Source organism: Oncorhynchus masou, chromosome 2 (assembly GCF_036934945.1).
Source record: "Oncorhynchus masou masou isolate Uvic2021 chromosome 2, UVic_Omas_1.1, whole genome shotgun sequence".
Taxonomy (NCBI): domain Eukaryota; kingdom Metazoa; phylum Chordata; class Actinopteri; order Salmoniformes; family Salmonidae; genus Oncorhynchus; species Oncorhynchus masou.
Window position 1 is genome coordinate 7,043,986 of NC_088213.1, and position 72,089 is coordinate 7,116,074.

At 47.1% G+C, this 72,089-nt stretch overlaps 2 protein-coding genes across 2 annotated transcripts; both read left to right on the forward strand.

The window, feature by feature from the left end:
* The first annotated feature begins 32,003 nt into the window (after positions 1-32,003).
* LOC135552335 (regulator of G-protein signaling 9-binding protein-like) lies at positions 32,004-32,744 on the forward strand. The gene has a single exon (XM_064983902.1). The coding sequence runs from the start codon at positions 32,004-32,006 to the stop codon at positions 32,742-32,744; it is 741 nt and encodes a 246-aa protein (XP_064839974.1).
* Positions 32,745-43,382: 10,638 nt separating this feature from the next.
* Positions 43,383-50,654, forward strand: LOC135552343 (uncharacterized). The gene is made up of 6 exons (XM_064983914.1): positions 43,383-43,700; positions 47,570-47,755; positions 47,973-48,606; positions 48,685-49,382; positions 49,696-50,100; positions 50,478-50,654. The coding sequence occupies exons 1-6, from the start codon at positions 43,383-43,385 to the stop codon at positions 50,652-50,654; spliced, it is 2,418 nt and encodes an 805-aa protein (XP_064839986.1).
* The last annotated feature ends 21,435 nt before the right edge of the window (positions 50,655-72,089 follow it).

Consider the following 72,089-nt stretch of genomic DNA (forward strand, 5'->3'; position numbering starts at 1 on the left):
GATATTGTTGCGGTCAGAGAGTATGGCTCTCCACTCAGAACCTTCTCGCAAGTTGGCCCCGCGGTTCATTGGTCCGTTCCGTATTTCCCAGGTCATTAATCCTGTCGCAGTGCGACTTCTTCTCCCGCGCTATCTTCGTCGCGTTCACCCGGTCTTCCATGTCTCCTGTGTTAAGCCCGTTCTTCGCGCCCCCGCTCGTCCCTCCCCCCCCCCATCCTTGTCGAGGGCGCACCCATCTACAGGGTTCGTAGGATTTTGGACATGCGCCCTCGGGGCCGTGGTCATCAGTACCTAGTGGATTGGGAGGGGTACGGTCCTGAGGAGAGGAGTTGGGTTCCCTCTCGGGACGTGCTGGACCGTTCGCTGATCGATGATTTCCTCCGTTGCCGCCAGGTTTCCTCCTCGAGTGCGCCAGGAGGCGCTCGGTGAGTGGGGGGGGGTACTGTCATGTCTTGTTATGTCTGTTCCTGTCCTTTCTCTTCACTCTGTCTCTCTCTGCTGGTCTTTTTAGGTTACCTTCTCTGTCTCTCATTCTTCAGCTGTTCTACATCTCCCCTAACTAGCTCATTCACTCTTTCACACCTGTTCTCTCTTCCCCCTCTGATTAGGTCTCTATTTCTCTCTCTGTTCCTGCTACTTTCAGTGTCTGATTCTTGTTTGTGTTTTTGATGCCAGAAGCAAGCTGTCGTCTCGTTTGCTTCCACCTTGTCCTATCCTGTCGGAGTCTGCCTGGCAGGTCCATCCTGCACTATACTACGTTCTTTTTGTTCCATTGTCAACGTTGGAAGAGGATTTATGCCATTCCTGTTTTTCATTAAAGAACTCTGTTTTCTGTTAAAACCGCTTTTGGGTCTTCACTCAAGTACATAACACCACCCCCCACCAGGTGTCTCCCATCTCCCCTCACCTGTCTTTGTGCTGGTCTCCACCCCCCACCAGGTGTCTCCCATCTCCCCTCACCTGTCTTTGTGCCTGTCTCCACCTCCCACCAGGTGTCTCCATCTCCCTTCACCTGTCTTTGTGCTGGTCTCCACCCCCCACCAGGTGTCTCCCATCTCCCCTCACTTGTCTTTGTGCTTGTCTCCCCCCAACCAGGTGTCTCCCCTCACCTGTCTTTGTGCTTGTCTCCACCCCCCACCAGGTGTCTCCCATCTCCCCTCACTTGTCTTTGTGCTTGTCTCCCCCCCAACCAGGTGTCTCCCCTAACCTGTCTTTGTGCTGGTCTCCACCCCCCACCAGGTGTCTCCCATTCCCCCTCACTTGTCGTTGTGCTGGTCTCCCCCCCTCACCAGGTGTCTCCCATCTCCCCTCACCTATCTTTGTGTTTCTCTCCCCCCCCCCACCAGGTGTCTCCATCTCCCCTCACCTGTCTTTGTGCTGGTATCCACCCCCCCCACCCCCCACCAGGTGTCTCCACCCCCCACCAAGTGTCTCCATCTCCCCTCACTTGTCTTTGTGCTTGTCTCCACCCCCCACCAGGTGTCTCCCATTTCCCCCACCAGGTGTCTCCCAACTCCCCTCACCTGTCTTTGTGCTGCCCCCCCCCCCCCCCCACCAGGTGTCTCCCATCTCCCCTCACCAATCTTTGTGTTTCTCTCCCCCCCCACCAGGTTTCTCCATCTCCCCTCAACTGTCTTTGTGCTGGTCTCCACCCCCCCCCCCACCAGGTGTCTCCACCCCCACCAAGTGTCTCCATCTCCCCTCACCTGTCTTTGTGCTGGTCTCCACCCCCCCCCCCACCAGGTGTCTCCACCCCCCACCAAGTGTCTCCGTCTCCCCTCACCTGTCTTTGTGCCTGTCTCCACCCCCCACCAGGTGTCTCCCATCTCCTCTCATCTGTCTTTGTGCTTGTCTCCACCCCCCACCATATGTCTCCCATCTCCCCTCACCTGTCTTTGTGCCTGTCTCCACCCCCCACCAGGTGTCTCCGTCTCCCCTCACCTGTCTTTGTGCCTGTCTCCACCCCCCACCAGGTGTCTCCGTCTCCCCTCACCTGTCTTTGTGCCTGTCTCCACCCCCCACCAGGTGTCTCCGTCTCCCCTCACCTGTCTTTGTGCCTGTCTCCACCCCCCACCAGGTGTCTCCGTCTCCCCTCACCTGTCTTTGTGCCTGTCTCCACCCCCTCACCTGTCTTTGTGCCTGTCTCCACCCCCCACCAGGTGTCTCCGTCTCCCCTCACCTGTCTTAGTGCTTGTCTCCACCCCCCACCAGGTGTCTCCCATCTCCCCTCATTATCCCATGTGTATTTATTCCTGCGATTTCTATTTGTCTGTTGCCAGTTCGTCTTGTCCCCTCAAGTTCTACCAGTGTGTTCCCATGTGCTGGAACGCTTCCCAGTTCTGAATTTTGAGTCTGATCCTTCCCTCCGTCCTATACCTGTCCTGAATCTGATCCTTCCCTCCGTCCTGTACCTGTCCTGAATCTGATCCTGCCCTCCGTCCTGTACCTGTCCTGAATCTGATCCTGCCCTCCGTCCTGTACCTGTCCTGAATCTGATCCTGCCCTCCGTCCTGTACCTGTCCTGAATCTGATCCTGCCCTCCGTCCTGTACCTGTCCTGAATCTGATCCTGCCCTCTGTCCTGTACCTGTCCTGAATCTGATCCTGCCCTCCGTCCTGTACCTGTCCTGAATCTGATCCTGCCCTCCGTCCTGTACCTGTCCTGAATCTGATCCTGCCCTCCGTCCTGTACCTGTCCTGAATCTGATCCTGCCCTCCGTCCTGTACCTGTCCTGAATCTGATCCTGCCCTCCGTCCTGTACCTGTCCTGAATCTGATCCTGCCCTCCGTCCTGTACCTGTCCTGAATCTGATCCTGCCGTCCGTCCTGTACCTGTCCTGAATCTGATCCTGCCCTCCGTCCTGTACCTGTCCTGAATCTGATCCTGCCCTCCGTCCTATACCTGTCCTGAATCTGATCCTGCCCTCCGTCCTGTACCTGTCCTGAATCTGATCCTGCCCTCCGTCCTCTACCTGTCCTGAATCTGATCCTGCCCTCCGTCCTGTACCTGTCCTGAATCTGATCCTGCCCTCCGTCCTGTACCTGTCCTGAATCTGATCCTGCCCTCCGTCCTGTACCTGTCCTGAATCTGATCCTGCCCTCCGTCCTGTACCTGTCCTGAATCTGATCCTGCCCTCCGTCCTGTACCTGTCCTGAATCTGATCCTGCCCTCCGTCCTGTACCTGTCCTGAATCTGATCCTGCCCTCTGTCCTGTACCTGTCCTGAATCTGATCCTGCCCTCCGTCCTGTACCTGTCCTGAATCTGATCCTGCCCTCCGTCCTGTACCTGTCCTGAATCTGATCCTGCCCTCCGTCCTGTACCTGTCCTGAATCTGATCCTGCCCTCCGTCCTGTACCTGTCCTGAATCTGATCCTGCCCTCCGTCCTGTACCTGTCCTGAATCTGATCCTGCCCTCCGTCCTGTACCTGTCCTGAATCTGATCCTGCCCTCCGTCCTGTACCTGTCCTGAATCTGATCCTGCCCTCCGTCCTGTACCTGTCCTGAATCTGATCCTGCCCTCCGTCCTGTACCTGTCCTGAATCTGATCCTGCCCTCCGTCCTGTACCTGTCCTGAATCTGATCCTGCCCTCCGTCCTGTACCTGTCCTGAATCTGATCCTGCCCTCCGTCCTGTACCTGTCCTGAATCTGATCCTGCCCTCCGTCCTGTACCTGTCCTGAATCTGATCCTGCCCTCCGTCCTGTACCTGTCCTGAATCTGATCCTGCCCTCCGTCCTCTACCTGTCCTGAATCTGATCCTGCCCTCCGTCCTCTACCTGTCCTGAATCTGATCCTGCCCTCCGTCCTCTACCTGCTTGACTCTGAATTGGATTACGACCTTTCGCCTGCCCCTTGACCTTTATCCCACTCTGAGACTCGTACTCTCCGCCTCCTGGGTCTTAGCCTGAGCCGTGATAGGATGAGAGAACGCCAAGAGTGCGCAAAGCTGTTATCAAGGTAAAGAGTGGCTCCTTTGAAGAATCTAAAATATATTTAGATTGTTATGCTTTTCTTGGTTACTACATGATTCCATATGTGTTATTTCATAGTGTTGATGTCTTCACTATTATTCTACAGTGTAGACAATAAAGAGACAGCCTTGAATGAGAAGGTGTGTCCAAGCTTTGGACTGGTACTGTACATGTGATGGATGTATAGATATTATGGGCAGTTTATATAGTATATCTGTAGAATACATAGTATATACATGGGATGTATAGACATTATGGACAGTATGTGGATAGTGTATATATATATATATATATATATATACATGTGATGGGATGTATAGACATTATGGACAGTATGTGGATAGTATATCTGTAGAATACGTAGGATAGAATAGATACAACAGTAGTTATATAGGATGAACCAGGACTAGAATACAGTATATATATATGAAGTGGACAGCAGTAGTTATATAGGATGAACCAGGACTAGAATACAGTATATACATATGAAGTGGACAACAGTAGTTATATAGGATGAACCAGGACTAGAATACAGTATATACATATGAAGTGGACAGCAGGATGAACCAGGACTAGAATACAGTATATACATATGAAGTGGACAACAGTAGTTATATAGGATGAACCATGACTAGAATACAGTATATACATATGAAGTGGACAACAGTAGTTATATAGGATGAACCATGACTAGAATACAGTATATACATATGAAGTGGACAGCAGTAGTTATATAGGATGAACCAGGACTAGAATACAGTATATACATATGAAGTGGACAGCAGTAGTTATATAGGATGAACCATGACTAGAATACAGTATATACATATGAAGTGGACAGCAGTAGTTATATAGGATGAACTAGAATACAGTATATACATATGAAGTGGACAGCAGTAGTTATATAGGATGAACCAGGACTAGAATACAGTATATATATATGAAGTGGACAGCAGTAGTTATATAGGATGAACCAGGACTAGAATACAGTATATACATATGAAGTGGACAGCAGTAGTTATATAGGATGAACCATGACTAGAATACAGTATATAGATATGAAGTGGACAGCAGTAGTTATATAGGATGAACTAGAATACAGTATATACATATGAAGTGGACAGCAGTAGTTATATAGGATGAACCGTGACTAGAATACAGTATATACATATGAAGTGGACAACAGTAGTTATATAGGATGAACCATGACTAGAATACAGTATATACATATGAAGTGGACAGCAGTAGTTATATAGGATGAACCATGACTAGAATACAGTATATACATATGAAGTGGACAGCAGTAGTTATATAGGATGAACCATGACTAGAATACAGTATATACATATGAAGTGGACAGCAGTAGTTATATAGGATGAACTAGAATACAGTATATACATATGAAGTGGACAGCAGTAGTTATATAGGATGAACCGTGACTAGAATACAGTATATACATATGAAGTGGACAACAGTAGTTATATAGGATGAACCAGGACTAGAATACAGTATATACATATGAAGTGGACAGCAGTAGTTATATAGGATGAACCATGACTAGAATACAGTATATACATATGAAGTGGACAGCAGTAGTTATATAGGATGAACCATGACTAGAATACAGTATATACATATGAAGTGGACAGCAGGATGAACCAGGACTAGAATACAGTATATACATATGAAGTGGACAGCAGTAGTTATATAGGATGAACCAGGACTAGAATACAGTATATACATATGAAGTGGACAGCAGTAGTTATATAGGATGAACCAGGACTAGAATAGAGTATATATATATGAAGTGGACAGCAGTAGTTATATAGGATGAACTAGAATACAGTATATACATATGAAGTGGACAGCAGTAGTTATATAGGATGAACTAGAATACAGTATATACATATGAAGTGGACAGCAGTAGTTATATAGGATGAACTAGAATACAGTATATACATATGAAGTGGACAGCAGTAGTTATATAGGATGAACCATGACTAGAATACAGTATATATATATGAAGTGGACAGCAGTAGTTATATAGGATGAACTAGAATACAGTATATACATATGAAGTGGACAGCAGTAGTTATATAGGATGAACTAGAATACAGTATACACATATGAAGTGGACAGCAGTAGTTATATAGGATGAACCAGGACTAGAATACAGTATATACATATGAAGTGGACAGCAGTAGTTATATAGGATGAACTAGAATACAGTATATACATATGAAGTGGACAACAGTAGTTATATAGGATGAACTAGAATACAGTATATACATATGAAGTGGACAGCAGTAGTTATATAGGATGAACCATGACTAGAATACAGTATATATATATGAAGTGGACAGCAGTAGTTATATAGGATGAACCACGACTAGAATACAGTATATACATATGAAGTGGACAGCAGTAGTTATATAGGATGAACCAGGACTAGAATACAGTATATACATATGAAGTGGACAGCAGTAGTTATATAGGATGAACTAGAATACAGTATATACATATGAAGTGGACAGCAGTAGTTATATAGGATGAACTAGAATACAGTATATACATATGAAGTGGACAGCAGTAGTTATATAGGATGAACCAGGACTAGAATACAGTATATACATATGAAGTGGACAGCAGTAGTTATATAGGATGAACCATGACTAGAATACAGTATATACATATGAAGTGGACAGCAGTAGTTATATAGGATGAACCAGGACTAGAATACAGTATATACATATGAAGTGGACAGCAGTAGTTATATAGGATGAACCGTGACTAGAATACAGTATATACATATGAAGTGGACAGCAGTAGTTATATAGGATGAACCAGGACTAGAATACAGTATATACATATGGAGTGGACAGCAGTAGTTATATAGGATGAACCAGGACTAGAATACAGTATATACATATGAAGTGGATAGCAGTAGTTATATAGGATGAACCATGACTAGAATACAGTATATACATATGAAGTGGACAGCAGTAGTTATATAGGATGAACCAGGACTAGAATACAGTATATACATATGAAGTGGACAGCAGTAGTTATATAGGATGAACCATGACTAGAATACAGTATATACATATGAAGTGGACAGCAGTAGTTATATAGGATGAACCAGGACTAGAATACAGTATATACATATGGAGTGGACAGCAGTAGTTATATAGGATGAACTAGAATACAGTATATACATATGAAGTGGACAGCAGTAGTTATATAGGATGAACCGTGACTAGAATACAGTATATACATATGAAGTGGACAGCAGTAGTTATATAGGATGAACCATGACTAGAATACAGTATATACATATGAAGTGGACAGCAGTAGTTATATAGGATGAACCATGACTAGAATACAGTATATATATATGAAGTGGACAGCAGTAGTTATACAGGATGAACCAGGACTAGAATACAGTATATACATATGAAGTGGACAGCAGTAGTTATATAGGATGAACCATGACTAGAATACAGTATATACATATTAAGTGGACAACAGTAGTTATATAGGATGAACTAGAATACAGTATATACATATGGAGTGGACACCAGTAGTTATATAGGATGAACTAGAATACAGTATATACATATGAAGTGGACAGCAGTAGTTATATAGGATGAACTAGAATACAGTATATACATATGGAGTGGACAGCAGTAGTTATATAGGATGAACTAGAATACAGTATATACATATGAAGTGGACAGCAGGATGAACCATGACTAGAATACAGTATATACATAGGAAGTGGACAGCAGTAGGTATATAGGATGAACCAGGACTAGAATACAGTATATACATATGAAGTGGACAGCAGTAGTTATATAGGATGGACCAGGACTAGAATACAGTATATACATATGAAGTGGACAGCAGGATGAACCACGACTAGAATACAGTATATACATATGAAGTGGACAGCAGGATGAACCATGACTAGAATACAGTATATACATATGAAGTGGACAGCAGGATGAACCATGACTAGAATACAGTATATACATATGAAGTGGACAACAGTAGTTATATAGGATGAACCAGGACTAGAATACAGTATATACATATGAAGTGGACAACAGTAGTTATACAGGATGAACCATATGGGCTTATTTTGGACAGATTTTGGCGAGAGTGAAACATCTCACTTCGCATCTTCCTCTCTGCTGCGTTTCCATGACTTCGCTTTATGACTGACAGGCACCTATCCTATCAATAGACCATTAGAAGATACATATCGTTCATTCTAACGGGAGAGGGCTCGATGGCCTAAGTAGCCTCGTTTATATGAAGTGGGAAATCTAGCTGGCTGAAAAGGAGTCTGAAACTGGCTGGTGAGCCGACAGCCGCGCTGTTGGGAAACACAGCCAGTCCACCAGGTGGCGCCGGTCTCACATTCTGTGGGGAGAACCCAGAGTTTAAAAAGAATAACAAGTGTCAATGTTGTATACAAGAAACTTCATCCATCAGTCTACACTTTTTACAATATTTAAAGTGTGGCTGCTTTGACAAGCCTGATAACTATAGGTCTGAAATACTGTGATTCTTTACCATTTTTAAAGTGTGGAGATTTGGTAAGCCACATTAATTCATCAGTAGTATGTTGGAGACTGCTTCTGAAGACACACTAATAAACCAGTAGTAGGCATGTGTGTGTCAGGTGTGTGAAAGCCCAGGTAGTGAGCATCTCTGAAGTGAAAGGTGTGTGTGTCAGGTGTGTGAAAGCCCAGGTAGTGAGCATTTCTGAAGTGAAAGGTGTGTGTGTCAGGTGTGTGAAAGCCCAGGTAGTGAGCATCTCTGAAGTGAAAGGTGTGTGTGTCAGGTGTGTGAAAGCCCAGGTAGTGAGCATCTCTGAAGTGAAAGGTGTGTGTGTCAGGTGTGTGAAAGCCCAGGTAGTGAGCATCTCTGAAGTGAAAGGTGTGTGTGTCAGGTGTGTGAAAGCCCAGGTAGTGAGCATCTCTGAAGTGAAAGGTGTGTGTGTCAGGTGTGTGAAAGCCCAGGTAGTGAGCATCTCTGAAGTGAAAGGTGTGTGTGTCAGGTGTGTGAAAGCCCAGGTAGTGAGCATCTCTGAAGTGAAAGGTGTGTGTGTCAGGTGTGTGAAAGCCCAGGTAGTGAGCATCTCTGAAGTGAAAGGTGTGTGTGTCAGGTGTGTGAAAGCCCAGGTAGTGAGCATCTCTGAAGTGGAAGGTGTGTGGGTCAGGTGTGTGAAAGCCCAGGTAGTGAGCATCTCTGAAGTGGAAGGTGTGTGTGTGTCAGGTGTGTGAAAGCCCAGGTAGTGAGCATCTCTGAAGTGGAAGGTGTGTGTGTGTCAGGTGTGTGAAAGCCCAGGTAGTGAGCATCTCTGAAGTGGAAGGTGTGTGTGTGTGTCAGGTGTGTGAAAGCCCAGGTAGTGAGCATCTCTGAAGTGGAAGGTGTGTGTGTGTCAGGTGTGTGAAAGCCCAGGTAGTGACCGTCTCTGAAGTGGAAGAGGGATATCAATAATTGAATTAAGACAGACTTCCTCTGTCTCATTCCATTTTCCCTTCTCTTTCTTTCTCTCGCTCTCTTGTTCCCCACTTCTCTGTCTCCCTCTATCTTTATCTCTCTCTCGCTCTCTTTCTCTCTCACAATCTCTTTCTCTCTGTCCTCTCTCTCCCTTTCTCTCTCACACTCTCTTTCTTTCTGTCCTCTCTCCCCCTCTCTCTTTCTCTCTGTCCTCTCTCTCTTTCTCTCTGTCCCCTCCCTCACTGTCTGACTGAACCATCCTCAACCCGTCCTCTCTCTTCCACCTCTCCTCCTCCATCATTCCTTCAACCCCCACCACTTTACCAAGTACCCCTTTCTGTTTCTAAATCTGAAGCACTAAATGAATACTGGGGCTTTTAAGAGGAGTTTTATTTAGCAACAAGACATTCAGCCGGTCATCTGTGTCATCAGTCGGTCAGATTAGAGTTAAGTGTTTGTGTGTGTGTGTGTGTGTGTGTGTGTGTGTGTGTGTGTGTGTGTGTGTGTGTGTGTGTGTGTGTGTGTGTGTGTGTGTGTGTGTGTGTAGTGTGTCTACAGCTGAAGCTGGTCCGTCCCAGAGTGCAATGTAATCCTGTTTAAAGCACTGCTGGGAGAACAATCCGGGGCCCGCGTCCCAAATTGAACCCTACTCAATACACAGATAGGTCTATGGGCCCAGGTCAACAGTCGCCCACTATAGGGAATACGGTCATGGGCCCAGGTCAACAGTCGCCCACTATAGGGAATACGGTCATGGGCCCAGGTCAACAGTCGCCCACTACAGGGAATACGGTCACATTTGGGATGCAGGCAAGGACGGGGCTGAGGGTGTTGGTCATTTAACTAGAGGAAGGAAGGAAGGAAGGAAGGAAGGAAGGACGGACGGACAGAGAGACAGACAGACAGACAGACAGACAGACAGACAGACAGACAGACACTGAGATCTGTCTGATGGGGGGGGGTTTAATAACAATATCAAGTTGATCTGTCTGATGGGGGGGGGAGGGGTTTAATAACTATATCAAGTTGATCTGTCTGATTGTAATAACATGCACACACACACTCACGCACGCAAACACACACACACAGTCCAGCTACCAGGCCGACAGTCTTTTCTCTATGTCCATCTGAATGGATAACAACGTCTGATATGATCATCTAGAACCTACTGCGTGTTTTAGTCAGGGAGAACGTGTTCCCTGTATCATCTAGAACCTACTGCGTGTTTTAGTCAGGGAGAACGTGTTCCCTGTATCATCTAGAACCTACTGCGTGTTTTAGTCAGGGAGAACGTGTTCCCTGTATCATCTAGAACCTACTGTGTGTTTTAGTCAGGGAGAACGTGTTCCCTGTATCATCTAGAACCTACTGCGTGTTTTAGTCAGGGAGAATGTGTTCCCTGTATCATCTAGAACCTACTGTGTGTTTTAGTCAGGGAGAACGTGTTCCCTGTATCATCTAGAACCTACTGTGTGTTTTAGTCAGGAGAACGTGTTCCCTGTATCATCTAGAACCTACTGCGTGTTTTAGTCAGGGAGAACGTGTTCCCTGTATCATCTAGAACCTACTGTGTGTTTTAGTCAGGGAGAACGTGTTCCCTGTATCATCTAGAACCTACTGTGTGTTTTAGTCAGGGAGAACGTGTTCCCTGTATCATCTAGAACCTACTGCGTGTTTTAGTCAGGGAGAACGTGTTCCCTGTATCATCTAGAACCTACTGTGTGTTTTAGTCAGGGAGAACGTGTTCCCTGTATCATCTAGAACCTACTGTGTGTTTTAGTCAGGGAGAACGTGTTCCCTGTATCATCTAGAACCTACTGTGTGTTTTAGTCAGGGAGAACGTGTTCCCTGTATCATCTAGAACCTACTGTGTGTTTTAGTCAGGGAGAACATGTTCCCTGTATCATCTAGAACCTACTGTGTGTTTTAGTCAGGGAGAACGTGTTCCCTGTATCATCTAGAACCTACTGTGTGTTTTAGTCAGGGAGAACGTGTTCCCTGTATCATCTAGAACCTACTGCGTGTTTTAGTCAGGGAGAACGTGTTCCCTGTATCATCTAGAACCTACTGCGTGTTTTAGTCAGGGAGAACGTGTTCCCTGTATCATCTAGAACCTACTGCGTGTTTTAGTCAGGGAGAACGTGTTCCCTGTATCATCTAGAACCAACTGTGTGTTTTAGTCAGGGAGAACGTGTTCCCTGTATCATCTAGAACCTACTGCGTGTTTTAGTCAGGGAGAACGTGTTCCCTGTATCATCTAGAACCTACTGTATGTTTTAGTCAGGGAGAACGTGTTCCCTGTATCATCTAGAACCTACTGTATGTTTTAGTCAGGGAGAACGTGTTCACCTGTATCATCTAGAACCTACTGTGTGTTTTAGTCAGGGAGAACGTGTTCCCTGTATCATCTAGAACCTACTGCGTGTTTTAGTCAGGGAGAACGTGTTCCCTGTATCATCTAGAACCTACTGTATGTTTTAGTCAGGGAGAACGTGTTCCCTGTATCATCTAGAACCTACTGTATGTTTTAGTCAGGGAGAACGTGTTCACCTGTATCATCTAGAACCTACTGTGTGTTTTAGTCAGGGAGAACATGTTGCTGGTACCATCTAGAACCTACTGTATGTTTTAGTCAGGGAGAATGTGTTCCCTGTACCATCTAGAACCTACTGTATTTCTGAGCCATTCTCATCCAACTCATTCATGTTTAATACTAAGAGGATGTGAGAAAGTGTTTGGCCTGCCAGCCTTGTCTACTGCTGTAGAGTAATACCAGGCTGCCAGTCCTGTCTACTGCTGTAGAGTAATACCAGGCTGCCAGTCCTGTCTACTGCTGTAGAGTAATACCAGGCTGCCAGCCTTGTCTACTGCTGTAGAGTAATACCAGGCTGCCAGTCCTGTCTACTGCTGTAGAGTAATACCAGGCTGCCAGTCCTGTCTACTGCTGTAGAGTAATACCAGGCAGGCTGCCAGTCCTGTCTACTGCTGTAGAGTAATACCAGGCTGCCAGTCCTGTCTACTGCTGTAGAGTAATACCAGGCTGCCAGTCCTGTCTACTGCTGTAGAGTAATACCAGGCTGCCAGTCCTGTCTACTGCTGTAGAGTAATACCAGGCTGCCAGTCCTGTCTACTGCTGTAGAGTAATACCAGGCTGCTAGTCCTGTCTACTGCTGTAGAGTAATACCAGGCTGCCAGTCCTGCCTACTGCTGTAGAGTAATACCAGGCTGCTAGTCCTGTCTACTGCTGTAGAGTAATACCAGGCTGCTAGTCCTGTCTACTGCTGTAGAGTAATACCAGGCTGCCAGTCCTGTCTACTGCTGTAGAGTAATACCAGGCTGCTAGTCCTGTCTACTGCTGTAGAGTAATACCAGGCTGCTAGTCCTGTCTACTGCTGTAGAGTAATACCAGGCTGCTAGTCCTGTCTACTGCTGTAGAGTAATACCAGGCTGCTAGTCCTGTCTACTGCTGTAGAGTAATACCAGGCTGCCAGTCCTGTCTACTGCTGTAGAGTAATACCAGGCTGCCAGTCCTGTCTACTGCTGTAGAGTAATACCAGGCTGCTAGTCCTGTCTACTGCTGTAGAGTAATACCAGGCTGCCAGTCCTGTCTACTGCTGTAGAGTAATACCAGCCAGGCTGCCAGTCCTGTCTACTGCTGTAGAGTAATACCAGGCTGCCAGTCCTGCCTACTGCTGTAGAGTAATACCAGGCTGCTAGTCCTGTCTACTGCTGTAGAGTAATACCAGGCTGCTAGTCCTGTCTACTGCTGTAGAGTAATACCAGGCTGCCAGTCCTGTCTACTGCTGTAGAGTAATACCAGCCAGGCTGCCAGTCCTGTCTACTGCTGTAGAGTAATACCAGCCAGGCTGCCAGTCCTGTCTACTGCTGTAGAGTAATACCAGGCTGCCAGTCCTGTCTACTGCTGTAGAGTAATACCAGGCTGCTAGTCCTGTCTACTGCTGTAGAGTAATACCAGGCTGCCAGTCCTGTCTACTGCTGTAGAGTAATACCAGGCTGCCAGTCCTGTCTACTGCTGTAGAGTAATACCAGGCTGCCAGTCCTGTCTACTGCTGTAGAGTAATACCAGGCTGCTAGTCCTGTCTACTGCTGTAGAGTAATACCAGGCTGCCAGTCCTGTCTACTGCTGTAGAGTAATACCAGGCTGCTAGTCCTGTCTACTGCTGTAGAGTAATACCAGGCTGCCAGTCCTGTCTACTGCTGTAGAGTAATACCAGGCTGCCAGTCCTGTCTACTGCTGTAGAGTAATACCAGCCAGGCTGCCAGTCCTGTCTACTGCTGTAGAGTAATACCAGGCTGCCAGTCCTGTCTACTGCTGTAGAGTAATACCAGGCTGCTAGTCCTGTCTACTGCTGTAGAGTAATACCAGGCTGCCAGTCCTGTCTACTGCTGTAGAGTAATACCAGGCTGCCAGTCCTGTCTACTGCTGTAGAGTAATACCAGCCAGGCTGCCAGTCCTGTTTACTGCTGTAGAGTAATACCAGGCTGCCAGTCCTGTCTACTGCTGTAGAGTAATACCAGGCTGCTAGTCCTGTCTACTGCTGTAGAGTAATACCAGGCTGCTAGTCCTGTCTACTGCTGTAGAGTAATACCAGGCTGCCAGTCCTGTCTACTGCTGTAGAGTAATACCAGGCTGCCAGTCCTGTCTACTGCTGTAGAGTAATACCAGGCTGCCAGTCCTGTCTACTGCTGTAGAGTAATACCAGGCTGCCAGTCCTGTCTACTGCTGTAGAGTAATACCAGGCTGCCAGTCCTGTCTACTGCTGTAGAGTAATACCAGGCTGCCAGTCCTGTCTACTGCTGTAGAGTAATACCAGGCTGCCAGTCCTGTCTACTGCTGTAGAGTAATACCAGGCTGCCAGTCCTGTCTACTGCTGTAGAGTAATACCAGGCTGCCAGTCCTGTCTACTGCTGTAGAGTAATACCAGGCTGCCAGTCCTGTCTACTGCTGTAGAGTAATACCAGGCTGCCAGTCCTGTCTACTGCTGTAGAGTAATACCAGGCTGCCAGTCCTGTCTACTGCTGTAGAGTAATACCAGGCTGCTAGTCCTGTCTACTGCTGTAGAGTAATACCAGCCAGGCTGCCAGTCCTGTCTACTGCTGTAGAGTAATACCAGGCTGCCAGTCCTGTCTACTGCTGTAGAGTAATACCAGACTGCCAGTCCTGTCTACTGCTGTAGAGTAATACCAGGCTGCCATCCGGACGCTCCTCTTCCTCGTGTGTTTGTTTCTGTACGTCGGTCTGTCTGTTTGAGTGAGAGAGTTTTAATATTTAATTCTATACTCCTTTCCTCATACAGCTGAGCAGAAGGGAAGAGACAGGGAAGATGGCTGCTGCTCCGTTAAAAGCGGAATTAGATAACATCATAGTGCTAATCCCAGGACCTTTAGTAACCTGCTAATCTGGATCGTACAGCAGAGGAGGCAGATCATTTACAGCCTGGGACCCTGGTCTAGTGACCCTCCACTCAAGGCTGTTTTACACATTCTGGGACCCTGGTCTAGTGACCCTCCTCACCCGGCTACCTTACATCCCTTCACCAGGCTACCTTACATCCCCTCACCAGGCTACCTTACATCCCCTCACCAGGCTACCTTACATCCCCTCACCAGGCTACCTTACATCCCTACACCAGGCTACTTTACATCCCCTCACCAGGCTACTTTACATCCCCATACCAGGCTACTTTACATCCCCACACCAGGCTACTTTACATCCCCATACCAGGCTACTTTACATCCCCACACCAGGCTACTTTACATCCCCTACCAGGCTACTTTACATCCCCACACCAGGCTACTTTACATCACTATACCAGGCTACTTTACATCCCCATACCAGGCTACTTTACATCCCCTCACCAGCCTACCTTACACCACTATCCTCCTCTTCCTCTCCTCTGCTCCTTTCATCAACTCTCCACTCCCTGCCCCTCCTCTCCATACTCTCCTCTCGTCTCCATACTCTTCTCCTCTCCTCTCCTCTCCTCTCCTCTCCTCTCCTCTCCTCTCATCTCCTCTCCTCTCCTCTCCTCGTTCCCAGCCAGCCCATCAACTCAGTCGGTGTGTTTAAACTGCAGCTGGAGGAGGAAACAGAATGCCCATCTCCCCCAGCATCATTAATACGTGAGAAGGTTTATCAACTCAGTCGGTGTGTTTAAACTGCAGCTGGAGGAGGAAACAGAAGGCCCATCTCCCCCAGCATCATTAATACGTGAGAAGGTATCCTCAGTTTTCCCTTGCCCTGGGTGGTTAGTGAACACGTCTGTTCTGTTGTGGAGGAACCAGAGGAGGGGTTCATAGGAAGATAGACACAGCGGAGAGGACAACCCTCACGTTCCTCAGCATCTTATGCCTTCACTAACCACTGCTTAGAGATCCACTGCATGCAACACACAAGAGTTATGTTAGGCCACGGTGCTAAAGCCTTGTCATTGAGGTTTTAGGAAGTTTTCAGGTCTCAAGGTTACTCATCACACCAGTGTGGTTCACCCACCAAACCAACTCTCTTACACTCTTTCAGAGGAAACCTCATCATCCGTCCCTGAGGAGATGTGCCAGACTAGGGCTGGTCAGTCTGAAGATGCTTCTCAACCCGCACCCTATTCCCTATATAGGGCTCTGGAATAGGGTGCCATTTGAGAAGCAACCTATGAGGTTAGGAGAAAGGAGAGGACAGGTCTGACGACATATTATCATGGTCCTGTAGGGTACAGAGATACAAATACCACACTGGATGTCTTGTCCTGGATGAAGGCTAACATGAAATAAACAGTGTAAAGACTGCCTATAATCTCTGGTCCTGAGTTGTGTCTAAATTGCTCTGGAAACATTACGTAATCCAGGTGACATCGCAGCCAATCGAAGCATTTATCTTAGTGCCCAATCTGTCTTACCGGCCAAATCTGTTACCGTGGCAGGGCTGTTACGAGATGTTCTGTGTTGTCCTGAATGGCACTCTATTCCCTTATGTAGTGCACTACTTGTGACCGGGGCTATAGGGCTCTGGTCTACGGTGATGCACTATGTAGAGAAAAGGGTGGCATTTGGGACACAGACGTAATTAACAGACAAACAGGAGATTACCCATCTGACTGTGTTAGTTTGTACAATACATTATATCTACTTGGTGCACTCCTAAATGGTAAACATGGCCCTATAACATGGCCCCATAACATGGCCCCATAACATGGCCCTATAACATGGCTCTATAACATGGCCCCATAAAATGGCCCTATAACATGGCCCCATAACATGGCCCTATAACATGGCCCCATAACATGGCCCTATAACATGGCTCTATAACATGGCCCCATAAAATGGCCCTATAACATGGCCCCATAACATGGCCCTATAACATGGCTCTATAACATGGCTCTATAACATGGCCCTATAACATGGCTCTATAACATGGCCCTGTAACATGGCCCTATAACATGGCTCTATAATATGGCCCTATAACATGGATCTATAACATGGCCCTATAACATGGCTCTATAACATGGCCCTGTAACATGGCCCTATAACATGGCTCTATAACATGGCCCTGTAACATGGCCCTATAACATGGCTCTATAACATGGCCCTATAACATGGCCCTATAACATGGCTCTATAACATGGCTCTATAACATGGCCCTGTAACATGGCCCTATAACATGGCCCTATAACATGGCCCTATAACATGGCTCTATAACATGGCCCTGTAACATGGCCCTATAACATGGCTCTATAATATGGCCCTATAACATGGATCTATAACATGGCCCTATAACATGGCTCTATAACATGGCCCTGTAACATGGCCCTATAACATGGCTCTATAACATGGCCCTGTAACATGGCCCTATAACATGGCTCTATAACATGGCCCTATAACATGGCCCTATAACATGGCTCTATAACATGGCTCTATAACATGGCCCTGTAACATGGCCCTATAACATGGCCCTGTAACAAGGCCCTGTAACATGGCCCTGTAACATGGCCCTATAACATGGCCCTGTAACATGGCCCTGTAACATGGCCCTATAACATGGCCCTATAACATGGCTCTGTAACATGCCTCTATGGGAATAGTTATGAGTGTGCAGTAGATAATAGGTGCACTGAATTAATCTATGCAGGAAGGACCAAAGGCACTGAGCAATCAACCAAAGAGGGAGCTTAGCATCAGCACTATTCAGTTTTCAATCCAGGAAGTGAAAATGCACAAGCAGGAATTCAAAATTGCCCACATTATGATTTGACCTATCTTAAGACTGAACTGACCCCAGCCCTGCTCCACCCCCCCCCCCTCCCCTGGCGCCAAAACCAACCAGAGACAACACTAGAGGTTAGATAGCAGGACCAGACAGTGGCAGCTTCTGAAATGGCACACTATCCCTTATATAGTGCACTGCTTCTGAACATGGCCCATTGGGAATAGGGTGCCACTTCAGGCAAAACCAGTGACAGTGTCGAATATAGTCTTGGAAAAGATCCTCTAGGTGTTGTATTGGAAAAGATTCTGTAGGTGTTGTATTGGAAAATATTAATTAGGTGTGGATTGGAAAATATTAATTAGGTGTTGTATTGGAAAATATTAATTAGGTGTTGTATTGGAAAAGATTCTGTAGGTGTTGTATTGGAAAAGATTCTCTAGGTGTTGTATTGGAAAATATTAATTAGGTGTGGATTGGAAAATATTAATTAGGTGTTGTATTGGAAAATATTAATTAGGTGTTGTATTGGAAAAGATTCTCTAGGTGTTGTATTGGAAAATATTAATTAGGTGTTGTATTGGAAAATATTAATTGGGTGTTGTATTGGAAAATATTAATTAGGTGTTGTATTGGAAAATATTAATTGGGTGTGGTATTGGAAAATATTCTCTATGTGTTGTATTGGAAAAGATTCTCTAGGTGTTGTATTGGAAAATATTCTCTATGTGTTGTATTGGAAAAGATTCTCTAGGTGTTGTATTGGAAAAGATTTTCTAGGTGTTGTTTTGTAAAATATTAATTAGGTGTTGTATTGGAAAATATTAATTAGGTGTTGAATTGGAAAATATTCTCTAGGTGTTGTATTGGAAAAGATTCTCGAGGTGTTGTATTGGAAAATATTAATTAGGTGTTGTATTGGAAAAGATTCTCGAGGTGTTGTATTGGAAAATATTAATTAGGTATTGTATTGGAAAATATTCTCGAGGTGTTGTATTGGAAAATATTAATTAGGTGTTGTATTGGAGAAGATTAATTAGGTGTTGTATTGGAAAATATTAATTAGGTGTGTATTGGAAAAGATTCTCGAGGTGTTGTATTGGAAAATATTAATTAGGTGTTGTATTGGAAAAGATTAATTAGGTGTTGTATTGGAAAATATTCTCTAGGTGTTGCATTGGAAAAGATTCTGTAGGTGTTGTATTGGAAAAGATTCTCTAGGTGTTGTATTGGAAAAGATTCTCTAGGTGTTGTATTGGAAAAGATTCTGTAGGTGTTGTATTGGAAAAGATTCTCTAGGTGTTGTATTGGAAAAGATTCTGTAGGTGTTGTATTGGAAAAGATTCTCTAGGTGTTGTATTGGAAAAGATTCTCTAGGTGTTGTATTGGAAAAGATTCTCTAGGTGTTGTATTGGAAAAGATTCTGTAGGTGTTGTATTGGAAAAGATTCTCTAGGTGTTGTATTGGAAAAGATTCTCTAGGTGTTGTATTGGAAAAGATTCTGTAGGTGTTGTATTGGAAAATATTCTGTAGGTGTTGTATTGGAAAATATTAATTTGGTGATGTATTGGAAATTGGCAAAGTATCAAGTGGCCCCCTATTCCCTAGATTCATGGGCTGTGTGTATAAGGTAGTAGAGTTTGATTTGATTTGTACCTCCGTCATTCGGATGTGTCTTTGACATTGTTATCAACAGATTGTTATCCACAGATACTGCAGCATGTTGATGTCCGACTGGTTAATTCTCAATCTTTATGAATGTGTGTTAATGGCTGTTTCGTCAAAATTACAATATAGTGGATTGGAATTACGATGACATTGCTAAAGTAGACAAATAATTAGTAGAAAACAACTTTTCCGTCTTTATGATGTAGTGAAGTTTACTTTAGAGAGATGGCTATGTTCCCACGAGCCCGCAAAATTTGTCAGAAATAGCTAGCAATGCTAACGTTAGCTTGCTAAAATGTTGATTCCTTCCCCCAATCTTAGATAGCTAGTTATAATGCAGCTAAAGTCACATGACAAAACTTGTCCTACTAAATATTTGTTTCCCGTGAATTGTCATCGTGTTTCCAAGCGAATGCACTTTAAAGGAAAACTTCATCAGTACCTATTGAGACCTCGTGGAGTAGAATGCTCAGCTGGGCATTAGTCCTTAAAATGAACTTTAACAGTACTGTGACGAAACTACTTTTGACTTGATCCCAGGGCTAAAGTAGTGCACTAGATAAGGGATAGGGGCACCATTTGTGACTGAACATGGGATGGACACATGGCCAATCACAAAGCTGGCGTTAAGCTGCCCCTGAAATAGCCAGGCTTCCCTGGGCACCAGGCCAGGCTGACATGTTTGTGTTGTTATTACCTCCTAGTGTTCATGTTGCTTTCTATTCATTCTGTTCCACTCAACTATTCCTGACCTGCTCAGTCCACACGACAAGGTACTGCAGTAGTGTTGTCTGACCTGCTCTGTCCACACGACAAGGTCCTGCAGTGGTGTTGGCTGCCCTGTGTCTGACCTGCTCGGTCCACACGACAAGGTACTGCTGTGGTGTTGGCTGCCCTGTGTCTGACCTGCTCGGTCCACACGACAAGGTACTGCTGTGGTGTTGGCTGCCCTGTGTCTGACCTGCTCGGTCCACACGACAAGGTACTGCTGTGGTGTTGGCTGCCCTGTGTCTGACCTGCTCGGTCCACACGACAAGGTACTGCTGCAGTGTTGGCAAAGGTTACCAACCACCCTTGTTCCCCGCCCACAAGGTTGAGGTTGCGGTTCCCTCTGTCCAGGACCATCTGCGCCGTTGTCACCGTACCTGGAGGAAGGCCCGAGCTGCCCTTCTTCGTGCCTCCGACAGGACCCAGTCCCAAGCCAAACTTTCGCCGGGCCTCAGCTCCAGTCTACACCCCGGGTCAAAAGGTATGGCTCTCATCGAAGGACCTGCCATTGAAGGTGGAATGAAGAAACTCTCCCCCCAATTCATTGGTCCCTTTGAAATTGACCATGTCATTAACCCCTATGCGCCTGAAACTCCCAGCCTCTCTCAGGATCCATCCTACCCTCCACGTATCCCTAATTAAACCTGTCTGCTCCCGTCTCCTCCTGCAGCAGCTCCTCCACCCCCTCGGCTCATCGATGACCGTCCTGCCTCTACCGTCCGGCGGCTTCTGGACGTGTGAATGTCGGGGTCGTGGCTGGCAGTACCTGGTGGCCTGGAAGGGATATGGGCCCGAAGAGCGCTGCTGGCTGCCCAGCTCTCACAGTCTGGACCCCTCCCTCTTGCGGGATTTCTATACCTCACACCCAGATAAGCCTGGTCGGGCTGTAGACGGGGGTACAGTCACATCTGCTCCTGCAACGCACTCTACTGCTCATCCTGTGTTTCCTTGACCTGTCTCCACTCCCCTAGGACTCTCTCTCCCTCTCTGTGTGATTGTGTGGGCGGAGACAGGTGTGCTGGAGTCAGAGCAGGTCCCCACCAGCTGCAACCTGTTCCATAATCAAGACGTCTACAAATACTCTGTCCAGCCACTTCCACACTGCCGGATCGTAATCTCTGCTCAGTCAGTCTACGCTTCTAGCCGTTTGTTACTATTAGATCCTGTTATCCTGTTGTGCCTGTTTTCCTTGCCTGACGCTGTTTTCTTCTCCGCTACAGTTCTGCCTGCACTGACTCTGGTCCCTGTCTCCAGTCCCACGTCTTGTCATCCTGCTACTCTGTCCTGGATTCCCCACTCTACTACTCCCTTGGATTCCCCTCCGGACCTGCTTACCCTGTCTCAACCCCTCTCGCTCCAGCCTCAGTCTCCCGACCTGCTTACCCTGTCTCAACCCCTCTCGCTCCGGCCTCAGTCTCCCGACCTGCTTACCCTGTCTCAACCCCTCTCGCTCCAGCCTCAGTCTCCCGACCTGCTTACCCTGTGCCAACCCCTCTCTCTCCAGCCTCAGTCTCCCGACCTGCTTACCCTGTCTCAACCCCTCTCGCTCCAGCCTCAGCCTCCGGACCTGCTTACCCTGTCTCAACCCCTCTCGCTCCAGCCTCAGTCTCCCGACCTGCTTACCCTGTCTCAACCCCTCTCGCTCCAGCCTCAGTCTCCCAACCTGCTTACCCTGTCTCAACCCCGCTCGCTCCAGCCTCAGCCTCCTGACCTGCTTACCCTGTCTCAACCCCTCTCGCTCCAGCCTCAGCCTCCGGACCTGCTTACCCTGTGCCAACCCCTCTCGCTCCAGCCTCAGCCTCCGGACCTGCTTACCCTGTCTCAACCCCTCTCGCTCCAGCCTCAGCCTCCGGACCTGCTTACCCTGTGCCAACCCCTCTCGCTCCAGCCTCAGTCTCCCGACCTGCTTACCCTGTCTCAACCCCTCTCGCTCCGGCCTCAGTCTCCCGACCTGCTTACCCTGTCTCAACCCCTCTCGCTCCGGCCTCAGTCTCACGACCTGCTTACCCTGTGCCAACCCCTCGCTCCAGCCTCAGCCTCCGGACCTGCTTACCCTGTCTCAACCCCTCTCGCTCCAGCCTCAGCCTCCGGACCTGCTTACCCTGTGCCAACCCCTCTCGCTCCAGCCTCAGCCTCCCGACCTGCTTACCCTGTCTCAACCCCTCTCGCTCCAGCCTCAGTCTCCCGACCTGCTTACCCTGTGCCAACCCCTCGCTCCAGCCTCAGCCTCCGGACCTGCTTACCCTGTCTCAACCCCTCTCGCTCCAGCCTCAGACTCCGGACCTGCTTACCCTGTGCCAACCCCTCTCGCTCCAGCCTCAGTCTCCCGACCTGCTTACCCTGTGCCAACCCCTCTCGCTCCAGCCTCAGCTTCCCGACCTGCTTACCCTGTCCCAACCCCTCTCGCTCCAGCCTCAGCCTCCGGACCTGCTTACCCTGTGCCAATCCCTCTTGCTCCAGCCTCAGCCTCCGGACCTGCTTGCCCTGTGCCAACCCCTCTCGCTCCAGCCTCAGCCTCCGCACTTGGTTTCCTGCAACCCACCTGAGCTTCCCCTGGCCTGCACACCATCTTCCCCTTCTGTTTCAATAAATACCTTGGTTACTTCATCCAAGTCCCCTCATCTGAGTCTCGTCTTGGTTTCCCCTGTTCCACTCTGCGTAACAAGGTCATCAGGAAGTCCAGGTCTTATAGATGTTGTGATGAAAGAGCCAGGTCACCAAGAAGTCCAGGTCTTCTAGATGTTGTGATGAAAGAGCCAGGTCTTCTAGATGTTGTGATGAAAGAGCCAAGTCATCAGGAAGTCAAGGTCTTCTAGATGAGTGGGTCCATTGTATTCCTCTTGCCTGATCGTCTGTTGTTCGTCACATGACCCAGTCTCCATCGTATTCCTCTTGCCTGATCGTCTGTTGTTTGTCACATGACCCAGTCTACTGTCAGGTTGAAGAGTAAGGCTGACGTCACATGACCCAGTCTACTGTCAGGTTGAAGAGTAAGGCTGACGTCACACAACCTTTACGAACTCCAGCCTTCACAGCAAAGCTCATGTCGCTCGTTCCCACAGTGCATGAAACATTGCTGTAGTGCTGTTTTACGATGTTAACAACATGGCTGGGATTCATAAGATCATCCATAGGCTTCCGCGCTGAATGCTGTCCAAGGCCTTCTGGAAGTCAGTAAAGTTGATGTAAAATTGAGTTTTCGTTGCCACCGACCTAATCCAGTATTGTCATGAATATTGATTATGATGACCAATCTAATCCAGTATTGTCATGAATATTGATTATGATGACCTATCTAATCCAGTATTGTCATGAATATTGATTATGATGACCAATCTAATACAGTATTGTCATGAATATTGATTATGATGACCATTAGACAAATAGACAATAGTTGTTCTATTTTACTGTCAAAATACAACTTTAGAATTTCCAATAGCGATGAATAACATACATCTTTATGTGGACTAATTTATATCATAGGCTAATTTATTTGGGGCTCAACACCTAAGGAAGTGGAAAATCAAAACCCATCAACAAGATAGCATATCTTGGTTTTAAAATAGTTGCTATTGAACTGAATATTGAGAGTTGAGGAATACAAACTCTACCTCCAGAAAGCTGAGACCCTCCTCTCTTCAACTGGGACCAGGGAACTAAGCTGAGACCCTCCTCTCTTCAACTGGGACCAGGGAACAAAGCTGAGACCCTCCTCTCTTCAACTGGGACCAGGGAACAAAGCTGAGACCCTCCTCTCTTCAACTAGGACCAGGGAACAAAGCTGAGACCCTCCTCTCTTCAACTGGGACCAGGGAACAAAGCTGAGATCCTCCTCTCTTCAACTGGGACCAGGGAACAAAGCTGAGACCCTCCTCTCTTCAACTGGGACCAGGGAACTAAGCTGAGACCCTCCTCTCTTCAACTAGGACCAGGGAACTAAGCTGAGACCCTCCTCTCTTCAACTGGGACCAGGGAACTAAGCTGAGACCCTCCTCTCTTCAACTGGGACCAGGGAACAAAGCTGAGATCCTCCTCTCTTCAACTGGGACCAGGGAACAAAGCTGAGACCCTCCTCTCTTCAACTGGGACCAGGGAACTAAGCTGAGACCCTCCTCTCTTCAACTAGGACCAGGGAACTAAGCTGAGACCCTCCTCTCTTCAACTGGGACCAGGGAACTAAGCTGAGACCCTCCTCTCTTCAACTGGGACCAGGGAACAAAGCTGAGATCCTCCTCTCTTCAACTGGGACCAGGGAACAAAGCTGAGACCCTCCTCTCTTCAACTGGGACCAGGGAACAAAGCTGAGACCCTCCTCTCTTCAACTGGGACCAGGGAACACAGCTGAGACCCTCCTCTCTTCAACTGGGACCAGGGAACAAAGCTGAGACCCTCCTCTCTTCAACTGGGACCAGGGAACACAGCTGAGACCCTCCTCTCTTCAACTGGGACCAGGGAACAAAGCTGAGACCCACCTATCTTCAACTGGGACAAGGGAACAAAGCTGAGACCCTCCTCTCTTCAACTGGGACCAGGGAACAAAGCTGAGACCCTCCTCTCTTCAACTGGGACCAGGGAACAAAGCTGAGACCCTCCTCTCTTCAACTGGGACCAGGGAACAAAGCTGAGACCCTCCTCTCTTCAACTGGGACCAGGGAACAAAGCTGAGACCCTCCTCTCTTCAACTGGGACCAGGGAACAAAGCTGAGACCCTCCTCTCTTCCACTGGGACCAGGGAACAAAGCTGAGACCCTCCTCTCTTCAACTGGGACCAGGGAACTAAGCTGAGACCCTCCTCTCTTCAACTGGGACCAAGGAACAAAGCTGAGACCCTCCTCTCTTCAACTGGGACCAGGGAACAAAGCTGAGACCCTCCTCTCTTCAACTGGGACCAGGGAACTAAGCTGAGACCCTCCTCTCTTCAACTGGGACCAGGGAACAAAGCTGAGACCCTCCTCTCTTCAACTGGGACCAGGGAACAAAGCTGAGACCCTCCTCTCTTCAACTGGGACCAGGGAACTAAGCTGAGACCCTCCTCTCTTCAACTGGGACCAGGGAACAAAGCTGAGACCATCCTCTCTTCAACTGGGACCAGGAAACTAAGCTGAGACCCTCCGCTCTTCAACTGGGACCAGGGAACAAAGCTGAGACCCTCCTCTCTTCCACTGGGAACAGGGAACAAAGCTGAGACCCTCCTCTCTTCAACTGGGACCAGGGAACAAAGCTGAGACCCTCCTCTCTTCAACTGGGACCAGGGAACTAAGCTGAGACCCTCCGCTCTTCAACTGGGACCAGGGAACAAAGCTGAGACCCTCCTCTCTTCCACTGGGACCAGGGAACAAAGCTGAGACCCTCCTCTCTTCAACTGGGACCAGGGAACAAAGCTGAGACCCTCCTCTCTTCCACTGGGACCAGGGAACTAAGCTGAGACCCTCCTCTCTTCAACTGGGACCAGGGAACAAAGCTGAGACCCTCCTCTCTTCAACTGGAACCAGGGAACAAAGCTGAGACCCTCCTCTCTTCAACTGGGACCAGGGAACAAAGCTGAGACCCTCCTCTCTTCAACTGGGACCAGGGAACTAAGCTGAGACATTTCCTCACTGTTTGTTTGTTCTTGGTTATGTGTAGTTGCCTGTTAGAATGCTTTTCGTCGTCACGTTTCGGTCGTTCTTTATTTTTTATTTTTTTGTGCGTTTCAGTTAATAAACACGTGGAAACCATATCATGCTGCACTTTGGTCCGATAATTATTACGACCAACGTCACACCGTCTAACTGACGACTTTGAATCAGCCTATTAGAAAACTGTCCGGCCGTTGTCCACCTCCTGTAGCGAACTGAGGAGAGCTGCTCAACATGATTGGAGGAGAAAGGCTCCGGCCGTTGTCCACCTCCTGTAGCGAACTGAGGAGAGCTGCTCAACATGATTGGAGGAGAAAGGCTCCGGCCGTTGTCCACCTCCTGTAGCGAACTGAGGAGAGCTGCTCAACATGATTGGAGGAGAAAGGCTCCGGCCGTTGTCCACCTCCTGTAGCGAACTGAGGAGAGCTGCTCAACATGATTGGAGGAGAAAGGCTCCGGCCGTTGTCCACCTCCTGTAGCGAACTGAGGAGAGCTGCTCAACATGATTGGAGGAGAAAGGCTCCGGCCGTTGTCCACCTCCTGTAGCGAACTGAGGAGAGCTGCTCAACATGATTGGAGGAGAAAGGCTCCGGCCGTTGTTCACCTCCTGTAGCGAACTGAGGAGAGCTGCTCAACATGATTGGAGGAGAAAGGCTCCGGCCGTTGTCCATCTCCTGTAGCGAACTGAGGAGAGCTGCTCAACATGATTGGAGGAGAAAGGCTCCGGCCGTTGTCCACCTCCTGTAGCGAACTGAGGAGAGCTGCTCAACATGATTGGAGGAGAAAGGCTCCGGCCGTTGTCCACCTCCTGTAGCGAACTGAGGAGAGCTGCTCAACATGATTGGAGGAGAAAGGCTCCGGCCGTTGTCCACCTCCTGTAGCGAACTGAGGAGAGCTGCTCAACATGATTGGAGGAGAAAGGCTCCGGCCGTTGTCCACCTCCTGTAGCGAACTGAGGAGAGCTGCTCAACATGATTGGAGGAGAAAGGCTCCGGCCGTTGTCCACCTCCTGTAGCGAACTGAGGAGAGCTGCTCAACATGATTGGAGGAGAAAGGCTCCGGCCGTTGTCCACCTCCTGTAGCGAACTGAGGAGAGCTGCTCAACATGATTGGAGGAGAAAGGCTCCGGCCGTTGTCCACCTCCTGTAGCGAACTGAGGAGAGCTGCTCAACATGATTGGAGGAGAAAGGCTCCGGCCGTTGTCCACCTCCTGTAGCGAACTGAGGAGAGCTGCTCAACATGATTGGAGGAGAAAGGCTCCGGCCGTTGTCCACCTCCTGTAGCGAACTGAGGAGAGCTGCTCAACATGACTGGAGGAGAAAGGCTCCGGCCGTTGTCCACCTCCTGTAGCGAACTGAGGAGAGCTGCTCAACATGACTGGAGGAGAAAGGCTCCGGCCGTTGTCCACCTCCTGTAGCGAACTGAGGAGAGCTGCTCAACATGATTGGAGGAGAAAGGCTCCGGCCGTTGTCCACCTCCTGTAGCGAACTGAGGAGAGCTGCTCAACATGATTGGAGGAGAAAGGCTCCGGCCGTTGTCCACCTCCTGTAGCGAACTGAGGAGAGCTGCTCAACATGATTGGAGGAGAAAGGCTCCGGCCGTTGTCCACCTCCTGTAGCGAACTGAGGAGAGCTGCTCAACATGATTGGAGGAGAAAGGCTCCGGCCGTTGTCCACCTCCTGTAGCGAACTGAGGAGAGCTGCTCAACATGATTGGAGGAGAAAGGCTCCGGCCGTTGTCCACCTCCTGTAGCGAACTGAGGAGAGCTGCTCAACATGATTGGAGGAGAAAGGCTCCGGCCGTTGTCCACCTCCTGTAGCGAACTGAGGAGAGCTGCTCAACATGATTGGAGGAGAAAGGCTCCGGCCGTTGTCCACCTCCTGTAGCGAAATGAGGAGAGCTGCTCAACATGATTGGAGGAGAAAGGCTCCAGGTTATTTATTCATTGTCAACAAAAGGAGATGATTATTTTCATCACCACTAAGGACTTTGTGTGTTTTGAATGAACATGTACAGACACAACCAATAATAGAAGTGGTCATATTAAAGCCCTTTTTCAGCAGGTGTTGTCTTACGCAAGATAAACAATGGCTGAATTACTCTCCTATTCACAATATAGCACACTACTTTAGACCGGGCCCCATAGAGCTCTGGTCAAAAGTAGTGCACTACATAGGGAATAGGGTGCATTTGAGACGCAGTTTAAACAATGGTAGAGTGGCCTGCCAGCCTCCTGTCCTCTGAACTCCAGTCCATTAACAGGATAACATATCACTGCTCCATCACTAGACTCCATCACTGCTCCATGACGAGACTCCATCACTAGACTCCATATGCCTCAATAATGCAGAAAGAGAAAAGCTACATCCTCCAGACAGACCAGTCAACCCTCCAGACAGACCAGTCAACCCTCCAGACAGACCAGTCAACCCTCCAGACAGACCAGCCAACCCTCCAGACAGATCAGTCAACCCTCCAGACAGATCAGTCAACCCTCCAGACAGACCAGTCAACCCTCCAGACAGACCAGTCAACCCTCCAGACAGACCAGTCAACCCTCCAGACAGACCAGTCAACCCTCCAGACAGACCAGTCAACCCTCCAGACAGACCAGCCAACCCTCCAGACAGATCAGTCAACCCTCCAGACAGATCAGTCAACCCTCCAGACAGACCAGTCAACCCTCCAGACAGACCAGTCAACCCTCCAGACAGACCAGTCAACCCTCCAGACAGACCAGTCAACCCTCCAGACAGACCAGTCAACCCTCCAGACAGATCAGTCAACCCTCCAGACAGACCAGCCAACCCTCCAGACAGACCAGTCAACCCTCCAGACAGACCAGTCAACCCTCCAGACAGACCAGTCAACCCTCCAGACAGACCAGTCAACCCTCCATCCTCCAGACAGATCAGTCAACCCTCCAGACAGACCAGTCAACCCTCCAGACAGATCAGTCAACCCTCCATCCTCCAGACAGACCAGTCAACCCTCCAGACAGACCAGTCAACCCTCCAGACAGATCAGTCAACCCTCCAGACAGATCAGTCAACCCTCCAGACAGACCAGTCAACCTCCAGACAGATCAGTCAACCCTCCAGACAGACCAGCCAACCCTCCAGACAGACCAGTCAACCCTCCAGACAGATCAGTCAACCCTCCATCCTCCAGAAAGACCAGTCAACCCTCCAGACAGATCAGTCAACCCTCCAGACAGATCAGTCAACCCTCCATCCTCCAGACAGACCAGTCAACCCTCCAGACAGACCAGTCAACCCTCCAGACAGATCAGTCAACCCTCCAGACAGATCAGTCAACCCTCCATCCTCCAGACAGACCAGTCAACCCTCCAGACAGACCAGCCAACCCTCCAGACAGATCAGTCAACCCTCCAGACAGATCAGTCAGCCCTCCAGACAGACCAGTCAACCCTCCAGACAGACCAGTCAACCCTCCAGACAGACCAGTCAACCCTCCATCCCCCAGACAGATCAGTCAACCCTCCAGACAGACCAGTCAACCCTCCATCCTCCAGACAGATCAGTCAACCCTCCAGACAGACCAGTCAACCCTCCATCCTCCAGACAGATCAGTCAACCCTCCAGACAGACCAGTCAACCCTCCAGACAGACCAGTCAACCCTCCAGACAGACCAGTCAACCCTCCAGACAGATCAGTCAACCCTCCAGACAGACCAGTCAACCCTCCAGACAGATCAGTCAACCCTCCATCCTCCAGACAGACCAGTCAACCCTCCAGACAGACCAGTCAACCCTCCAGACAGACCAGTCAACCCTCCAGACAGACCAGTCAACCCTCCAGACAGACCAGTCAACCCTCCAGACAGACCAGTCAACCCTCCAGACAGATCAGTCAACCCTCCAGACAGACCAGCCAACCCTCCAGACAGACCAGTCAACCCTCCAGACAGACCAGTCAACCCTCCAGACAGACCAGTCAACCCTCCAGACAGACCAGTCAACCCTCCAGACAGACCAGTCAACCCTCCAGACAGATCAGTCAACCCTCCAGACAGACCAGCCAACCCTCCAGACAGACCAGTCAACCCTCCAGACAGACCAGATATGGAGCCTCTCGCCTCCACACAGCAGAGATTACATCCATAACAGATACAACTTGCATCCCTGTACTGTACATATTCACAGGAGGAGCGCCCTCACACACACCCTCTCTCTCACACACACACCACACACACTCTCTCTCACACACACACCACACACACACTCTCTCTCACACACACACCACACACACTCCCTCTCTCACACACACACCACACACACTCTCTCTCACACACACCACACACACTCTCTCTCACACACACACCACACACACTCTCTCTCACACACACACTCTCTCTCACACACACACCACACACTCTCTCTCTCACACACACCACACACACTCTCTCTCACACACCACACACTCTCTCTCACTCACGCACCACAAACCAGCACAAGGACACACACATTTCCAAATGCACAGACACACAGGCAAGCATGCGAACACACACAGAAATACGTCATAAAAAGTCATCCTTCAAAAGTTAAAAGTGAAAGGAAACTAGGAGAAATGGAATCAAATCTGCACAACAGAAAATATTGTATTGATGAAAAACTCCCATTGATCTGGCTCTGGGAAACCAACGGTCTGGTCTCGAAATGGACCTCCTCTTTTTTAACCCTGCAGTGATTGGTCAATTATTAAGCAGTCTACATGCTGCTGGATCAATGATTATGCCCCAGTCTCAAATGACACCCTATTCCCTATATAGTGCACTACTTTAGACCAGAGCCCTATGGCACCCTATTCCCTATATAGTGCACTACTTTAGACCAGAGCCCTATGGCACCCTATTCCCTATATAGTGCACTACTTTAGACCAGAGCCCTATGGCACCCTGTTCCCTATATAGTACACTACTTTAGACCTGAGCACTATGGCACCCTATTCCCTGTATAGTGCACTACTTTAGACCAGAGCCCTATGGCACCCTATTCCCTATATAGTACACTACTTTAGACCAGAGCACTATGGCACCCTATTCCCTGTATAGTGCACTACTTTAGACCAGAGCCCTATGGCACCCTATTCCCTGTATAGTGCACTACTTTAGACCACTCCCATATAGCGAAAAGGCTACAATTTGTGAAACAGTTAATATCTCAGCGTCCTCTTCATCTGTGAGCATCACTTTAATAAAGGCATCCACTAACACCACATACAGTAGTCTAGGGAGGGAGGGGGTTGTGTGTGTGTGAGAATAACTAACCAATCACAATACGTATCCATTGGAGATGTTTTCTCACTAACCAATCAGTGGATCTCTAGGCTCCTCTACTCTGTCCAATGTTCCAGAATGCCTCCATCTGAAAGCTCCGGTCTTGTTCTGCATGTGACCAGGCGCTTATGGTATTTAAAACAGCACCGTCGACAGACACCGTGCCGAAGTGGACAGCTCCCGTTCAGATGAAGGAAAAAAGCCACACGATACTTAGACAACTAACCAACCATCGATCTAGTCACAGTTTGATTTGGTTCGTCCAGCGGGACGGGTCTGTCTCTCACGGTGAGCTGACATTTAACAGCGTTTGTTTTGTATAATCATCACCATCCAGATGTGCATCTAAGAAGACGGCCACGGCATTAATGGACTTTCCGTTATTCTTTTGTTGCGAGCCGACGCTGCCTGAGTTGTTCTGTCTGGATACTGCGGAGTTGTTCTGAGGTTTAATAGGAAACACCTGTAGCTGAATCTGCTACACAGTCTCTAATATATTGGACTATTATTACCCACAAACAAACAGAAATGTTTTGATACACATGTATTTTCTGCAGGCAGGGAGGGCTGGTCTCTCTGACGCCGTCGGCCATCTAATCTCCAATGCAAAAGAGCGAAGGTAAAGCCATTTACTGGTCCATTAATATCTAAGCTTCTCTCTCGGCTCTCTGTGCTGCTCGCAGACAGGAACATGGATAGAGAGGAATTCGCCGTGACAAGAGCTTTGACTGGATTTGTGTGGATGGTGTTCTCTTGTCCAAACTAAAAAATAAAATAAAAAGACAGTGGAATCGAGCTCAACAAGCGACCACGGTGCGTCTGGCGGTTCGCGATCACCATCCTTTTTTTGTTGTTGTTGCGCACCGCTTTTTAAAAAATTAATTGAATGCATTTTTAATGTAGCCGGGAGAGATCAGAGGTGGGGCTTTTATTTGAAATAAAAACCAACCATGGGGGGCACAGATGAGTGTAAAACCATGTTGGATGCTCTGAACAAAGTCACAGCGTGCTACAGGCACCTGGTCATCGCGCTGGGCAGCACATCGGACTCTCAGAACCTGCGCGAGGAACTCAAGAAGACCCGGAAGAAAGCCCAGGAGCTTGCGGTGGCCAACCGGAATAAACTAACCGAGTTGCTCAAAGACAAGACCACCAGCAAGGACGACCGGGCTGAGTATGAGAGGCTATGGGTGCTGTTCACCAGCAGCATGGAGCTACTGGAAGTGGACATGAAGCGGAGCTTGGAGATCGGGCAGGAGTTCCCCCTCAAGGTGCCCACCAGACATCTCATCCAGACGGGCATGACCGGCAGCACCACCACGGTGGCCGCCAGGGCCATGTCTGTGCAGAACATGAAGTACGATGCGGACAGCAACATCGACACTGCCGACCTGAAGGAGCTCCAGGCTGAGATCACCCAGGTGGGCCAGATGATGGAGGAGATGGAGATGAAGGTGCAGGTGGCTCCGTGGGCCGTGGAGGCCAAGCAGGAGGCCGGCGCCGAGCTCAAATCCACCCTGAGCGTCGGGAACTCCTCCGTGGGCGTCATTTCCATCTGTGAAGAGGAGCCCAAGGATGAGATAGATGAAGGAGGTGACAATAACGGAATGATCACATGCATCGCTGGGTTCATATTCGTTGCTATTGTAGTAATCGCCGGGATTCTAGGATACTTCGTAATCGGTGGATAGGACGCTTAGTATTGGACGTTTTGAGCCAGCCTGGGAATACTTCACAGATAAACAGCGGGAGCAGCTCAGAGACAGATACAGCCCGGGATGGACACTAGGCAGATTATATGCCCAGAGAAACAGCTCTGTTGTTGAGGAGAGAGAGACTAGCGCGAGGAGCTGTCCAGGCGCTGAAAACTGTTATGTCTGCATCCCAATTGGCACCGATTCCCCATATAGTCCTCTACTTTAGACCAGAGTCACTATAAGGCGTTATTCCACATATAGTCCTCTACTTTAGACCAGAGTCACTATAAGGCGTTATTCCCCATATAGTCCTCTACTTTAGACCAGAGTCACTATAAGGCGTTATTCCCCATATAGTCCTCTACTTTAGACCAGAGTCACTATAAGGCGTTATTCCACATATAGTCCTCTACTTTAGACCAGAGTCACCATAAGGCGTTATTCCCCATATAGTCCTCTACTTTAGACCAGAGTCACTATAAGGCGTTATTCCCCATATAGTCCTCTACTTTAGACCAGAGTAACTGCAACATTTTATCTCAGCCTCACAATAATAATAATAACAATAATAATTTATTCAGCTTCTATAGTGTTTTTCATTCTAAAAAATTATCTCAAAGTGCTTGAAAAGAAAACAACTAACCAAGCATCAAATAAAATCTATATCCCTTATCGCTAGATAACAGAGGGCTGGACTACCACAACTAATATATATCCCCTATAGCAGATAACAGAGGGCTGGACTACCACAACTAATATATAGCCCTTAGAGCAGATAAGAGAGGTCTGGACTACCACAACTAATATATAGCCCTTAGAGCATATAAGAGAGGTCTGGACTACCACAACTAATATATAGTCCTTAGAGCAGATAAGAGAGGGCTGGACTACCACAACTAATATATAGCCCTTATAGCAGATAACAGAGGGCTGGACTACCACAACTAATATATAGCCCTTATAGCAGATAACAGAGGGCTGGACTACCACAACTGTCAGCTAGAGTTGTACGTTTTGGGTATTTCAAGCCTACAACATATGGAACGACAGTCAAGTGGGATCCATATAGCTGGAGCAGAGGGAGGGTTTTGTCTACAGGGGATAGATGAGTAGGTCCTCCTCATAGCTGGAGCAGAGGGAGGGTTTTGTCTACAGGGGATAGATGAGTAGGTCCTCCTCATAGCTGGAGCAGAGGGAGGGTTTTGTCTACAGGGGGTAGATGAGTAGGTCCTCCATATAGCTGGAGCAGAGGGAGGGTTTTGTCAACAGGGGATAGATGAGTAGGTCCTCCTCATAGCTGGAGCAGAGGGAGGGTTTTGTCTACAGGGGGTAGATGAGTAGGTCCTCCTCATAGCTGGAGCAGAGGGAGGGTTTTGTCAACAGGGGGTAGATGAGTAGGTCCTCCTCATAGCTGGAGCAGAGGGAGGGTTTTGTCAACGGGGGGTAGATGAGTAGGTCCTCCTCATAGCTGGAGCAGAGGGAGGGTTTTGTCAACAGGGGGTAGATGAGTAGGTCCTCCTCATAGCTGGAGCAGAGGGAGGGTTTTGTCAACAGGGGATAGATGAGTAGGTCCTCCTCATAGCTGGAGCAGAGGGAGGGTTTTGTCAACAGGGGATAGATGAGTAGGTCCTCCTCATAGCTGGAGCAGAGGGAGGGTTTTGTCTACAGGGGATAGATGAGTAGGTCCTCCTCATAGCTGGAGCAGAGGGAGGGTTTTGTCTACAGGGGGTAGATAAGGAGGTCCTCCATATAGCTGGAGCAGAGGGAGGGTTTTGTCAACTGGGGGTAGATGAGTAGGTCCTCCTCATAGCTGGAGCAGAGGGAGGGTTTTGTCAACAGGGGATAGATGAGTAGGTCCTCCTCATAGCTGGAGCAGAGGGAGGGTTTTGTCTACAGTGGGTAGATGAGTAGGTCCTCCAGTGGCAGGCAGGTAGCACTGTTCACTCGCCTCGCAGTCCCAGCTGTCTGACTGCCTTGTACCAGATGACGTTCATTACTATGTTCCCACTAACTCAATGATGTCAGCCAGCACAAATCTTCAGAGGAATCCTCAGACTGGGCATTGCATTCATCCCTGCCAGCTCCCTGCCAGCTTGTAGTCCTCCTCAGGGGTCAGGACACCATAAAAACAAGCAAACAATATGGTGGGGTATTCAAACCAAAACACACTAGCTAACTAGCTTGCTAGCATTGTTAACTAGCTATGTTGAACTGATTTTCCATCATATTCACGGGTAGGAAACACATTGATTTTACCCAGACTTAGTCAATACCCATTGAGCTATTCAGAACCAAAAATCAAATCAAAATATTCAAACAAAAAAAAACAAATAAAATTGATTAAATATAAACTAAATGTACTGGAGCTCTCTGCCTAGGCGACCTCATAGCGCCATGGCAACATGTGTAGAATGGCAGGGAATTTGCTCTCTGTCTCATGGCAACAAAAATACATCCTTGCTCGAACCGTGCAGGTGGTCCCACCAAACTGCCCTTTACCATCGACCAGAGCCCTATAGGGCCCTGGTCTAAAGTAGTGCACTATATAGGGAATAGGGTGCCATAGGGCTCTGGTCTAAAGTAGTGCACTATATAGGGAATAGGGCTCTGGTCTAAAGTAGTGCACTATATAGGGAATAGGGCTCTGGTCTAAAGTCGTGCACTATATAGGGAATAGGACTCTGGTCTAAAGTAGTGCACTATATAGGGAATAGGGCTCTGGTCTAAAGTAGTGCACTATATAGGGAATAGGGCCCTGGTCTATAGTAGTGCACTATATAGGGAATAGGGCCCTGGTCTAAAGTAGTGCACTATATAGGGAATAGGGTTCTGGTCTAAAGTAGTGCACTATATAGGGAATAGGGCCCTGGTCTAAAGTAGTGCACTATATAGGGAATAGGGCCCTGGTCTAAAGTAGTGCACTATATAGGGGATAGGGTGCCATTTGGGATGTATTCCTATGGGACACATCCATGTAAGGAACTACTCGGCCTCGTAGAGCCTTTCTGAATGTATTCAGCATCTTTATGAGAAATTGCACTAGATATATTTTTAGAAGTACGAGATGTTAGGTCTAGAAAGGGAGGCAGAGCGTGTTGGGCTCCACATGATCACACAGGCAGGTCTAAGTATCATCCTACACAGAGAATGCCCATTAGTAGGGTCTAGGCTAGGGAGAGAAAATGTGTGTCCACGATGTGAAAGAGAACACATCTACTGGTTTAACACTGTTGCTATTGGAATTTCACATATATATTTTCAACGTCAGTTTCATGTTCGTTTTTATCCATCATCCCTCCCTCCATAATATAGCAAATGCCTGTTCCCTTTCCATTACCAAGGCCTGGAGCAGTGTTTATTTTAATGCATTCATTGCAGGAGTTTGCATACTGGATTGGTTTGTAAATATTGTGTTGCTGTTTCAAATAGAGTACATTCTATGAAGTCTTGTTTATTATAATAAACATGTCAAAGACATTGTCTATGAAATCTCATGAATCTTCTTTGTTGAAGAGAAGCACTTCTCAGCTGCTATTAACACTTTAAATCTACTGTTTGATATACACTTATTGGTGCTCTTTACCCCAGCCGTTACCCCGGCTGTTACCCCGGCTGTTACCCCAGCTGTTACCCCTGGCTGTTACCCCAGCTGTTACCCCTGGCTGTTACCCCAGCTGTTACCCTGCTGTTACCCCGGCTGTTACCCCTGGTGTTACCCCTGCTGTTACCCCAGCTGTTACCCCTGCTGTTACCCCAGCTGTTACCCCTGCTGTTACCCCAGCTGTTACCCCAGCTGTTACCCCTGCTGTTACCCCAGCTGTTACCCCAGCTGTTACCCCAGCTGTTACCCCAGCTGTTACCCCTGCTGTTACCCCAGCTGTTACCCCGGCCGTTACCCCTGCCGTTACCCCGGCTGTTACCCCTGCTGTTACCCCAGCTGTTACCCCTGCTGTTACCCCAGCTGTTACCCCTGCTGTTACCCCAGCTTTTACCCTGCTGTTACCCTGCTGTTACCCTGCTGTTACCCCAGCTGTTACCCCGGCTGTTACCCCTACTGTTACCCCAGCTGTTACCCCTGCTGTTACCCCTGCTGTTACCCCTGCTGTTACCCCAGCTGTTACCCCAGCTGTTACCCCCCGGCCGTTACCCTAGCTGTTACCCCCCGGCCGTTACCCTGGGTGTTTCCCCAGCTGTTACCCCCCCGGCCGTTACCCCTGCTGTTACCCCGGCCGTTACCCCTGCTGTTACCCCTGCTGTTACCCCAGCTGTTACCCCTGCTGTTACCCCCGGCCTGTTACCCCGGCCGTTACCCCTGCTGTTACCCCAGCTGTTACCCCCCCGGCCGTTACCCCTGCTGTTACCCCGGCCGTTACCCCTGCTGTTACCCCAGCTGTTACCCCTGCTGTTACCCCCCCTGCTGTTACCCCAGCTGTTACCCCAGCTGTTACCCCTGCTGTTACCCCTGCTGTTACCCCGGCCGTTACCCCTGCTGTTACCCCTGCTGTTACCCCGGCCGTTACCCCTGCCGTTACCCCGGCTGTTACCCCTGCTGTTACTCCAGCTGTTACCCCTGCTGTTACCCCTGCTGTTACCCCTGCCGTTACCCCAGCTGTTACCCCTGCTGTTACCCCGCTGGCCTATAGAGGGTGTATTAGGAGTAGACATTCAGTTCATATCCTGTCTGGAGGCAGCATCCTCAAGGTCTTTATCTTTCAAAGCCACCGTGACACAAACAGTGTGATTTAAAAGGTAATTGGGTTGCAGAGGTCTCAGGATGCTTTGGCTCCCCTAATGGGATTAGGGAGTAAGAATGGCAATGTGCACGTTGATGCTTACTGACTGGTGGCCTGCTTCGACAATTCATCTCTCTCTCTCTCTCTCTCTCTCTCTCTCTCTGTGTGTCTCTCTCTCTCTGTGTCTCTCTCTCTCTGTGTGTCTCTCTCTCTCTGTGTGTCTCTCTCTCTCTGTGTGTCTCTCTCTCTCTCTCTCTCTCTCTCTCTCTCTCTCTCTCTCTCTCTCTCTCTCTCTCTCTCTGTGTGTGTGTGCTGGTTGACTGGAAGAGTTGAGCTTTAGGTGGGAAGACCTCAAACAGGATGAAGGGAAAGTGAGGTTAGAAGATTAGTGAGACAGAGAGAAGGAGAGAGGGAGAAAGAGAGGGAGAGCATGTGAGATGTTGAGCAGGTATTCAGATGTGGAGTAGAGAGCAGAGACCAAATGCCAGGTTTATCAGCCTCTCAGAGTACTAGTCTATCAGCCTCTCAGAGTACTAGTCTATCAGCCTCTCAGAGTACTAGTCTATCAGCCTCTCAGAGTACTAGTCTATCAGCCTCTCAGAGTACTAGTCTATCAGCCTCTCAGTGTACTAGTCTATCAGCCTCTCAGAGTACTAGTCTATCAGCCTCTCAGAGTGTTAGTCTATCAGCCTCTCAGAGTACTAGTCTATAAACCTCTCAGAGTACTAGTCTATCAGCCTCTCAGAGTACTAGTCTATCAGCCTCTCAGAGTACTAGTCTATCAGCCTCTCAGAGTACTAGTCTATCAGCCTCTCAGAGTACTAGTCTATCAGCCTCTCAGAGTACTAGTCTATCAGCCTCTCAGAGTACTAGTCTATCAGCCTCTCAGTGTACTAGTCTATCAGCCTCTCAGAGTACTAGTCTATCATCCTCTCAGAGTACTAGTCTATCAGCCTCTCAGAGTACTAGTCTATCAGCCTCTCAGAGTACTAGTCTATCAGCCTCTCAGAGTACTAGTCTATCAGCATCTCAGAGTACTAGTCTATCAGCCTCTCAGAGTACTAGTCTATCAGCCTCTCAGAGTACTAGTCTATCAGCCTCTCAGAGTACTAGTCTATCAGCCTCTCAGAGTACTAGTCTATCAGCCTCTCAGAGTACTAGTCTATCAGCCTCTCAGAGTACTAGTCTATCAGCATCTCAGAGTACTAGTCTATCAGCCTCTCAGAGTACTAGTCTATCAGCCTCTCAGAGTACTAGTCTATCAGCCTCTCAGAGTACTAGTCTATCAGCCTCTCAGAGTACTAGTCTATCAGCCTCTGAGTGTTAGTCTATCAGCCTCTCAGAGTACTAGTCTATCAGCCTCTCAGAGTACTAGTCTATCAGCCTCTCAGAGTACTAGTCTATCAGCATCTCAGAGTACTAGTCTATCAGCCTCTCAGAGTACTAGTCTATCAGCCTCTCAGAGTGTTAGTCTATCAGCCTCTCAGAGTACTAGTCTATCAGCCTCTCAGAGTACTAGTCTATCAGCCTCTCAGAGGACTAGTCTATCAGCCTCTCATAGTACTAGTCTATCAGCCTCTCAGAGTACTAGTCTATCAGCCTCTCATAGTACTAGTCTATCAGCCTCTCAGAGTGTTAGTCTATCAGCCTCTCAGAGTACTAGTCTATCAGCCTCTCAGAGTACTAGTCTATCAGCCTCTCAGAGTGTTAGTCTATCAGCCTCTCAGAGTACTAGTCTATCATCCTCTCAGAGTGTTAGTCTATCAGCCTCTCAGAGTACTAGTCTATCAGCCTCTCAGAGTACTAGTCTATCAGCCTCTCAGAGTACTAGTCTATCAGCCTCTCAGAGTGTTAGTCTATCAGCCTCTCAGAGTACTAGTCTATCATCCTCTCAGAGTGTTAGTCTATCAGCCTCTCAGAGTACTAGTCTATCAGCCTCTCAGAGTACTAGTCTATCATCCTCTCAGAGTACTAGTCTATCAGCCTCTCAGAGTACTAGTCTATCAGCCTCTCAGAGTACTAGTCTATCAGCCTCTCAGAGTACTAGTCTATCAGCCTCTCAGAGTACTAGTCTATCAGCCTCTCAGAGTACTAGTCTATCAGCCTCTCAGAGTACTAGTCTATCAGCCTCTCAGAGTACTAGTCTATCAGCCTCTCAGAGTACTAGTCTATCAGCCTCTCAGAGTACTAGTCTATCAGCCTCTCAGAGTGTTAGTCTATCAGCCTCTCAGAGTACTAGTCTATCAGCCTCTCAGAGTACTAGTCTATCAGCCTCTCAGAGTACTAGTCTATCAGCATCTCAGAGTACTAGTCTATCAGCCTCTCAGAGTACTAGTCTATCAGCCTCTCAGAGTACTAGTCTATCAGCCTCTCAGAGTACTAGTCTATCAGCCTCTCAGAGTACTAGTCTATCAGCATCTCAGAGTACTAGTCTATCAGCCTCTCAGAGTACTAGTCTATCAGCCTCTCAGAGTACTAGTCTATCAGCCTCTCAGAGTACTAGTCTATCAGCCTCTCAGAGTACTAGTCTATCAGCCTCTCAGAGTACTAGTCTATCAGCCTCTCAGAGTACTAGTCTATCAGCCTCTCAGAGTGTTAGTCTATCAGCCTCTCAGAGTACTAGTCTATCAGCCTCTCAGAGTACTAGTCTATCAGCCTCTCAGAGTACTAGTCTATCAGCCTCTCAGAGTACTAGTCTATCAGCCTCTCAGAGTACTAGTCTATCAGCATCTCAGAGTACTAGTCTATCAGCCTCTCAGAGTACTAGTCTATCAGCCTCTCAGAGTACTAGTCTATCAGCCTCTCAGAGTACTAGTCTATCAGCCTCTCAGAGTACTAGTCTATCAGCCTCTCAGAGGACTAGTCTATCAGCCTCTCATAGTACTAGTCTATCAGCCTCTCAGAGTACTAGTCTATCAGCCTCTCATAGTACTAGTCTATCAGCCTCTCAGAGTGTTAGTCTATCAGCCTCTCAGAGTACTAGTCTATCAGCCTCTCAGAGTACTAGTCTATCATCCTCTCAGAGTACTAGTCTATCAGCCTCTGAGTGTTAGTCTATCAGCCTCTCAGAGTACTAGTCTATCAGCCTCTCAGAGTGTTAGTCTATCAGCCTCTCAGACTGCTAGTCTATCAGCCTCTCAGAGTACTAGTCTATCAGCCTCTCAGACTGTTAGTCTATCAGCCTCTCAGAGTACTAGTCTATCAGCCTCTCAGACTGTTAGTCTATCAGCCTCTCAGAGTACTAGTCTATCAGCCTCTCAGAGTACTAGTCTATCAGCCTCTCAGAGTACTAGTCTATCAGCCTCTCAGAGTACTAGTCTATCAGCCTCTCAGACTGTTAGTCTATCAGCCTCTCAGAGTACTAGTCTATCAGCCTCTCAGACTGTTAGTCTATCAGCCTCTCAGAGTACTAGTCTATCAGCCTCTCAGAGTACTAGTCTATCAGCCTCTCAGAGTACTAGTCTATCAGCCTCTCAGAGTGTTAGTCTATCAGCCTCTCAGACTGCTAGTCTATCAGCCTCTCAGAGTACTAGTCTATCAGCCTCTCAGAGTACTAGTCTATCAGCCTCTCAGAGTACTAGTCTATCAGCCTCTCAGAGTACTAGTCTATCAGAGTACTAGTCTATCAGCCTCTCAGAGTACTAGTCTATCAGCCTCTCAGAGTACTAGTCTATCAGCCTCTCAGAGTACTAGTCTATCAGCCTCTCAGAGTACTAGTCTATCAGCCTCTCAGAGTGTTAGTCTATCAGCCTCTCAGAGTACTAGTCTATCAGCCTCTCAGAGTACTAGTCTATCAGCCTCTCAGAGTACTAGTCTATCAGCCTCTCAGAGTACTAGTCTATCAGCCTCTCAGAGTACTAGTCTATCAGCCTCTCAGAGTACTAGTCTATCAGCCTCTCAGAGTACTAGTCTATCAGCCTCTCAGAGTACTAGTCTATCAGCCTCTCAGAGTACTAGTCTATCAGCCTCTCAGTGTACTAGTCTATCAGCCTCTCAGAGTACTAGTCTATCAGCCTCTCAGTGTTAGTCTATCAGCCTCTCAGAGTACTAGTCTATCAGCCTCTCAGAGTACTAGTCTATCAGCCTCTCAGAGTACTAGTCTATCAGCCTCTCAGAGTACTAGTCTATCAGCCTCTCAGAGCACTAGTCTATCAGCCTCTCAGAGTACTAGTCTATCAGCTTCTCAGAGTACTAGTCTATCAGCCTCTCAGTGTACTAGTCTATCAGCCTCTCATAGTACAAGTCTATCAGCCTCTCAGAGTACTAGTCTATCAGCCTCTCAGAGTACTAGTCTATCAGCCTCTCAGAGTGTTAGTCTATCAGCCTCTCAGAGTACTAGTCTATCAGCCTCTCAGAGTACTAGTCTATCAGCCTCTCAGAGTGCTAGTCTATCAGCCTCTCAGAGTACTAGTCTATCAGCCTCTCAGAGTACTAGTCTATCAGCCTCTCAGAGTACTAGTCTATCAGCCTCTCAGAGTACTAGTCTATCAGCCTCTCAGAGTACTAGTCCACTTGTGTTCAGATCAGTAACTGATGTTGGTCATTGCTCCACCATTATATTTTTTGTACTTTTGCCATTTTGGTATTGAACATGTGGATGCAAATGGCACCCTATTCCCTATATAGTGCACTACTTTAAAGGGCCCTTGTCAAAGGTAATGCACTATGTAGGGAATAAGGTGCCTTAGGGCTTTGGTCTAAAGTAGTGCACTATATAGGGATTAGGGTGCCATAAGGCTCTGGCCTAAAGTAGTGCACTATATAGGGATTAGGGTGCCATAGGGCTCTGGTCTAAAGTAGTGCACTATATAGGGATTAGGGTTCCATATGGCTCTGGTCTAAAGTAGTGCACTATATCGGGAATGGGGTGCCATTTGAAACCCGGCCCATGTCTGGGCTACTGCCTCTCTATGTGGTCTCATGATGGCCCCTTCCTGTTGAAGATGTGGACAGAAAGACATCCAGTGGCATTGAAAGGCCACTCAGCATTCCGGTGATCTATTGACCCTGAGCAGGAGGTATAGAGAGGAATTATAAAGAGGCATTGAAAGGCCACTCAGCATTCCGGTGATCTATTATATCTGGATAAGAGCGTCTGCCAAATGACTTAAATGTAAATGTAATGTAAATGTAGTACTTAACCCCTGTCTTCTAACCTATAACCCCTAACCTTTATCCTCTAGTCCTTAACCCCTGTCTTCTAACCTATAACCCCTAACCTTTATCCTCTAGTCCTTAACCCCTGTCTTCTAACCTATAACCCCTAACCTTTATCCTCTAGTCCTTAACCCCTGTCTTCTAACCTATAACCCCTAACCTTTATCCTCTAGTCCTTAACCCCTGTCTTCTAACCTATAACCCCTAACCTTTATCCTCTAGTCCTTAACCCCTGTCTTCTAACCTATAACCCCTAACCTTTATCCTCTAGTCCTTAACCCCTGTCCTCTAACCTATAACCCCTAACCTTTATCCTCTAGTCCTTAACCCTTGTCCTCTAACCTATAACCCCTAACCTTTATCCTCTAGTCCTTAACCCTTGTCCTCTAACCCCTAACCTTTATCCTCTAGTCCTTAACCCCTGTTTTCTAACCTATAACCCCTAACCTTTATCCTCTAGTCCTTAACCATTGTCCTCTAGGCACATGTAGAGCTGAAGATACTGGATAGGTCTCAGTATGAGGAGGTCTCAGTATGAGGAGGTCTCAGTATGAGGAGGTCTTAGTATGAGGAGGTCTCAGTACGAGGAGGTCTCAGTACGAGGAGGTCTCAGTACGAGGAAGTCTCAGTACGAAGAGGTCTCAGTACGAGGAGGTCTCAGTACGAGGAGGTCTCAGTACGAAGAGGTCTCAGTACGAAGAGGTCTCAGTACGAAGAGGTCTTAGTATGTGGAGGTCTCAGTATGTGGAGGTCTCAGTACGAAGAGGTCTCAGTACGAGGAGGTCTCAGTACGAAGAGGTCTCAGTACGAGGAGGTCTCAGTACGAGGAGGTCTCAGTACGAAGAGGTCTCAGTACGAAGAGGTCTCAGTACGAGGAGGTCTCAGTACGAGGAGGTCTCAGTACGAGGAGGTCTCAGTACGAGGAGGTCTCAGTACGAGGAGGTCTCAGTACGAGGAGGTCTCAGTACGAGGAGGTCTCAGTACGAAGAGGTCTCAGTACGAGGAGGTCTCAGTACGAGGAGGTCTCAGTACGAGGAGGTCTCAGTACGAGGAGGTCTCAGTATGAGGAGGTCTCAGTATGAGGAGGTCTCAGTACGAGGAGATCTCAATATGAGGTCTTTAGCCTCATGCTCATGTTGTCCCTGTCTAGAAACAACCCTTAACCTCTGACCCCAAACCCCTAACCTACCTAGGCACATGGATATTACAAAGGATGGGTACAGTATAAGCAGTATGATGATAGTCTATCAGAGGGAAAGGTGGAGACAGCCCCATAATGCAGTATGATGATAGTCTATCAGAGGGAAAGGTGGAGACAGCCCCATAATGCAGTGTGATGATAGTCTATCAGAGGGAAAGGTGGAGACAGCCCCATAATGCAGTATGATGATAGTCTATCAAAGGGAAAGGTGGAGACAGCCCCATAATGCAGTATGATGATAGTCTATCAGAGGGAAAGGTGGAGACAGCCCCATAATGCAGTATGATGATAGTCTATCAGAGGGAAAGGTGGAGACAGCCCCATAATGCAGTATGATGATAGTCTATCAGAGGGAAAGGTGGAGACAGCCCCATAATGCAGTGTGATGATAGTCTATCAGAGGGAAAGGTGGAGACAGCCCCATAATGCAGTGTGATGATAGTCTATCAGAGGGAAAGGTGGAGACAGCCCCATAATGCAGTATGATGATAGTCTATCAGAGGGAAAGGTGGAGACAGCCCCATAATGCAGTATGATGATAGTCTATCAGAGGGAAAGGTGGAGACAGCCCCATAATGCAGTATGATGATAGTCTATCAGAGGGAAAGGTGGAGACAGCCCCATAATGCAGTATGATGATAGTCTATCAGAGGGAAAGGTGGAGACAGCCCCATAATGCAGTATGATGATAGTCTATCAGAGGGAAAGGTGGAGACAGCCCCATAATGCAGTATGATGATAGTCTATCAGAGGGAAAGGTGGAGACAGCCCCATAATGCAGTATGATGATAGTCTACCAGAGGGAAAGGTGGAGACAGCCCCATAATGCAGTATGATGATAGTCTATCAGAGGGAAAGGTGGAGACAGCCCCATAATGCAGTATGATGATAGTCTATCAGAGGGAAAGGTGGAGACAGCCCCATAATGCAGTGTGATGATAGTCTATCAGAGGGAAAGGTGGAGACAGCCCCATAATGCAGTATGATGATAGTCTATCAGAGGGAAAGGTGGAGACAGCCCCATAATGCAGTATGATGATAGTCTATCAGAGGGAAAGGTGGAGACAGCCCCATAATGCAGTATGATGATAGTCTATCAGAGGGAAAGGTGGAGACAGCCCCATAATGCAGTATGATGATAGTCTATCAGAGGGAAAGGTGGAGACAGCTGTTACCTCTGAACGTATATGATCCCTGAGATGCTGCAGTTTTTCCTGGTTTATTAGAGAAAAGGTTCTGAGCCATTTCCTGTGTAGGTTATAGAAGACCAGAGTTCTGAGCCATTTCCTGTATAGGTTATAGAAGACCAGGGTTCTGTGCCATTTCCTGTGTAGGTTATAGAAGACCAGGGTTCTGTGCCATTTCCTGTATAGGTTATAGAAGACCAGGGTTCTGTGCCATTTCCTGTGTAGGTTATAGAAGACCAGGGTTCTGTGCCATTTCCTGTATAGGTTATAGAAGACCAGGGTTCTGTGCCATTTCCTGTATAGGTTATAGAAGACCAGGGTTCTGTACCAGTACCTGTATAGGTTATAGAAGACCAGGGTTCTGAGCCATTTCCTGTATAGGTTATAGAAGACCAGAGTTCTGAGCCATTTCCTGTATAGGTTATAGAAGACCAGGGTTCTGTGCCATTTCCTGTATAGGTTATAGAAGACCAGGGTTCTGTGCCATTTCCTGTATAGGTTATAGAAGACCAGGGTTCTGTGCCATTTCCTGTATAGGTTATAGAAGACCAGGGTTCTGTGCCATTTCCTGTATAGGTTATAGAAGACCTGGGTTCTGTGCCATTTCCTGTATAGGTTATAGAAGACCAGGGTTCTGTGCCATTTCCTGTATAGGTTATAGAAGACCAGGGTTCTGTGCCATTTCCTGTATAGGTTATAGAAGACCAGGGTTCTGTGCCATTTCCTGTGTAGGTTATAGAAGACCAGGGTTCTGTGCCATTTCCTGTATAGGTTATAGAAGACCAGGGTTCTGTGCCATTTCCTGTATAGGTTATAGAAGACCAGGGTTCTGTACCATTTCCTGTATAGGTTATAGAAGACCAGGGTTCTGTGCCATTTCCTGTATAGGTTATAGAAGACCAGGGTTCTGTACCATTTCCTGTGTAGGTTATAGAAGACCAGGGTTCTGAGCCATTTCCTGTATAGGTTATAGAAGACCAGGGTTCTGTACCATTTCCTGTGTAGGTTATAGAAGACCTGGGTTCTGAGCCATTTCCTGTATAGGTTATAGAAGACCAGGGTTCTGTGCCATTTCCTGTATAGGTTATAGAAGACCAGGGTTCTGTACCATTTCCTGTATAGGTTATAGAAGACCAGGGTTCTGTGCCATTTCCTGTATAGGTTATAGAAGACCAGGGTTCTGTGCCATTTCCTGTATAGGTTATAGAAGACCAGGGTTCTGTACCAGTACCTGTATAGGTTATAGAAGACCAGGGTTCTGTGCCATTTCCTGTATAGGTTATAGAAGACCAGGGTTCTGTACCATTTCCTGTATAGTTTATAGAAGACCAGGGTTCTGTACCATTTCCTGTATAGGTTATAGAAGACCAGGGTTCTGTGCCATTTCCTGTATAGGTTATAGAAGACCAGGGTTCTGTGCCATTTCCTGTATAGGTTATAGAAGACCAGGGTTCTGTGCCATTTCCTGTATAGGTTATAGAAGACCAGGGTTCTGTGCCATTTCCTGTATAGGTTATAGAAGACCAGGGTTCTGTGCCATTTCCTGTATAGGTTATAGAAGACCAGGGTTCTGTGCCATTTCCTGTATAGGTTATAGCAGACCAGGGTTCTGAGCCATTTCCTGTATAGGTTATAGAAGACCAGGGTTCTGTACCATTTCCTGTATAGGTTATAGAAGACCAGGGTTCTGAGCCATTTCCTGTATAGGTTATAGAAGACCAGGGTTCTGAGCCATTTCCTGTATAGGTTATAGAAGACCAGGGTTCTGAGCCATTTCCTATATAGGTTATAGCAGACCAGGGTTCTGAGCCATTTCCTGTATAGGTTATAGAAGACCTGGGTTCTGTGCCATTTCCTGTGTAGGTTATAGAAGACCAGGGTTCTGAGCCATTTCCTGTATAGGTTATAGAAGACCAGGGTTCTGAGCCATTTCCTGTATAGGTTATAGAAGACCAGGGTTCTGTACCATTTCCTGTGTAGGTTATAGAAGACCTGGGTTCTGAGCCATTTCCTGTGTAGGTTATAGAAGACCAGGGTTCTGAGCCATTTCCTGTATAGGTTATAGAAGACCAGGGTTCTGAGCCATTTCCTGTATAGGTTATAGAAGACCAGGGTTCTGAGCCATTTCCTGTATAGGTTATAGAAGACCTGGGTTCTGTGCCATTTCCTGTGTAGGTTATAGAAGACCTGGGTTCTGAGCCATTTCCTGTATAGGTTATAGAAGACCAGGGTTCTGTGCCATTTCCTGTATAGGTTATAGAAGACCAGGGTTCTATACCACTTCCTGTTTTAGTTATAGGTGCAGTACAGACTGACAGAACGGTCTGAATGTGTCCTAAATGGAACCGTAATCAATATTCAGGGTTTCCCAATGCCAGTCCTCCAGTACCCCCAACAGCCCAACTCCAGTCCTCCAGAACCCCCAACAGCCCAACTCCAGTCCTCCAGAACCCCCAACAGCCCAACTCCTGTCCTCCAGAACCCCCAACAGCCCAACTCCAGTCCTCCAGAACCCCCAACAGCCCAACTCCTGTCCTCCAGAACCCCCAAACAGCCCAACTCCAGTCATCCACAACCCCTAACAGCCCAACTCCAGTCCTCCAGTACCCCCAGCAGCCCAAATCCAGAACTCCAGTACCCCCAGCAGCCCAAATCCAGAACTCCAGTACCCCCAGCAGCCCAACTCCAGTCCTCCAGTACCCCCAACAGCCCAACTCCAGTCCTCCAGTACCCCCAACAGCCAACTCCAGAACTCCAGTACCCCCAACAGCCCAACTCCAGAACTCCAGTACCCCCAACAGCCCAACTCCAGAACTCCAGAACCCCCAACAGCCCAACTCCAGTCCTCCAGAACCCCCAACAGCCCAACTTCAGTCCTCCAGAACCCCCAACAGCCCAACTCTAGTCCTCCAGAACCCCCAACAGCCCAACTCCTGTCCTCCAGAACCCCAACAGCCCAACTCCTGTCCTCCAGAACCCCCAACAGCCCAATGTCAGTCCTCCAGAACCCCCAACAGCCCAACTCCAGTCCTCCAGAACCCCCAACAGCCCAACTCCAGTCCTCCAGAACCACCAACAGCCCAACTCCTGTCCTCCAGAACCCCAACAGCCCAACGCCAGTCCTCCAGAACCCCCAACAGCCCAACTTCAGTCCTCCAGAACCCCACACAGCCAATCCTTGGTCCTACAGTACCCAACAGCCCAACTCCAGTCCTTCAGAACCCCCAACAGCCCAACTCCATGCCTCCAGAACCCCCAACAGCCCAACTCCATGCCTCCAGAACCCCCAACAGCCCAACTCCAGTCCTCCACTACCCCTAACAGCCCAATTCCAGTCCTCCAGTACCCCCAGCAGCCCAACTCCATGCCTCCAGAACCCCCAACAGCCCAACTCCATGCCTCCAGAACCCCCAACAGCCCAACTCCATGCCTCCAGAACCCCCAACAGCCCAACTCCAGTCCTCCACTACCCCTAACAGCCCAACTCCAGTCCTCCAGTACCCCCAGCAGCCCAACTCCATGCCTCCAGCACCCCCAGCAGCCCAACTCCATGTCTCCAGAACCCCCAACAGCCCAATGTCAGTCCTCCACTACCCCTAACAGCCCAAATCCAGTCCTCCACTACCCCTAACGGCCCAACTCCAGTCCCCCAGCAGCCCAAATCCAGAACTCCAGTACACCCAACAGCCCAACTCCAGAACTCCAGTACACCCAACAGCCCAACTCCAGAACTCCAGTACACCCAACAGCCCAACTCCAGAACTCCAGTACCCCCAACAGTCCAACTCCAGAATTCCAGTACCCCCAACAGCCCAACTCCAGAACTCCAGTACCCCCAACAGCTCAACACCAGTTCTCCAGAACCCCCAACATCCCAACTCCAGTCCTCCAGATCCCAAACAGCCCAACTCCAGTCCTCCAGATCCCCCAACAGCCCAACTCCAGTCCTCCAGAACCCCCAACAGCCCAACTCCAGTCCTCCAGTACCCCCAACAGCCCAACACCAGTTCTCCAGAACCCCCAACATCCCAACTCCAGTCCTCCAGATCCCAAACAGCCCAACTCCAGTCCTCCAGATCCCCCAACAGCCCAACTCCAGTCCTCCAGAACCCCCAACAGCCCAACTCCAGTCCTCCAGTACCCCCTGCAGCCCAAATCCAGAACTCCAGTACCCCTAACAGCCCAACTCCAGTCCTCCAGAAACCCACACAGTCCATCCTTGGTCCTCCAGTACCCCCAACAGCCCAACTCCAGAGCTCCAGAACCCCCAACATCACAACTCCAGAACTCCAGTACCCCCAGCAGCCCAACTCCAGAACTCCAGTACCCCCAGCAGCCCAACTCCAGTCCTCCAGTACCCCCAGCAGCCCAACTCCAGAACTCCAGTACCCCAACAGCCCAACTCCAGAACTCCAGTACCCCCAACAGCCCAACTCCAGAACTCCAGTACCCCCAACAGCCCAACTCCAGTCCTCCAGTACCCCCAGCAGTCCAACTCCAGAACTCCAGTACCCCAACAGCCCAACTCCAGAACTCCAGTACCCCCAACAGCCCAACTCCAGAACTCCAGTACCCCCAGCAGCCCAACTCCAGTACCCCCAGCAGCCCAACTCCAGAACTCCAGTACCCCCAGCAGCCCAACTCCAGTCCTCCAGTACCCCCAGCAGCCCAACTCCAGTCCTCCAGTACCCCCAGCAGCCCAACTCCAGAACTCCAGTACCCCCAACAGTCCAACTCCAGAATTCCAGTACCCCCAACAGCCCAACTCCAGAACTCCAGTACCCCCAACAGCACAACTCCAGAACTCCAGTACCCCCAGCAGCCCAACTCCAGAACTCCAGTACCCCCAGCAGCCCAACTTCAGTCCTCCAGTACCCCCAGCAGCCCAACTCCTGTCCTCCAGTACCCCCAGCAGCCCAACTCCAGAACTCCAGTACCCCCAACAGTCCAACTCCAGAATTCCAGTACCCCCAACAGCCCAACTCCAGAACCCCCAACAACCCAACTCTAGTCCTCCAGAACCCCCAACAGCCCAACTCCAGAACTCCAGTACCCCCAACAGCCCAACTCCAGTAGCCCCAACAGCCCAACTCCAGAACTCCAGTACCCCCAACAGCCCAACTCCAGTCCTCCACTACCCCCAACAGCCCAACTCCAGAACTCCAGTACCCCCAACAGCCCAACTCCAGTACCCCCAGCAGCCCAACTCCAGAACTCCAGTACCCCCAGCAGCCCAACTCCAGAACTCCAGTACCCCCAGCAGCCAAACTCCAGTCCTCCAGTACCCCCAGCAGCCCAACTCCAGTCCTCCAGTACCCCCAGCAGCCCAACTCCAGAACTCCAGTACCCCCAGCAGCCCAACTCCAGAACTCCAGTACCCCCAACAGTCCAACTCCAGAATTCCAGTACCCCCAACAGCCCAACTCCAGAACTCCACTACCCCCAACAGCACAACTCCAGAACTCCAGTACCCCAAGCAGCCCAACTCCAGAACTCCAGTAACCCCAGCAGCCCAACTCCAGTCCTCCAGTACCCCCAGCAGCCCAACTCCTGTCCTCCAGTACCCCCAGCAGCCCAACTCCAGAACTCCAGTACCCCCAACAGTCCAACTCCAGAATTCCAGTAACCCCAACAGCCCAACTCCAGAACTCCAGAACCCCCAACAGCCCAACTCTAGTCCTCCAGAACCCCCAACAGCAGAACTCCAGTACCCCCAACAGCCCAACTCCAGTAGCTCCAACAGCCCAACTCCAGAACTCCAGTACCCCCAACAGCCCAACTCCAGAACTCCAGGTTGGGATTACTAACGTGGCAGGTTGGGATTACTAACGTGGCAGGTTGGGATTACTAACGTGGCAGGTTGGGATTACTAACGTGGCAGGTTGGGATTACTAACGTGGCAGGTTGTGAGACTGAGGTTAAGGTTTTGCAGCAGGGTTAAGTTTAGCTAAAATGCTACATTTGTCAACAACTGTTATCCCCGACGTGACAACTATATGGAACTGTAATAGTAGCTACAATGGGACAAACCATCCCCTCTCCTCATCCTCTCCTCATCTTCTCCTCCCAACCCCTCATCCCCAACTCCCCTCTCCTCATCTTCTCCTCCCTTCCCATCCCCACATCCTCAACTCCCCTCTCCTCATCTGCGAGTTGCCTCTCCTCCCCTCTGTTCCTCCTCATCCTCTATTCTCCTCACTTAACCTCTCCTCTTCTGTCCTGTTGTCTCCCGTCCTATCTCCACTTATTCTCTTCCCCCTCTATCCTCTCCCCATCCCTCACTTTTTTCATCATTCTCTCCTTCTCCTCATCCTGCTCATCCAAAAATATACACGTGATTAAAAATGCATGACGAGGGGAGAAAGAGAAACCATTTAAATAATGGTTGAGATAGAGCCACTTCCACATCTGTCCCTAAAGGTATATCTCTTCTACATCTGTCCCTAAAGGTATATCTCTTCTACATCTGTCCCTAAAGGATTAAACACTTCTACATCTGTCCCTAAAGGTATATCTCTTCTACATCTGTCCCTAAAGGTATATCTCTTCTACATCTGTCCCTAAAGGTATATCTCTTCTACATCTGTCCCTAAAGGATTAAACACTTCTACATCTGTCCCTAAAGGTATATCACTTCTATATCTGTCCCTAAAGGTATAACACTTCTACATCTGTCCCTAAAGGTTTAAACACTTCTACATCTGTCCCTAAAGGTATATCTCTTCTACATCTGTCCCTAAAGGTATATCACTTCTACATCTGTCCCTAAAGGTATATCTCTTCTACATCTGTCCCTAAAGGTATATCTCTTCTACATCTGTGCCTAAAGGTATATCTCTTCTACATCTGTCCCTAAAGGTATATCTCTTCCACATCTGTCCCTAAATGTATATCTCTTCTACATCTGTCCCTAAATGTATATCACTTCTACATCTGTCCCTAAAGGTATAAACACTTCTATATCTGTCCCTAAAGGTATAAACACTTCTACATCTGTCCCTAAAGGTATATCTCTTCTACATCTGTCCCTAAAGGTATAACACTTCTACATCTGTCCCTAAAGGTATAACACTTCTATATCTGTCCCTAAAGAATTAAACACTTCTACATCTGTCCCTAAAGGTATATCTCTTCTACATCTGTCCCTAAAGGTATAAACACTTCTACATCTGTCCCTAAAGGTATAAACACTTCCACATCTGTCCCTAAAGGTATATCTCTTCTACATCTGTCCCTAAAGGTATAACACTTCTACATCTGTCCCTAAAGGTATAAAACTTCTATATCTGTCCCTAAAGGATTAAACACTTCTACATCTGTCCCTAAAGGTATAACACTTCTACATCTGTCCCTAAATGTATATCTCTTCTACATCTGTCCCTAAAGGTATAACACTTCTACATCTGTCCCTAAAGGTATAACACTTCTATATCTGTCCCTAAAGGTATAACACTTCTATATCTGTCCCTAAAGGTATAAACACTTCTACATCTGTCCCTAAAGGTATAACACTTCTACATCTGTCCCTAAAGGTATAACACTTCTATATCTGTCCCTAAAGGTATAACACTTCTACATCTGTCCCTAAAGGTATAACACTTCTACATCTGTCCCTAAAGGTATATCTCTTCTACATCTGTCCCTAAAGGTATAACACTTCTACATCTGTCCCTAAAGGTATAACACTTCTACATCTGTCCCTAAAGGTATATCTCTTCTACATCTGTCCCTAAAGGTATAAACACTTCTACATCTGTCCCTAAAGGTATAACACTTCTACATCTGTCCCTAAAGGTATATCTCTTCTACATCTGTCCCTAAAGGTATAAACACTTCTACATCTGTCCCTAAAGGTATAACACTTCTACATCTGTCCCTAAAGGTATAACACTTCTACATCTGTCCCTAAAGGTATAACACTTCTACATCTGTCCCTAAAGGTATAACACTTCTACATCTGTCCCTAAAGGTATAACACTTCTACATCTGTCCCTAAAGGTATAACACTTCTACATCTGTCGCTAAAGGTATAACACTTCTACATCTGTCCCTAAAGGTATAACACTTCTACATCTGTCCCTAAAGGTATAACACTTCTACATCTGTCCCTAAAGGTATAACACTTCTACATCTGTCCCTAAAGTTATATCTCTTCTACATCTGTCCCTAAAGGTATAAACACTTCTACATCTGTCCCTAAAGGTATAACACTTCTACATATGTCCCTAAAGGTATATCTTTTCTACATCTGTCCCTAAAGGTATAAACACTTCTACATCTGTCCCTAAAGGTATAACACTTCTACATCTGTCCCTAAAGGTATAACACTTCTACATCTGTCCCTAAAGGTATAACACTTCTACATCTGTCCCTAAAGGTATAAACACTTCTACATCTGTCCCTAAAGGTATAACACTTCTACATCTGTCCCTAAAGGTATAACACTTCTACATCTGTCCCTAAAGGTATAACACTTCTACATCTGTCCCTAAAGGTATAACACTTCTACATCTGTCCCTAAAGGTATAACACTTCTACATCTGTCCCTAAAGGTATAACACTTCTACATCTGTCCCTAAAGTTATATCTCTTCTACATCTGTCCCTAAAGGTATAAACACTTCTACATCTGTCCCTAAAGGTATAACACTTCTACATCTGTCCCTAAAGGTATATCTCTTCTACATCTGTCCCTAAAGGTATAAACACTTCTACATCTGTCCCTAAAGGTATAACACTTCTACATCTGTCCCTAAAGGTATAACACTTCTACATCTGTCCCTAAAGGTATAACACTTCTACATCTGTCCCTAAAGGTATAAACACTTCTACATCTGTCCCTAAAGGTATAACACTTCTACATCTGTCCCTAAAGGTATAACACTTCTACATCTGTCCCTAAAGGTATAACACTTCTACATCTGTCCCTAAAGGTATAACACTTCTACATCTGTCCCTAAAGGTATAACACTTCTGCACTAAGCTAAAGGCTAACATCTGTACTGAGCTAAAGGCTAACATCTGCACTGAACTACATTTACATTTACTGCAGCTCGTGACTGGGTCTCTCAGTGCAGATGTTGGTCTTTAGCTCAGTGCAGATGTTAGCTTTTAGCTCAGTGCAGATGTTAGCCTTTAGCTTAGTGCAGATGTTGGCCTAGCTCAGTGCAGATGTTAGCCTTTAGCTTAGTGCAGATGTTGGCCTAGCTCAGTGCAGATGTTAGCTTTTAGCTCAGTGCAGATGTTAGCCTTTAGCTTAGTGCAGATGTTGGCCTAGCTCAGTGCAGATGTTAGCCTTTAGTTTAGTGCAGATGTTAGCTTTTAGTTCAGTGCAGATGTTAGCTTTTAGTTCAGGTGGCTTGTCCTTGTTGAATGTCACCTCTTCCGCACTCACTGTACGGAATTCAAAATGACAACGCCCGTCAGAGTGTTTGTTGTTCTCAGCCAATCAGATGCTCTCATTCTACTTCATTGTGTTTCATTATCCTCGTACTACGCTTGTGTAAAGGACATCACGCTGCTTGCTTTGCGATGAAGCACTTCCTTCTGATTCGGATCACATCGAAGCTCGATACCAGGACCTCTGCCTTGCTAGCCAGTTAAATGTAACTACATGTCAACCGAAAATGTAATCTAGGTCTTCTCCAAAAAGTTATTATTTAATTTATCACGCATACTCCAAGAAAGGTTAGAACCTCACCTTTCTGATAGAATCTCACCTTTCTGGTAGAATCTCACCTTTCTGGTAGAAATATGTAGAATCTCACCTTTCTGGTAGAAATAGATAGAATCTCACCTTTCTGGTAGAAATAGATAGAATCTCACCTTTCTGGTAGAAATAGATTGCTGAGGTGTAGTCTCTTTCAGGACACAAGCTGAAGTGCACAGTACAAATATAATAAATAAAATAAACTATACAAATATGAAATGTTTTATATGATGGATTTGCATTCAACAAAACCATCTGAATAAGGCTTGAAATGATTCTAGATATACAGTGCCTTGCGAAAGTATTCTGCCCCCTTGAACTTTGCGACCTTTTGCCACATTTCAGGCTTCAAACATAAAGATATAAAACTGTATTTTTTTATTAAGTATTAACTTAAGGGGGCTGAATAATTTTGCACGCCCAATTTTTCAGTTTTTGATTTGTTAAAAAAGTTTGAAATATCCAATAAATGTCGTTCCACTTCATGATTGTGTCCCACTTGTTGTTGATTCTTCACAAAAAAATACAGTTTTATATCTTTATGTTTGAAGCCTGAAATGTGGCAAAAGGTCACAAAGTTCAAGGGGGCAGAATACTTTCGCAAGGCACTGTATAATATATGTAATCCATGATAACACCATGAACCATATGAAATGACTGATTCTAGATATATAATACAGTATGTGCTGTTAGTGGTGATGTAGGATTCCAGGCATATGTGTTGTTAGTGGTGATGTAGGATTCCAGGCATATGTGCTGTTAGTGGTGATGTATGATTCCAGGCATATGTGCTGTTAGTGGTGATGTAGGATTCCAGGCATATGTGTTGTTAGTGGTGATGTAGGATTCCAGGCATATGTGTTGTTAGTGGTGATGTAGGATTCCAGGCATATGTGTTGTTAGTGGTGATGTAGGATTCCAGGCATATGTGCTGTTAGTGGTGATGTAGGGTTCCAGGCATATGTGTTGTTAGTGGTGATGTAGGATTCCAGGCATATGTGTTGTTAGTGGTGATGTAGGATTCCAGGCATATGTGTTGTTAGTGGTGATGTAGGATTCCAGGCATATGTGCTGTTAGTGGTGATGTAGGATTCCAGGCATATGTGTTGTTAGTGGTGATGTAGGATTCCAGGCATATGTGCTGTTAGTGGTGATGTAGGATTCCAGGCATATGTGTTGTTAGTGGTGATGTAGGATTCCAGGCATATGTGCTGTTAGTGGTGATGTAGGATTCCAGGCATATGTGTTGTTAGTGGTGATGTAGGATTCCAGGCATATGTGTTGTTAGTGGTGATGTAGGATTCCAGGCATATGTGTTGTTAGTGGTGATGTGGTGATGTAGGATTCCAGGCATATGTGCTGTTAGTGGTGATGTAGGATTCCAGGCATATGTATTGTTAGTGGTGATGTAGGATTCAACCAGGGTTTGATGGACAGTCGGACAAACGAATGAAAATGTTAGGAGGGACATGCCGGCTTCAAGTGGTATCAGATTTCACATCCTGCCTCACACAGGCAGAACAACTGGGCAGCAGTGTAAAGGACGCTGCTTCCTTGGTGAGTAGCACTTTCTCCTGACACGGCTCACGCCGAGGTAAGTTTCACGCATCGCCATGTTCTACACTGTTCTCTTCATAACCACTAGGCTACCCTGGGGCGACAGGGTAGCCTAGTGGTTAGAGCGTTGGACTAGTAACCGGAAGGTTACCGGAAGGTTGCAAGTTCAAACCCCCGAGCTGACAAGGTACAAATCTGTTGTTCTGTCCCTGAACAGGCAGTTAACCCACTGTTCCTAGGCCGTCATTGAAAATAAGAATTTGTTCTTAACTGATCTTGCCTGGTTAAACAAAGGTAAAATAAAATAAATACTGCACTACTTCTAGCCAGGGCTCATAGGGCCAAAGTACTGCACTATATTTGAGGGCTTCAAGTTCCTTGTTGTCCACATCACCAACAAACTAACACTGTCCAAACACACCAAGACAGTCGTGAAGAGGGCACGACAAAACCTATTTCCCCTCAGGAAACTAAAAAGATTTGCATGGGTCCTCAGATCCTCAAAAGGTTCTACAGCTGCACCATCGAGAGCATCCTGACTGGTTGCATCACCGCCTGGTACGGCAACTGCTCAGCCTCCGACCGCAAGGCACTACAGAGTGTAGTGCGTATGGCCCAGTACATCACTGGGGCCAAGCTTCCTGCCTGAGTCATAGCCTGTTCTCTCTGCTACCACACGGTAAGCGGTACCGGAGCACTAAGTCTAGGTCCAAGAGGCTTCCAAACAGCTTCTACCCCCCAAGCCATAAGACTCCTGAACAGCTAATCAAATGGCTACCCAGACTATTTGCATTGCCACCCTCCCTCTTCTACACTGCTGCTACTCTCTGTTGTCGTCATCTATGCATAGTCACTTAATTAACTCTACCTACATACATGTACATATTACCTCAACTAACCGTCGCCCTGCACATTGACTCTGCACCTTTACTCCCCTGTACATAGTCTTGCAATTTTACTGCTGCTCTTTAATTACTTGTTACTTTTATTTCTTATTCATTTTATACATTTTTTAAATTAAACTGCATTGTTGGTTAAGGGCTCATAAGTAAGCATTTCACTGTGAGGTCTACTACACCTGTTGTATTCAGCATTTCACTGTGAGGTCTACTACACCTGTTGTATTCAGCATTTCACTGTGAGGTCTACTACACCTGTTGTATTCATCATTTCACTGAGAGGTCTACTACACCTGTTGTATTCAGCATTTTACTGTGAGGTCTACTACACCTGTTGTATTCAGCATTTCACTGAGAGGTTTACTACACCTGTTGTATTCAGCATTTCACTGTGAGGTCTACTACACCTGTTGTATTCAGCATTTCACTGTAAGGTCTACTACACCTGTTGTATTCAGCATTTCACTGTGAGGTCTACTACACCTGTTGTATTCAGCATTTCACTGTAAGGTCTACTACACCTGTTGTATTCAGCATTTCACTGTAAGGTCTACTACACCTGTTGTATTCAGCATTTCACTGTGAGGTCTACCACACCTGTTGTATTCAGCATTTCACTGTAAGGTCTACCACACCTGTTGTATTCAGCATTTCACTGTAAGGTCTACTACACCTGTTGTATTCAGCATTTCACTGTGAGGTCTACTACACCTGTTGTATTCAGTATTTCACTGTGAGGTCTACTACACCTGTTGTATTCAGCATTTCACTGTAAGGTCTACCACACCTGTTGTATTCAGCATTTCACTGTAAGGTCTACCACACCTGTTGTATTCAGCATTTCACTGTGAGGTCTACTACACCTGTTGTATTCAGCATTTCACTGTGAGGTCTACTACACCTGTTGTATTCAGCATTTCACTGTAAGGTCTACCACACCTGTTGTATTCAGCATTTCACTGTAAGGTCTACTACACCTGTTGTATTCAGCATTTCACTGTAAGGTCTACACCTGTTGTATTCAGCATTTCACTGTAAGGTCTACTACACCTGTTGTATTCAGCATTTCACTGTAAGGTCTACTACACCTGTTGTATTCAGCATTTCACTGTAAGGACTACACCTGTTGTATTCAGCATTTCACTGTAAGGTCTACTACACCTGTTGTATTCAGCATTTCACTGTGAGGTCTACTACACCTGTTGTATTTGGCGCATGTGAGTCATACATTTTTATTTGATATAGGGAATAGGGTACCATTTTGGATGCACTCCAAGGTTACTTTCTTCTCCTGCTGATGTTACTGTAACAACGACATGGTTTCCACGGAGACTAGGCATCAGTCTGTCTAGGGATCCATTTGGGATGCAGCCTTAGAAGGAGAGGCGTCTGGACAACAGGTAGGATAAATCTACTGAGTTCTGTTTCCACGGTTACCATCCACAGCACCACGGGTTACTAGTCCCTCCCTCCCTCCCTCCCTAAATCAATGACAGGTCATTATGGGGTTTGATCTCTGTGTATCTGAAGGTCTATTCATGACCAGTGTCTACATAATGAAAACTGCAGATTTCTACGTTTTGAACGAAAATATATAAAAAAAAGTACAAAAAGTGATGAAACATTAAAAAAAGAAAAATGTGATTTTCAAACACTAGGAGAATCACAATAACATGGGGGAAAATACCCTTCCTATATACCTCTGGCTAGAAACTAGTTTTAATCCTACTCTGTGATGTCACAGAGAGGCATTTCCTTAAAAGCTGTTTAACCAGATCACAGAAACGTTTACAGTTGAAGTCGGAAGTCTACATACACTTAGGTTGGAGTCATTAAAACTCGCTTCTCAACCACTCAACAAATTTCTTGTCGGTCAGGACATCTACTTTGTGCATGACAAAAGTCATTATTCCAACACTTGTTTACAGACAGATTATTTCAACATATAATTCACTGTATCACAATTCCAGTGGGTCAGAAGTTTACATACACTAAGTTGACTGTTCCTTTAAACAGCTTGGAAAATTCCAGAAAATTATGTCATGGCTTTAGAAGCTTCTGATAGGCTAATTAACATAATTTGAGTCAATTGGAGGTGTACCTGTGGATGTATTTCAAGGCCTACCTTCAAACTCAGTGCCTCTTTACTTGACATCATGGGAAAATCAAAAGACCTCAGCAAAATCAGCCAAGACTTCAGAAAATAAATTGTAGACCTCCACAAGTCTGGTTCATCCTTGGGAGCAATTTCCAAACACCTGAAGGTACCACGTTCATCTGTACAAACAATAGTACGCAAGTATAAACACCATGGGACCACGCAGCCGTCATACCGCTCAGGAAGGAGACGCGTTCTGTCTCCTAGAGATGAACATACTTTGGTGCAAAAAGTGCAAATCAATCCCAGAACAACAGCAAAGGACCCTTTGAAGATGCTGGAGGAAACAGGTACAAAAGTATCTCTATCCACAGTAAAACGAGTCCTATATCGACATAACCTGAAAGGCCGCTCAGCAAGGAAGAAGCCACTGCTCCAAAACCACCATAAAAAAGCCAGTCTTCAGTTTGCAACTGCACATGGGGACAAAGATCATACCTCTTGGAGAACACCATCTCAACCGTGAAGCACGGGAGTGGCAGCATCATGTTGTGGGGGTGGCAGCATCATGTTGTGGGAGTGGCAGCATCATGTTGTGGGAGTGGCAGCATCATGTTGTGGGAGTGGCAGCATCATGTTGTGGGAGTGGCAGCATTATGTTGTGGGAGTGGCAGCATCATGCTGTGGGAGTGGCAGCATCATGTTGTGGGAGTGGCAGCATCATGTTGGGAGTGGCAGCATCATGTTGCGGGGGTGGCAGCATCATGTTGTGGGAGTGGCAGCATCATGTTGTGGGAGTGGCAGCATCATGTTGTGGCAGTGGCAGCATCATGTTGTGGGGGTGGCAGCATCATGTTGTGGGGGTGGCAGCATCATGTTGTGGGAGTGGCAGCATCATGTTGTGGCAGTGGCAGCATCATGTTGTGGCAGTGGCAGCATCATGTTGTGGGGGTGGCAGCATCATGTTGTGGGGGTGGCAGCATCATGTTGGGGGTGGCAGCATCATGTTGTGGGAGTGGCAGCATCATGTTGTGGGAGTGGCAGCATCATGTTGCGGGAGTGGCAGCATCATGTTGCGGGAGTGGCAGCATCATGTTGTGGGAGTGGCAGCATCATGTTGCGGGGGTGGCAGCATCGTGCTGTGGGGGTGGCAGCATCATGCTGTGGGAGTGGCAGCATCATGTTGCGGGGGTGGCAGCATCATGCTGTGGGAGTGGCAGCATCATGTTGCGGGGGTGGCAGCATCATGCTGTGGGAGTGGCAGCATCATGTTGCGGGAGTGGCAGCATCATGTTGTGGGGGTGGCAGCATCATGTTGTGGGAGTGGCAGCATCATGTTGCGGGAGTGGCAGCATCATGTTGCGGGGGTGGCAGCATCATGCTGTGGGGGTGGCAGCATCATGCTGTGGGGGTGGCAGCATCATGTTGCGGGAGTGGCAGCATCATGTTGTGGGGGTGGCAGCATCATGTTGCGGGGGTGGCAGCATCATGCTGTGGGAGTGGCAGCATCATGTTGCGGGGGTGGCAACATCATGCTGTGGGGGTGGCAGCATCAATGTTGCGGGGGTGGCAGCATCATGTTGTGGGAGTGGCAGCATCATGTTGTGGGGGTGGCAGCATCATGTTGTGGGAGTGGCAGCATCATGTTGTGGGAGTGGCAGCATCAATGTTGCGGGGGTGGCAGCATCATGTTGTGGGGGTGGCAGCATCATGTTGTGGGAGTGGCAGCATCATGTTGCGGGGGTGGCAGCATCATGTTGTGGGAGTGGCAGCATCATGTTGCGGGGGTGGCAGCATCATGCTGTGGGGGTGGCAGCATCATGTTGCGGGGGTGGCAGCATCATGCTGTGGGGGTGGCAGCATCATGCTGTGGGGGTGGCAGCATCATGTTGCGCATTGGTCCTCGCCTTCTTCCACTTCTTTCAACGGCCGTTACACAACTACTAGTTGAGTGAATGTGAACTTCTGACCGGCTGGGAATGTGATGAAAGAAATAAAAGCTGAAATAAATCATTCTCTCTACCATTATTAAAATAAAGTGGTGATCCTAACTGACATAAAACAAGGAATTTTTTACAGGGATTAAATGTCAGGAATTGTGAAAAACTGAGTTTAAATGTATTTACTAACTATCACTAGATAGTTAGTCCTGTTGTATCACTAGATAGCTAGTCCTGTTGTCTAGATAGTTAGTCCTGTTGTATCATCATGGCAGGTTACCCGCTGTTCTGCCATCACTAGATAGTTAGTCCTGTTGTATCACTAGTTAGTCCTGTTGTATCATCATGGCAGGTTACCTGTTGTATCACTAGTTAGTCCTGTTGTATCACTAGATAGTTAGTCCTGTTGTATCACTAGATAGTTAGTCCTGGTGTATCACTAGATAGTTAGTCCTGGTGTATCACTAGTTAGTCCTGTTGTATCATCATGGCAGGTTACCTGCTGTTCTGCCATCACTAGATAGTTAGTCCTGTTGTATCATCATGGCAGGTTACCTGCTGTATCACTAGTTAGTCCTGTTGTATCATCATGGCAGGTCACCTGCTGTTCTGCCATCACTAGATAGTTAGTCCTGTTGTATCATCATGGCATGTTACCTGCTGTATCACTAGTTAGTCCTGTTGTATCACTAGTTAGTCCTGTTGTATCATCATGGCAGGTTACCTGCTGTTCTGCCATCACCAGATAGTTGATGAATAATCATGAATAATGATGATAAATGATGATCACCGTATGATTAATAGTGATCATAATAAATGGCACGTGGACACAAGCACAACACGTTTAATAATTTGTCCAACACATAGGCCTACACTACAGCCTTGTGTACCACGGGAGGTGTGTCACTCAACAACCACACTGTACGATCGGCGTCGTACAGGACATCGGCTATGCAGCATCCTCAGGTAAAAGACACGTCTCTTCTGCATGGATCAACTGATGCGCATAACGTTGGGACAGTTTCCTGTCTCGCTGACCGGCTGAGTCCCCGTTGTCATGCAGACTGTCCTGCTGGTTCTTCAGACTGTCCTGCTGTCTCGCTGACCGGCTGAGTCCCCGTTGTCATGCAGACTGTCCTGCTGGTTCTTCAGTCACACAGACAAGTGCTCTCAGGATGTTGTGAGAGTGGAAGCATCACACGGGATTGCAATCAGACAGAAGGAAAAGGTTCAAGAGGAATACGGTCCCCCTGCGTCCCAAATGGGACCCTTATTCCCTAGAAGGTGCATTACATTTGACCAGGGCCTGTATGGAATAGTGTGCCATTTGGGGCTTAAACACTGTTTCCAATGAGAAGGACTGGTTTTGACTGGTTTTGACTGCATTTGTCTTTTTTCTTTGTGTGTAGAAATCCATACTTTTTAAAATAACATTTCCTTAAAAACCTTTTTTTAAAGTAAAAAAAAAAGTTTTGTTCGAAGATTGCTTCTCGGTGCGAATGTGCCAGGTGAATCTCAGATTAGTTCTCCAAACACTCACCGTCCAATCAAATCTCACAACAGAATAGGTGGACAGTCGACCAATCAAATTTCAGATCAAAGCAGGTGTGGAAACCCCCCCCATGGGGTTTATGTCAACTTAACATCAAAAGGGGAAATGTTTGCATTTTAGCTAACCCTAACCCTTTTCCCAACCTTAACCTAATTCACCTAACCTGCTATGTTAATTACCCTAACCCTTTTCCTAACCTTAACCTAATTCACCTAACCTGCTATGTTAATTACCCTAACCTGCTATGTTAATTACCCTAACCCTTTTCCTAACCTTAACCTAATTCACCTAACCTGCTATGTTAATTCACCTAACCTGCTATGTTAATTACCCTAACCTTCTATGTTAATTACCCTCACCCTTTTCCCAACCTTAACCTAATTCACCTAATTCTACTAACCTGCTATGTTAATTATCCTAACCTGCTATGTTAATTACCCTAACCTGCTATGTTAATTACCCTAACCCTTTTCCCAACCTTAACCTAATTCACCTAATTCTCCTAACCTGCTATGTTAATTCTACTAACCTGCTATGTTAATTCTACTAACCTGCTATGTTAATTCTACTAACCTGCTATGTTAATTCTCCTAACCTGCCCCGAAAGGTCAAATCTGCCATAAACTGTACTCTCTCGTCAAAACCCCTGTGGCTTCAAAACGTAAAAGTTTCTGCAGCCCACTCTGACCTCTAACCCACTCTGACCTCTAACCCACTCTGACCTCTAACCCACTCTGACCTCTAACCCACTCTGACCTCTAACCCACTCTGATGCTGAGGTGTCTGTTCAACAGCCCACTCTGACCTCTAACCCACTCTGATGCTGAGGTGTCTGTTAAACAGCCCACTCTGACCTCTAACCCACTCTGACCTCTAACCCACTCTGATGCTGGGGTGTCTGTTAAACAGCCCACTCTGACCTCTAACCCACTCTGATGCTGAGGTGTCTGTCTGTTCAACAGCCCACTCTGACCTCTAACCCACTCTGATGCTGAGGTGTCTGTTCAACAGCCCACTCTGACCTCTAACCCACTCTGATGCTGAGGTGTCTGTCTGTTCAACAGCCCACTCTGACCACTAACCCACTCTGATGCTGAGGTGTCTGTCTGTTCAACAGCCCACTCTGACCTCTAACCCACTCTGATGCTGAGATGTCTGTTAAACAGCCCACTCTGACCTCTAACCCACTCTGATGCTGAGGTGTCTGTCTGTTCAACAGCCCACTCTGACCTCTAACCCACTCTGACGTCTAACCCACTCTGATGCTGAGGTGTCTGTTAAACAGCCCACTCTGACCTCTAACCCACTCTGACGTCTAACCCACTCTGATGCTGAGGTGTCTGTCTGTTAAACAGCCCACTCTGACCTCTAACCCACTCTGATGCTGAGTTGGTCTGGCTGTTAAACTCTGGCTGTTAAACTCTCTGAACTCACTAACCTTGGCCAACTAAACTCACTGCATGACTTAATCAACATCCACGTCAAAGGCGCCCAGGGAACAGTGGGTTAACTGCCTTGTTCAGGGGAACAGTGGGTTAACTGCCTTGTTCAGGGGAACAGTGGGTTAACTGCCTTGTTCAGGGGACCATTGGGTTAACTGCCTTGTTCAGGGGAACAGTGGGTTAACTGCCTTGTTCAGGGGAACAGTGGGTTAACTGCCTTGTTCAGGGGAACAGTGGGTTAACTGCCTTGTTCAGGGGAACAGTGGGTTAACTGCCTTGCTCAGGGCAACAGTGGGTTAACTGCCTTGCTCAGGGGAACAGTGGGTTAACTGCCTTGTTCAGGGGAACAGTGGGTTAACTGCCTTGTTCAGGGGAACAGTGGGTTAACTGCCTTGTTCAGGGGAACAGTGGGTTAACTGCCTTGTTCAGGGGAACAGTGGGTTAACTGCCTTGCTCAGGGGAACAGTGGGTTAACTGCCTTGCTCAGGGCAACAGTGGGTTAACTGCCTTGCTCAGGGGAACAGTGGGTTAACTGCCTTGCTCAGGGGAACAGTGGGTTAACTGCCTTGCTCAGGGCAACAGTGGGTTAACTGCCTTGCTCAGGGGAACAGTGGGTTAACTGCCTTGTTCAGGGGAACAGTGGGTTAACTGCCTTGTTCAGGGGAACAGTGGGTTAACTGCCTTGTTCAGGGGCAGAACAACATATTTTTTACCTTGTCAGCTATGGGATTCGATCCAGCAACCTTTTGGTTACTGGCCCAGCTCTCCTACCCAACCAGGCTACCTACCCAACCAGACTACCTACCCCTCCAGGCTACCTACCCAACCAGGCTACCTACCCAACCAGGCTACCTACCCAACCAGGCTACCTACCCCCCAGGCTACCTACCAAACCAGGCTACGTACCCCCCAGGCTACCTACCCTCCAGGCTACTGCATGTAGTGAAGTAAAAGTAGTCAAAAAAAAAAATATATATATACACATCAGATAATTCACTGCTGTACCAATGTCCAGCATGAAGCCCCATAACAGAGGAATAGCTGCACCAATGTCCAGTATGAAGCCCCATAACAGAGGAATAGCTGCACCAATGTCCAGTATGAAGCCCCATAACAGAGGAATAGCTGTACCAATGTCCAGTATGAAGCCCCATAACAGAGGAATAGCTGCACCAATGTTAGTATGAAGCCCCATAACAGAGGAATAGCTGCACCAATGTCCAGTATGAAGCCCCATAACAGAGGAATAGCTGCACCAATGTCCAGTATGAAGCCCCATACCAGAGGAATAGCTGCACCAATGTTAGTATGAAGCCCCATACCAGAGGACTAGCTGCACCAATGTTAGTATGAAGCCCCATACCAGAGGAATAGCTGCACCAATGTTAGTATGAAGCCCCATACCAGAGGAATAGCTGCACCAATGTCCAGTATGAAGCCCCATAACAGAGGAATAGCTGCACCAATGTCCAGCATGAAGCCCCATACCAGAGGAATAGCTGCACCAATGTTAGTATGAAGCCCCATACCAGAGGAATAGCTGCACCAATGTCCAGCATGAAGCCCCATAACAGAGGAATAGCTGCACCAATGTTCAGTATGAAGCCCCATAACAGAGGAATAGCTGCACCAATGTTCAGTATGAAGCCCCATAACAGAGGAATTGCTGCACCAATGTCCAGCATGAAGCCCCATACCAGAGGAATAGCTGCACCAATGTTAGTATGAAGCCCCATACCAGAGGAATAGCTGCACCAATGTTCAGTATGAAGCCCCATAACAGAGGAATAGCTGCACCAATGTTAGTATGAAGCCCCATAACAGAGGAATAGCTGCACCAATGTTCAGTATGAAGCCCCATAACAGAGGAATAGCTGCACCAATGTTAGTATGAAGCCCCATACCAGAGGAATAGCTGCACCAATGTCCAGCATGAAGCCCCATACCAGAGGAATAGCTGCACCAATGTTAGTATGAAGCCCCATAACAGAGGAATAGCTGCACCAATGTCCAGTATGAAGCCCCATAACAGAGGAATAGCTGCACCAATGTTAGTATGAAGCCCCATAACAGAGGAATAGCTGTACCAATGTTAGTATGAAGCCCCATACCAGAGGAATAGCTGCACCAATGTTAGTATGAAGCCCCATAAGAGGAATAGCTGCACCAATGTCCAGTATGAAGGAATATCTGACAGGCAGCGGAGACACAACACAATGATCCTACCTAGACTAGCCTACAACCACTATGATCCTCTCTAGACTAGCCTACAACACAATGATCCTCTCTAGACTAGACTAGCCTACAATAACACAATGATCCTACCTAGACTAGACTAGCCTACAATAACACAATGATCCTCCCTAGACTAGACTAGCCTACAACACAATGATCCTCTCTAGACTAGACTAGCCTACAATAACACAATGATCCTACCTAGACTAGACTAGCCTACAATAACACAATGATCCTCCCTAGACTAGACTAGCCTACAACACAATGATCCTACCTAGACTAGCCTACAACACAATGATCCTACCTAGACTAGCCTACAACACAATGATCCTCTCTAGACTAGCCTACAACACAATGATCCTACCTAGACTAGCCTACAACACAATGATCCTCCCTAGACTAGCCGACAACACAATGATCCTACCTAGACTAGCCTACAACACAATGATCCTCTCTAGACTAGCCTACAACACAATGATCCTCCCTAGACTAGGCTACAACACAATGATCCTACCTAGACTAGCCTACAACACAATGATCCTACCAAGACTAGCCTACAACACAATGATCCTACCTAGACTAGCCTACAACACAATGATCCTACCAAGACTAGCCTACAACACAATGATCCTACCTAGACTAGCCTACAACACAATGATCCTACCAAGACTAGCCTACAACACAATGATCCTACCTAGACTAGCCTACAACACAATGATCCTCTCTAGACTAGCCTACAACACAATGATCCTACCAAGACTAGCCTACAACACAATGATCCTCTCTAGACAGGCCTACAACACAATGATCCTACCAAGACTAGCCTACAACACAATGATCCTACCTAGACTAGCCTACAACACAATGATCCTACCAAGACTAGCCTACAACACAATGATCCTCTCTAGACTAGCCTACAACACAATGATCCTCTCTAGACTAGCCTACAACACAATGATCCTACCAAGACTAGCCTACAACACAATGATCCTACCTAGACTAGCCTACAAAACAATGATCCTCTCTAGACTAGCCTACAACACAATGATCCTGTCTAGACTAGCCTACAACACAAGGATCCTACCTAGACTACAACACAATGATCCTCTCTAGACTAGCCTACAACACAATGATCCTACCAAGACTAGCCTACAACACAATGATCCTACCTAGACTAGCCTACAACACAATCATCCTCTCTAGACTAGCCTACAACACAATGATCCTACCAAGACTAGCCTACAACACAATGATCCTCTCTAGACTAGCCTACAACACAATGATCCTCTCTAGACTAGCCTACAACACAATGATCCTACCTAGACTAGCCTACAACACAATGATCCTACCTAGACTAGCCTACAACAACAAGGATCCTACCAAGACTAGCCTTCAACACAATGATCCTTCCAAGACTAGCATACAACAACACTATACAATATATACTGCAATATTGTTTAAGTGAGTACGACATTCTACTCCGGGCTTCAGTGAAAATGTCATTTAAATAATGGTGAAAAGAATCTAGTGATTTGAATGTTTAATTCCATTCATTTCACTTGGATCAGTAGTGGGTCTACTCTGGACAGTTGATAAGGATCAGTAGTGGGTCTACTCTGGACAGTTGATAAGGATCAGTAGTGGGTCTACTCTGGACAGTTGATAAGGATCAGTAGTGGGTCTACTCTGGACAGTTAATACGGATCAGTAGTGGGTCTACTCTGGACAGTTGATAAGGATCAGTAGTGGGTCTACTCTGGACAGTTGATAAGGATCAGTAGTGGGTCTACTCTGGACAGTTGATAAGGATCAGTAGTGGGTCTACTCTGGACAGTTGATAAGGATCAGTAGTGGGTCTACTCTGGACAGTTGATAAGGATCAGTAGTGGGTCTACTCTGGACAGTTTATAAGGATCAGTAGTGGGTCTACTCTGGACAGTTGATAAGGATCAGTAGTGGGTCTACTCTGGACAGTTGATAAGGATCAGTAGTGGGTCTACTCTGGACAGTTAATACGGATCAGTAGTGGGTCTACACTCTACAGTTGATAAGGATCAGTAGTGGGTCTACTCTGGACAGTTGATAAGGATCAGTAGTGGGTCTACTCTGGACAGTTTATAAGGATCAGTAGTGGGTCTACTCTCCACAGTCGATAAGGATCAGTAGTGGGTCTACTCTCCACAGTCGATAAGGATCAGTAGTGGGTCTACTCTGGACAGTTTATAAGGATCAGTAGTGGGTCTACTCTGGACAGTTGATAAGGATCAGTAGTGGGTCTACTCTGGACAGTTGATAAGGATCAGTAGTGGGTCTACTCTCAACAGTTGATAAGGATCAGTAGTGGGTCTACTCTGGACAGTTGATAAGGATCAGTAGTGGGTCTACTCTCTACAGTTGATAAGGATCAGTAGTGGGTCTACTCTGGACAGTTGATAAGGATCAGGGTCTATTGATTTACATGCCTCTTGATTGACAGGGTATATTGATTGACAGTGTCTATTGATTTACAGATGTTTCATGTCATGACCTTCCTGGAACACCTATTGAGATGTGTCTCTTGTTGTCATGACTCACCTGGAACACCTATTGAGATGTGTCTCTTGTTGTCATGACTTACCTGGAACACCTATTGAGAGGTGTCTCTTGTTGTCATGACTTACCTGGAACACCTATTGAGATGTGTCTCTTGTTGTCATGACTTACCTGGAACACCTATTGAGATGTGTCTCTTGTTGTCATAACTTAACTGGAACACATATTGAGATGTTTCATGTTATGACTTACCTGGAACACCTATTGGGAGGTGTCTCTTGTTGTCATGACTTACCTGGAACACCTATTGAGAGGTGTCTCTTGTTGTCATGACTTACCTGAAACACCTATTGAGATGTGTCTCTTGTTGTCATGACTTACCTGGAACACCTATTGAGATGTGTCTCTTGTTGTCATAACTTAACTGGAACACATATTGAGATGTTTCATGTTATGACTTACCTGGAACACCTATTGGGAGGTGTCTCTTGTTGTCATGACTTAACTGGAACACCTATTGAGATGTGCCTCTTGTTGTCATGACTTACCTGGAACACCTATTGAGAGGTGTCTCTTGTTGTCATGACTTAACTGGAACACCTATTGAGATGTTTCATGTCATGACTTACCTAGAACACCTATTGAGATGTGTCTCTTGTTGTCATGACTTACCTGGAACACCTATTGAGATGTCTCTTGTTGTCATGACTTACCTGGAACACCTATTGAGAGGTGTCTCTTGTTGTCATGACTTACCTGGAACACCTATTGAGAGGTGTCTCTTGTTGTCATGACTTACCTGGAACACCTATTGAGATGTGCCTCTTGTTGTCATGACTTACCTGGAACACCTATTGAGATGTGTCTCTTGTTGTCATGACTTACCTGGAACACCAATTGAGATGTGCCTCTTGTTGTCATGACTTACCTGGAACACTTATTGAGAGGTGTCTCTTGTTGTCATGACTTACCTGGAACACCTATTGAAATGTTTCATGTCATGACTTACCTGGAACACCTATTGAGAGGTGTCTCTTGTTGTCATGACTTACCTGGACCACCTATTGAGATGTGTCTCTTGTTGTCATGACTTACCTGGAACACCTATTGAGATGTTTCATGTCATGACTTACCTGGAACACCTATTGAGAGGTGTCTCTTGTTGTCATGACTTACCTGGACCACCTATTGAGATGTGTCTCTTGTTGTCATGACTTACCTGGAACACCTATTGACAGGTGTCTCTTGTTGTCATGACTTACCTGGAACACATATTGAGATGTGTCTCTTGTTGTCATGACTTACCTGGAACACCTATTGAGATGTGCCTCTTGTTGTCATGACTTACCTGGAACACCTATTGAGATGTGTCTCTTGTTGTCATGACTTACCTGGAACACCTATTGAGAGGTGTCTCTTGTTGTCATGACTTACCTGGAACACCTATTGAGATGTGTCTCTTGTTGTCATGACTTACCTGGAACACCTATTGAGATGTGTCTCTTGTTGTCATGACTCACCTGGACCACCTATTGAGAGGTGTCTCTTGTTGTCATGACTTACCTGGACCACCTATTGAGATGTGCCTCTTGTTGTCATGACTTACCTGGACCACCTATTGAGAGGTGTCTCTTGTTGTCATGACTCACCTGGACCACCTATTGAGAGGTGTCTCTTGTTGTCATGACTTACCTGGACCACCTATTGAGATGTGCCTCTTGTTGTCATGACTCACCTGGACCACCTATTGAGATGTGTCTCTTGTTGTCATGACTTACCTGGAACACCTATTGAGATGTGCCTCTTGTTGTCATGACTTACCTGGAACACCTATTGAGATGTGTCTCTTGTTGTCATGACTTACCTGGAACACCTATTGAGAGGTGTCTCTTGTTGTCATAACTCACCTAGAACACCTATTGAGAGGTGTCTTGTTGTTATGACTTACCTGGAACACCTATTGAGAGGTGTCTCTTGTTGTCATGACTTACCTGGAACACCTATTGAGATGTTTCATGTCATGACTTACCTGGAACACCTATTGAGAGGTGTCTCTTGTTGTCATGACTTACCTGGAACACCTATTGAGATGTGTCTCTTGTTGTCATGACTTACCTGGAACACCTATTGAGAGGTGTCTCTTGTTGTCATGACTTACCTGGAACACCTATTGAGATGTGTCTCTTGTTGTCATGACTTACCTGGAACACCTATTGAGATGTGCCTCTTGTTGTCATGACTTACCTGGAACACCAATTGAGATGTGTCTCTTGTTGTCATGACTTACCTGGAACACCTATTGAGATGTGCCTCTTGTTGTCATGACTTACCTGGAACACCTATTGAGATGTTTCTCCTGTTTCCCTGGGTTTATGATCCACAGTATTTCTGAATTCACTGGCTGATATATGTTAATTGTACAACTCAACTACTGCATTATTTACCTCGACATACCGAGTGACAAAACATTAAGAACACCTTCCTAATATAGAGTTACACCACCCCCTTCTGCCCTCAGAACAGCCTCAGTGGGTCAGGCCTCAACGTGTCAGGCATGGACTGGAATTGTGTCAAGAGCGTTCCACAGGGATGCTGGCCCATGTTGACTCCAGTGCTTCCCACAGTTGTGTCAAGTCGGCTGAATGTCCTTTGGGTGGTGGGCAATTATCGATACACACGGGTCACTGTTGAGGATGAAAAACCCAGCAGCTTTGCAGTTCTTGACACACTCAAACGAGTGCACCTGGGATACTACCATACCCTGTTCAAAGAAAGGCATTACATATTTTGTCTTGCCCATTAACCCTCTGAATGGCACACACACACACAATCCAAGTCTCAATTGTCAAGGCTTGAAAATCCTTTTCTAACCTGTCTCCTCCTCTTCATCTACACTGATTGAAGTGGATTTAACAGGTGACATTAAATTACCTTCACCTGGACTCACCTGGACAGTCTGTCATGGAAAGAGCAGGTGTTCTTAATGTTTTGTAGACTCAGTGGTTAATGGTGTGATAGTTCTAATGAATGTTTCATATAAAACACACTGATTAAATAAATCTGTACAATTATGTACAAAAATAATACATTGAGAGGTA

What these genes read in the sequence shown, in the direction of transcription:
- LOC135552335 (XM_064983902.1), top strand. Translation starts at nt 32,004, where the DNA reads ATGGGGGGCACAGATGAGTGTAAAACCATGTTGGATGCTCTGAACAAA.
- LOC135552343 (XM_064983914.1), top strand. Translation starts at nt 43,383, where the DNA reads ATGTGGAGGTCTCAGTACGAAGAGGTCTCAGTACGAGGAGGTCTCAGT. An exon ending in CTCAGTACGAGGAGGTCTCA is followed by an intron (nt 43,701 to 47,569) that starts GTATGAGGAGGT and finishes CCTGTCCTCCAG; the next exon opens with AACCCCCAAACAGCCCAACT. An exon ending in CCCCCAACAGCCCAACTCCA is followed by an intron (nt 50,101 to 50,477) that starts GTAGCCCCAACA and finishes TACCCCCAACAG; the next exon opens with CACAACTCCAGAACTCCAGT.